Consider the following 72,089-nt stretch of genomic DNA (forward strand, 5'->3'; position numbering starts at 1 on the left):
TGCCTACAATCCACCTATAAATATGTTCCATACATAGTTTCCAAGTACATCCGTCATAGCATTTTAACCTTTAAGACAATTTTTTCGAACAAAGCACCACTTTTTCACCTAGATTCAACCATCAAACCTTAAATCACTGGTCGCTCCGGTTTAGTACTTCTTATGTGTTTATTACTACATGGTTTCGTTACCGACTCGCTGAACTGTACATTTGTCGCCATAGCTCAAGACCTATAGCAGATATGAACTTCTCCTTTGGCAGGACACAATGGGAGCTTAATATGAAACTGTATACCAAATTTCTTTTAAATCGGTTCAGTAGTGTTTGCTGTAGAGTGGTCTGCGAGGAGAAGATGGAAGAAGAAGAAGAAGAAAAATTAAGCCTTACTATGCCCCATTACTACGAAACATCGCCTCAACCCTGTTCGATGCAAGTCGTATATGTTTGTCGCGTTCCTGTAACCTTTCAAACGATACATCACTTGTTTTGATACGACCTATAGTTTTTGAGATACGAGGGGGTAAAATCGGCTTCATTCTGACTCGAGATAATATAGCAAGTACTCTATACCCGGACCTTGCATAGGGACTACCGTCCCTTTGATAACCGTGTAACACACACACCTTAAAAATGTAAAATCACACTTTGAAGGTGTAAAATCACACTTTTGAAGGCGTAAAACAACTTTTAAAGGGGTAAAACAACTTTTAAAGGGGTAAAACCACACTTTTGAAGGGGTAAATAACACCTATAAAGGTGTTAAAATGCCTTTTTGAAAGGTACATTGCACCTATAAGAGCTCAATATTAAATTTAATGGAGTTACTATGTCACTTTTGAAGTGTTAAAAAAACCCTTTTATTAGTTATATAACCAAAAAGTGTTGAAATTTACAGCACGGCAAACCGGGCGCCACGGTAAAATGACAGAGACAATTTACAAGAAACGGTTAAGTAAATCTAAAGCAACGCAACAACGATCCGGCTACACCCATGACGTAATTTTAACTGCGATCATGAGCAATAATGCCCGGGCGTTTTATACCGAAAACCTAGCGCGACAAAAAGTATTCTTATCTGCTAAAAAACAGAATGACGGAGAGATAAAATATGAATAAAAAACTCTCTGATTATTGATAGCTTAAAAACAAAAAAATACCTTCATCGCATTTTTACCTCTCCGAGGGGACTTTGTACCCTAGGAGGGGTTATACAATCACCGTGTCTGTCTCTCTGTCAGTGTTGGGCAAATTTTAATTGCTGGGGCAACTAAAAATTAACAATTAATTAATTGTAATTGTGAAAACTCACGATTAAAAATTTATTAATTGTTATATACTGTAGTCGCAATTAAAAACTAACCAATTACTAATCGTGACTTTTCACAATTAACAATTAACATTTAATAAATTATTAATCACGACTATAAAAATTAACAATTAATTAATTGTAATTGTGAAAACTCACAATTAACAATTAACATTTAATCAATTGTTAATCACGACTATAAAAATTAACAATTAATTAATTGTGATTGTGAAAACTCACGATTAACAATTGGTTAGTTTTTAATTGCGACTACAGTATATAACAATTAATAAATTTTTAATCGTGAGTTTTCACAATTACAATTAATTATTTACAATTTATTAAACCCTAACAACAGGGCCGTAACCAGGGGGGGGGGGGGGCGGTCGGGCCGTGCCCACCCTGGACCGTATGGTTGTATGTACAATTTGTTATTTTTTTTTATTTGTTTCCATTGCGTGCCCACCCTGAAATCAAATCCTGGTTACGGTGCTGCCTAACAATTAAAACAGATTATTGTAAAGGGCGCGGACTGGAGAGTGGCGTCCGAACCAATGTGTAGTGCGATGGAAAATGCGTAGCGTAGTAAGTGGGAGCGAAACAGAGTTGCCAGATGGGCGATTTCCCGCCAAATTGGGCTACTTTAGGAACTTTGTTGCGGAAAAAAAAATTGGGCGGAGGCAGGGCCGCATTAAGGTATGTGTCAAGGTTGCTATGGTAGTCAATGGTACAGGGACCCAGAAGTTGAGGCTATATTAGGAGACCTCCGAGGTTGGGGCTAACTTAGTGGCCTCCGAGGTTGGGGCTTATTCAGAGCCTCGGAGGTTGCGTGGACTAATTCCTAATTTCTTAGATTTTGCGCGAGCCATGTTAATAACAAAATGCGCGCGCTACGGACTTTGTAAGATCGATGGAAAGTAACCAAGTGACGTGACCCTACAACGTTTTCAGAGCTAATGAACCTATTCTTTTGGTGTTTTGCGTTTAGACATAATAAAAGTCGAAAAATAAGGGCCCCAAATTATACTTGGCACAGGGCCCCCATCAGTGTTAATCCGGTTCAGTTTTTAGGGTGATTTTATAATGATATTTAAAGACAAAATGACTCAGAATGATTTAACTGAAGCAAAAAAAACTACGTAGTACAGAGGTCCTGTCAGTATAGGATTCTAATGTTTGCTTCTATCATAATTATGTAAACTATATGCTTTATGAAGAAGTACAATGTATTTTACTGCTCTCTTTATTTTTGCCAAATTAACGTTCAATAAATTGCGATGAATCACCAACATTTCTTAATTTGTTTAAGAAGGCGGCTAGGCGCGATATTTTTAGGATGTATTAAAGACAGAATGATGTTTGATTGAGCGACATTTTTCTCTAGTTGTCCAATTGGAGTGCGCGGTATCCTTAAAATTAATCTGGCTTATCTGGAGCGAAAGGCAAGTACCCCTTGCACTGCGTGCCGTGCCAACCGCCTACAAAACAAACAAACAAGTCGCGACTGGTAGCTTTTGCTAGTTTATAGTTACATTCAACAAACTAAAGAAATATGAACGACATACAAAGAAAATAATAATAAAATGAATATTATCAAAATTGACATAATTACCAAAAGTATGTCAATCGGACCTATTTCTTAATGAATGTTACGAGCGAAATACAAGTTGGGAGGGGAGAAGAGAATGTATGCCTTGGGGAGGGAAGGATGTTAAAACCAACAAATAACGCCTCGTAGTGATAAACGGAGGAACTAAGTAGAACTTGTCAAACCTAGTGTATTTTTGTATTTTTCGTCGTTCTGTGGAGATGCTTTCGCCATCTACCTACGATATACTACCATAGACTAAAAATAGATCCAGAAAGGCGACAATAAATAGTCTTTTATGTGGTCGATCTCGAGTCGAGCATTCATTAAACCATTAGCATATTAAAATACAGGGATTGTCACACTTCGTAATTATGTCACTTTTGATATTATGAAAGTAATGTTTCCTACCAAGGCGTAGTGCTAAATTTAATTAATGAAGCAATATATCTAAGCGCAATTTCATATGCATAAATAAATATAAATCGTTCCATCTGATATCCGTAAATTTAAATAGGGTACTTAATTGTTAGTTTTAATTGATACTTTAAACAGTCAAAACGTTAATTAACAGTTATTAATCCAAATATACTAATTGCAATGTGGAATTAATTGTTTAATTGCAACTAATTTTAATTGATATGAATTTAATTGCAATGTTGAATTAATGATTAAATTCCAATTAAATTTAATTACAATTAATTTAATTTCAATGGACGATTAATGGTTTAATTTCAATTAATTTAATTGCAATGGGCAATTAATGGTTAAATTTCGATTATATTAATTGCAATGGGCAATTAATGGTTAAATTTCGATTATTAATGGTTTAATTGTAAATATTTCAATTACAATTAAATTAATTGCAATGTGCAAATAATCGCTTAGTTACAATTAATTTAATTGCAATAATGTTTTAGTCAAATAATTAATAGATTGAAAATTTAATTGATTAATGCCCAACACTGCTGTCTGTCTGTGGGTCTGTCTGTCAGGCCTGCGAACGCGTTCGCATTTTCGGGGCAAAGGGTAATCACTGCGTCGAACAACCGTTTTAGCAGCTTAAAGGTTGGCAAAACCACTGTGTGACGGTAAGCGTTAACGGATGGATATGCGGTTGGGTTTGGATGGTCTTTTTCGTCGACCCTCACCGTCGCTACAGTTTTAATTCAGTTTGATTGGATATTGCAATGTTTATGTGTAGGTTGTGTTCGTGTTGTGAAAGTTGTGGGTGTGGAGTTAGTTGTTAATGTAGAGTTCGTGTTGTGAATGTTGTGGGTGTGGAGTTGGATGTGTTATGATGGTTGTGGATGTTGAGTCTGTTGAGTTTGTATGGGCGTTTTCTCTCCAACTTCTTCTTAATGACTTTAGGACGGACCGAGTGCTGATTGTAAAGCTACCTCTCAACGTCCAATGGCAGGGTTTCCACCAGTTGTACACGGTATTCAAATTGCGATTTTTTGGCGCTGGCCGGGAATCGAACCCGGGTCTGCCTCGTGCAAGAGATGTACTCTAACCACTCACCCACCAACGCCTGTTAGCTTACGGTGTTTTTCTAAAAAACAGCTTTGGCGAATGTCCTTTACAAAGTAATAACGTTAGGTACTATAATTTATTCTACATCATTTTAAATATTTATAAATTAAATTAATCTTATATTTAATTAAATATTTATAAATTATATTAACCTTATATTTAAATAAATATTTATAAATGATATTAATCTTATATTTAATTAAATATTTTAGTACTTTAATGTAAGATTTGATCGCGATCAGGAATTGAACTCGGGTCGCATTGTTACAATGCGGATAGTTCACCGCCGAGCCATTGACTTCCTTAGGGAAAATATTCAAGTAAAGGAACAATTATGATTATGAACTAAACGGATTAATACAATATCTGTATATATTGTTTATTGAATGATAATTATTAAAAACTCCCGCGGAAACTATATCAAAGTAATAATATAGCGCCACCGTGTGGAGAACTATCAATCAAACTGGGTAAAAAATATAATCTCTTCAATTTTTCGAACTTTAGTCAAATCTTTACTCCAAATAAACGTATATAAAGCCGTTGCCGTCAATAAAGAAGATTAAGGGTTGGTTTTCACTAGCGCAAAACCGTCGTGACGATGGGCGTGAACGCAAAAATTTTCTATTAGGCCTAACGAGGATTTCAAAAGTTAGCGCCCGCCGTCACGGTGGTTTTGCCTTAGTGTAAACCAGCCTTAAAGCTGGTTTCACACTCGACGGAAAATTAGCAGCGTAAAGTTGAACGTTAGCGGTATATCGAATGGGAATCAATTTTCATCTCGGCGTTTATTATCGTCTTTCCGGCATATTTTCCGTCGAGTGTGAAACCAGCTTTAGTCGTTCTTAGTTCTTGGCTGTCAGACGAACTACTACAGGACGGGGTACTGGTGTCGGTTAAAAGTTATGAGGTAACTCTGCGGTTTTAATTAGTATGTTCGGTCTTCGGTCAAGAAAAGAGTTAAATTGTGTTTCGTGTTTGGAACGTGAGTGAATGGACTTAAGTGTATAAACAGTGCGTGTTTAAGACTGAAAGTGTTAAAGTAATTGTGAACTAACTCAAGTCAGCTGTAAGATAAAATTGATTGTTTTTATTTTTTTAATTGGAATAACCTAATTATACCCTTGAAATTATCAACTCCACCTGTGAGGCTAATTAAGTAGATTGGAAGTAATTAGTAGCGAACAGCTCTCAGCTGTTAATTAAGACAAGAGTTTATAGTAACGTAGTTTGAAATTAGTTAAAATTACTCAGTATAATTTATGATATTTACTTAGGTGTAAGTATGTTTTGGTTTATTTTTCAATCACGATGAACTAAAACAAATCTAATCTTAGACACTTGAGTACCAGTTCTGTACAATTACGTAGAAGTGATATATATTGTTGGGTTATTGATGAAAGTTAAATCTAGAACGTTCCATAGACTGTTATGAATAAAAATAAACATTTATAATTTTGCATAATTCTGGTTGCCATTTTATTTTCTAATCACTCGCCCACAACATTAAAGTTCTGGCAATCCCGAATCAAATAAATTTTCGATATAACGGCGACGGGAAATTATTATCGTAAATTTATCGCGCGGCCTTAGGAAATATTCTTTTAACAAAATTTCGATAAACTATAGTGTAATTAAAATCGGCCCCGTTCCGTTAAAATTATAAACCAAAAAGCGAACGGTCGTTATAATTAGGGCTTCTAACTTTTATCCGAATACGGCAATTTGTTACCAGTGTCTTATATCGGATACCTCTTTAAACAGTTTGAGCAGATTACCAAATTTATCTGCTTAAGTTTTATCTGATCAGGTGATAACTGATTTGTCTATCCGAATTTTCTATCTGATCTGATTTTCGTTTGAAAACCAGATAAATATACGGATACTCCTACCAGATATCTATTCTACGACTTTCAATGAGCTTCAGTAATTAAAATTTATGTAATTGCTTGCTACAAGTATTGTTTATTTCAAGTTATAATGTTTACAGGTTTAATCAGTTTATTTCCACGACTCCACCAGTTTTTTAGGCAAAGAATCGCCGAAATAGTTTCCGGATTACCACGTCCGTCCCTTGAAAAAAGTGTCGTTCAGAAGCGACTGATGACCCAGGAATTCCGAGATAGTCACGAGCCGTGCAAGAAACCTTCTTAAATTCATTTTCGTGTAACTATGGTAAAAACATTCAAGGTCAACTGCCAAAACGTATTCTGGTTCACAGCTATGAAATTAATTTACCTTCCACCACTGCAAAATGTTTGTATGGGGCGGTGCAACTACTTCCTTCAAATAGATCAATAATTCAGACGCCTTAGCCTTGGTACTTCGTTTGGTTATTTTTGGATAGAGGGCCGAATTGTCTACTCCTGCGTGAATGTCAGGACAACTGTGTCCGTTTTGAGCGTCGTCCACCCAGCTTATTTGGCCTTCTTCATACTGAGAGAGAAACACTGATACTACTGTATCTTTCACCTTTTTGCAAAATTTGGCGTCATAGTGATCCTTAATCCATTCTAGCTTCAATGTAGGGTTCATTGCTGTATATAGACGAAAACAGCCCTCATTTCTCGCTACTTGGTTTTAAGTTAGGTAGTTTAGGTATGAACAGGTTAATTTACTTCTGATGTTTGACAATTTGAGAATATTAAGGTTTAAAATCTTACCCATAAAGCAGAGGTATCCGAATGTTTAAAATACGTCGTTAGTTTCTCGAATGCCTTAGACGTCGCGTCTTTCATTACTCCACTTGATTCTCTTTGGGATTTTTCCAAATTATTCAAGATCAGTTTAAACATTGGAATTATTGTAGCAGCCGTAGGATAATTCTCTTGGCATATACGTTTTGTGGCAAAATCAAATTCCTGGAAAAGAACATTCAATTTACAAATGAAAGTGAGTATAACCCAAGGCGTCTTTAACGGACAAAAACACTAAGCGGCGCCAAAAATGACCAAGTTTACACCCCCTTTATTCAGATATAATTAAACGATTGAATTTATGTTACCCGTAGAACAAGTATCAACGATTCCAACAACAACCATTCGCCATCAAGTAAATGGAAGTTGAAGAAATCCTTGTCCGTGGTATAAATTGATTCTATCGACCGAAAAGAAAGTTAGCGTCACCAGACGCAAAGTTTTAGGCATTATACCATTACAAATGTATATGTATACCGCTCTGTGAGTCACAGCCCTCTTTATCATTTCAAAAGTAGATCCCCATCGTGTTCTTACACCCAAAATAAGTTTATTATCAGAAAGACCATAGACCAGGTTCAGTTCGGAGAATTGATCCGACTTGGTTCGTGACAGACGAACTGCGGTCACTATCTTCCTAAACTAGAAATAATAAACAATTAAATTACAAAAGACTTAAAAGACGACGTATAGCGTTACCCGTACTTTGGTCACCGCCATGCCAATACTTATTTCCTTATTTTCAATTGGGTCATTTGGTTCCGTTAAATTTAAATCGAAGTCAGTGTCATGTTTGGCATCAGACTTCAAATTTTTCAATAAGTCTTGCACGACTATATTTAAAATGTGAGCGAAACAACAGATTCGATTATCTGGGGTAAAGCGAAAACCTAATTCAACTGATGGGGCAGTTAATTCTTGGGTAAATGTCTCATTGTTCGCTGCGTTATCCATTGTCACAGCTAAGACATTAAAGGTAATAACGAAAGTTTTAATAGCTTCAAAGTAATTTGATATTTTAAGATTTTTTCGTATTAATTACATTTTTTACTTGTCGTTCACGTAGAAGGCTTAGAAATTTGTTACAAATATTAATTCCTGTGTGGCGCCCGGGAAAGTACATAAACCGTAACAAGCAGCTCTGCCCATTCCACAATTTATCCACCCAGTGGCATGTTACAGCAACGAAAGGAATCATATTGGCTGATGTCCAACAATCGTGTGTGAAGGACAATTGACCCTCAATATTCTATGACATAAAATAGAACTTAGACGTTTATATTTTTTCGAGAGTCCGTGCTCTTGTTGGTTTTTGCATCTTGACAATATTTACCACTACCGAGATTCAAAAGAGCACATTTAAGTTAATTAGCACAATTTGACAGCAACGCGTATTAAATTAATATTTAAAGACTTACCCAGAACAATGGACACATTTTGCAAAAATCGTAACTGAGCCATCCAGTTGGGTTTCATTCACCTTTTTAAAATGTTTCCAGACCTCGCTACGGTAACGGTGCACCTTGTCGGCGTCGGTGTTATCAACCACCATGGTCTCGGGAAGCGAACAAGTGGCCATACCACCAAAACAAACTATGTCGTGCTTGTCCTAGTACTGAAGTACGCGACTATTTTCAGCTACACCGACATAAATATATCGCGCGAACCCACCCATAAACAAATTACACAATAAAAATAGCATGGGGCGTATAAGATTAATGCCTTTTTTTAAATTAATTTGTTTTATCTATAAAAAATTTCGTCTATTTCCGTATCACATATACTTTTTGCTTATCAATCGCGATCTGTCGGCGGTTATTTCGGTTAAAAGAAATAGATTAAAAATAGATATCATCTATTTGGTCTTAACACTTATCGGATTGCGCCCAGCAGTCAGCTGTTATCTACGGTTTATCGGAAATATACGGCTACCTGTTTAATCTGCGGTTGATAAAAAAGTCGGATAATCGGTTACGCGTATAAAACAAACTGCTCGGTTAGAAGCACTAGTTATAATACCCTCTGTAGATATTTCTTTCATTAAAATTTGCTTTGTATTATATTCAACTGACAAACTTGTACTGTAAAAAGGGTTTAATTCAATTGTGCATTGTTATAGTACGTCTAACTCACTGTTGTAACTACTTAACTTATGATATTCTGAATAAATTAAAATTGGTCGTTTCGTCTCAATTACTTCAATTATAATTAAAATTTTATACCGGGCGGGATAGAACTGGGATAACATTTTTAACAAATAACTCTAAATTGCGGAGATATCTTTAAGGGTTATCTCGAGAAATTAATACCACTAGGGACAATTCTTCCGAGGAGAGGTATATTTTAACTTGCCAACTTGTTCTTAAGTGATCACCCTTGATGAAGATATTATTTAAGGCGTAATGACTGATCGTCTCGGACCAGCTCTGTTATATAGAATTCACTTATGTTGACACGCTTTGCGCGATGGTGAAATTTGGGGTTATGAATCATTTCGTTGGCCCATGTGTTGTAGATTTAATGGTGTTATTTAACTATTAAAAAGGGCGTATAAAAACTTTTAAAGGTGTGATTTAACTCTTAAAAAGGGCGTATAAAAACTTTTAAAGGTGTGATTTAACTCTTAAAAAGGGCGTATAAAAACTTTTAAAGGTGTGATTTAACTCCAACAAAATGGCGTATTAACACTTTTAAAGGTGTGATTTAACTCTAACAAAATGGCGTATTAACACTTTAAAAGGTGCGATTTAACTCTTAAAAAGGGCGTATTAACACTTTTAAAGGTGTGATTTTAACTCTTAAAAAGGGCGTATTAACACTTATAAAGGTGTGATTTAACTCTTAATAAAGGCGTATTAACACTTTTAAAGGTGTGATTTTAACTGATTAAAAGTGCGTTTACATGTTAGAAGATATATTGTTTCATAAACTATGGAGAGTAAAACGGGTTTAATTGTTTGGTTAAGGTGTTGAATCTGGGTTCGACTCATCAAATTGAGTGTAAATGGTGTTAAAATGGTGTGAACTAGGTGTTTCACTTTTTAACACCTTTAAAACACCCCTGTAGCCAGATTTGAAAGTCTAAATTCTCCCATAGTTGTTAGTAGACGTGTTTCTATTCTTTTCAGGGAACTGAAACTTCTTTCTGAGATAGTGTTTGCCACAGGAATGCATGAAACAACCTTGTAGCACTTAACAAGACAAGGTCAGGGAAGCCATCTTCCATGGGCATTAACTAGTGGAAGCAGTCGCTTACGCTGTTAAATATTTTGGGGATAATTAGATTTCTTGCAATTTTAATTTAACTTTTTAAGGAATCAAGGTCGAAATGAAACCTATCGTATTTTTTACAATATGTTAGGATATCGATTTCGTTTAGGAAGTTCTCAGAGTTAGGGTCACACGTCATGATACCTTTATATACACCAGAGTTTTCTAATAGTCGTATTTTCATTTCAGAAATAAATTTGTCTATTAATTTGAAATCTGGTCTATCAGGGTTATTGGTTCAGTTTCCCTGGTTCCCGTTGTACTTGTTACCACACTATGTTTTAATCTCCTGTTAGGGATAATTTTACGTTTCCATAAAGCTAATGGTTCGCTATTACAGTCAGGTACTGCAATAAAAGCCGATTCCGCGATTTTAGTAGCTTCTGCCCAAATAGAATCAAAGCGTTCAGAGTTTCTACAATCTTCTAAGGTAGCTTGGCCAATGGCGACGGCTTCCGTAAAAATAACTTTGGAACTTTGAAAATATTCCGACAGGGAATTTGTTACACCTAATACTTCGTCTAATGCAACGACTAATATAAAGTTGTTGAAGTTATGTAATTGGGATATATACCCACGACACTCAGCAGCCTCGTCGGGTTTTCCGTTTTCAATCAGATTATCTAAAGTTAAAACTACGGAATCGAGTCTATTTCTAAAATAGTGAATCCCCTTTTTTTGCTCCACCATCGAGTGTCGCAGCATTGTGGCAATTTTAGTATATCGTAGCCTAGATCTTTTTGGGAGTTTTAAAAATATTCACTTCTAATGACCGAATTGCTTTGAAAGTTATAATGGCTTGAACCAAACCAAGTAGTTCCCTAACTGTCGATATTTTGGTGCAACAGTCAACCAAAACTAAATTTAAGCGGTAGGCGTAGCAATGAACGTACGGACAATGGCCACCTACTGCTTCTTCTACTTTCACCCTCACTCCTTTTACATGTCCACTCATTGCACTAGCCCCATCATAAGTCTGTGCAACACAATTCTCCAGTTTGAAACCACCCTCTTTTAAAAGATTTATAATTGCCAAGCTGATACTCTCAGAATCAAACTGGTGAAAATCTGTGAACTCTAGAAATCGTTCTACGACAGCTATTTCTGCTTTAGTATATCGAATACAAAGACTTAACTGCTCTACTCGCACATTGTCTCAAGTTTCGTCAGCTATTACAAAGTAGAATCCTCCGGATTCGTAGACCACTAGAACAATAATTTTTCTCACTAAACTTGCACAAATGCCAATAATTTCGTTTGGTATGCTGCTGTGCATATATTTGGCATTATTCGGTATATTATCGCACTTGGCTTTTAAATCAGAACATTTTCTTTTTAAAAGATCTAATATTGCAATAAAGTTTCCCCTATTCCCAATATTGTTGGCGGATGTGTAAGTGTTCCCCTGAAGTGCTAAATCTTGTTGGGCACATAAAATAATCACTTCCACGTGTGTAGATAGGACCTCTCAATTTCTATTAATGTCTAGTCTATGGTGGTCGTTAACCTGGCAAGCTATGGATCCACGGGATTTGGATTCCATGTAGTCTAAGTACATTTGGTAGGCTAGTTAATGAGAAGATTGGTTGGAAGTGAAGTGTTCTTCGAATTGTTTCCCTATATTGTTCCAATCCGAAAATACCTTTAGAAATCCAGTATTTTTACTGCCTAAAAATGACGGCCACAAAAACAATACACTGCAACCTTTGCAACTGAATATTCAATCATTTGATATTTGTCATACCAAGAAGAATTGAAACCTCGATATATACTTCCAATTAATCTTTGGGGAAAATGATTTAATTTAGGCTGAACTGGAAGTCAATCTTTATCTAGACTAATATCCAAGTTATTCAACGCGTGTAAGTCCATTTATTTTGAATTGGACACGTTGTTTGATCTATTTTGTGCATGGTTAGAGTTGGGGGTTGCAATTACTTGTGCAATTGGTCCTTCATGAGTTAGTTCCATTTCCATATCATTACTGACGTTTGGAAGAACTTCAGCAGTATTACTACCGCTGTTATCAGTCCCCAAGGATTCTAAACCCTCTCCCAATTCTTTGCCTAGGTTTTCATCAGAACTATTGTTATGGCTTTGCGCCGACGATTTCCAAAAACGTGCCATTGCACCTTTCTGACTACTAACGAAACTATCTTCCCTTTTCCATTTTGGTCGTTTTTGGGCCCCAGATAAAATTATATTATTATATACTAATAGCGAAAAAACCTTAAAAAGGTTTAAGAAAATGAAGCTTAGTTGAAGCTGTGTAATCTTCAAACAGACTTTATAATAATAACAGCTATATCTTGCCTTGATAAAGACTGTTTGAATAATTTAGCTAGAATAGCTAATTAGCCTTGACAAAGGTTGTTGGAATAATTTAGCTAGAATAGCTAATTAGCCTTGAAAAAGGCTGTTGGAATAATTTAGTTAGAATAGCTAATTAGCCTTGAAAAAGGCTGTTTGAATAATTTAGCTAAAATAGCTAATTAGCTTTAAAAAGGGCTGTTTGAATAATTAAGCTAAAATAGCTAATTAGCCTTGAAAAGGGCTGTTGGAATAATTTAGCTAGAATAGCTAATTAGCCTTGAAGAAGACTGTTTAAAAGAATTAGCTTAAAACAGCTAAATAGCCTTGAAAAAGGCTGTTTGATTATTTTAGATATAAATAGCTAATTAGCCTAAAAAAGGCTGTTTGGCAAAGCAGCTACTATTAAGCCAGGTTCACACTTACCCCTAAAATCGCTTCGTTTTAGATAACTAGTTTTCAAAACCAGCGTGAGATATCGCTTTGTGTTTTGGTTCGCGAAGCAACTAGTCCAAGTCGGTTCGCTTAGAATCGCTTTCAAAACGACAAGGCGGGGAACTAAAATTGCTCGTATTTTCCAAAATAATGGGAATAAAATTCAAAATAATGTCAAATAATATTACTGTATGTATAGTAAACACGAGTAACTAATTGTTTTCGGAGCTACTTGTTTGTTCAGGAGCAGAAAACGAAATAAAGAAACGCGCGTTAACTCCGACAAGTTTGACCGAAGGTCTAGGTCCTTTCTCTACGGTCAGTGGTCACTGAAATCACGAGATTTAGCAAAAGTGACAAAGTGTTAAAAAGAAACACCCGTAATCCCCAGGACGCTCTCTATTCAAAGTAGTGACTGGTACGATGCTTTACGCTTCGACTTCAGCTCCGCTGGGATTTCCCTTCGTTTAAGCGTTGCAACGGTTTAAGTCGTATCAAAGATATCCAGTTTCTCACTTAATGCCCCATTTTGTAGAATGTATAGAGACACCTCGGGAAGAGAACCAATCTTAATCTTAACTTGCTTCCAGAGGGCGCAATGTCGATAGTATGGATCTCACGCGGTGGCCAAGATACCGCAGAGAAAAATTTGAGGGGAGGGTTAAAAGCGGGAGGGATTGGGAGAAACGAGTTTTTGTGTTGCCGATGCCGGGGCTCATTTAACGCGGCAACCGCTGTCAACTCCTAGTCAGGTCTCCTTCTATATCAATGTTACCAGAGTACACTACCAAAGGCAGAAACCACAGAGTTCGCTGGCTTTGGTAGTGTACTTCGGTAATATTTATTTCGAGTATAGGTGGTTCAAAAGATAACGTTTTGTAAGGGCCATTTAGGACTCTTGGAAATTGGAATTGAATGGAATTTCTTTTTGAGAGGGCTATAGATGACCAATTTTTAAAAAAAAATAAAATTTCAAAATCATTTTCGGTCACATATAATTGGAGGCCCCAGAGGGTATTTTTTTAAACTTTTAGAGACCCCTAAAATAGGTATACATTTTTCAACATAGGAACGTGCCAACTTGTGCCTACAGTTTTCCAATATTTTTTTTCGTCTTCTACTATAACAAAAAGTGTAGTTGTAGTTGTTAACGCTTTGAATCTGGTTTCTCTTGTAGGTTGCTCTTGGACCCAGATAAAAGTTCAGGAATATTCTGGCCGGTTAACTTTGAACAGACCGTTCTCAATTTAACACGTTACAGGAATAATAGGAGCTTGAGCTTTTTAGTTCCACATCGAGATATATATATATCGAAGTGGAACTATTGCTATGGACGGAATGTCGTTAAGTGTTGTTTGTTGTTTGTAGTTTGTTTGGCGTGGAAAGCAACGACACGGTAGATGGAGCTGCCAAAAATAATTTATTAATATAATTTAAATTATTGGCACCACCGAGACTCGAACCCAGAAAGCTTCTAGCCGCGTAATCTCCAACAAGTTGGCAAGCCAAAATATACCTCTCCTTGGAAGAATTGTCCCTAGCGGTATTAATTTCTCGAGATGACCCTTAAAGATAGATCTCCGCAATTCCGAGTTATTTACTAAAAACGTAATCCAAGTTCAATCCCGCCCGGTATAAAATTTTATTTATATTTAAAATAATTGAGACAAAACAACCGAGTATAATTTATTCAGAATATTATAAATTAAGTAATTACAACAGTGAGTTAGACGTACTAAAACAATGCACAATTGAATTTAACCCTATTTACAGAACGAGTTTATCAGTTAAATATATTACGAAGCAAATTTTAATGAAATAAATATCTACAGAGGGTATTTGTATTTTTCTCGCTTACGAAATACTTGCCGCATCTTTAACGCTCATTTTATTTCAAATTAAACATCTTAATCAGTCGAGAAAACGTTTAAAATAAATTACGAAGTAATGACGACCCAGTTTCAAACCAGACCAACATAAGTGTAAGCGCACGATGTATACAACTCGATAAAAATATACGACTGGAAAAACTAAATAAAATACAAATAAAACGAAAGATATTTAAAATTTAAAAAACTGATCCTAATAAAACGTGAAAATACCCTCCAAGTCACGCACATTCGAAATACGCAGAAGTAACGTTATACTATATCCAGTTTAAGATATTAGAGTATCAAAAATAAAAATAACGAATAAAAAAATACACAATAACAACCCAATCAATCAGACTTCAGAAACAAAACTCATAAAAAAATATTATAACGCAGTCAAGCAATAAATTAGTTCAAATACTTAGAAATCAAGCAATAGAAAATATAATATCAAGAGGCGCAACACCTTACCATTCACGAATATGATTTTTCACGTTATTATAATGAAACCGGATAAGCTTTTGGGCATGACTTACGCTCTTAAAGGTTCCTCTAAGACTGGACGATTTTGCGGGGGAAAGGATATAAACTTAAAAAATAGTAGATACAAATATAAGACAGAAAAAACCAACAATACCAAAGATTAGACAAACAAGATTAAATCAACATAATTTCATTCGTAAAAAAACCAGATTACGCCTTCATAAATTCATTCATAAAAAAATTCAAGACTTTATTACCTATTATGCTAACGATGAGTGTCTTATTTTCAGTGAAACTAAGCAGCTATCGGTGGTTCTGTGATAGAGCGCTCGACTGCTAAGCCGAATGGCCTGGGTTCGAAACCTGGGTGGCGCATTTGTTTTTAATCAATAGAGAAAACGCTAAATTAGAATCTCTTCGATGCAATAATTTCAATTTCAATTCCATTTAAATTAAACCAAAATTTCGTACTCTATTAAATACGCTTCCGATAAAGCTGAAGGTCTAATTTTCAATGAAGTGTAACAAGCGTCGGTGGTTCTATGGTAGAACGTCCGCCTGTCAAGCAGGAGGTCTCGGGTTCAAATCCCGCGCGATGCGATCGCAAATTGATGCTAAGACGAATACCGTAATTAATTGGTGGAAACCCTGCCATTGGAAGTTGAGTGATTGCCATTACACTCAACGCTCTGTCCGTCCCAAATGTTAATAAGAAGGAGTTGGAGAATACGCACCTATAACAAACGTAGCGACGGTGGGCGTTAACGAAAAATTAATATTTAATTAAATATAATATTAATATAATTTATGAATATTTAAAATGATGTAGAATAAATTATAGTACCTAACTTTATAGCTTTGTAAAGGACCTCCGGCAAGCTTTGGTGGCTGAGTGGTTAGAGTACATATCCTGCACGAGGCAGACCCGCGTTCGATTCCCGGCCGGCGCCAATAAATCGCAAATTGATACTAAGACGAATACCGTGTGCAATTGGTGGAAACCCTGCCATTGGACGTTGAGAGGTTGCATAACACTCAGCACCCAAAGTCATTCAGAAGAAGTTGGAGAGAAAACGCCCATACAAACACAACAGACTCAACATCCACAACCGTTATAACATGAACTCAACATTCACAACCTACACATTACAATAACGAAATATCAAACTGAGTTAAAACTGTCGCGACGGTGAGCGATGACGAGAAAAGACCAACCAACCAAACCCAACCGCAAATAAATCCGTTAACGCTCACCGTAACACCGTGGTTTTGCCAACACTACGCAGTGATTAACCTTTGACCCGAAAATGCGAACGCGTTCGCAGGCCTGACAGACAGACCCACAGACAGACACGGTGGTTGTATAATCCCTCCTAGAGTAAAAAGTCCCCTCGGAGAGGTAAAATACAAGAATAGTTATGTGATAAAACTTGCACTGGCTAAAGCTGCAGGTAATAGATCCATGTTCAACTTTCACCTAAGAAGGATCTATCATGGATTGATCAAACGGAAATAGATTCTTCTTAGGTGAAAGTTGAATTTAGTTCTAGCGCCGCCTGGATTTTGGCAATTTTTCTTATCGAAACCATGTGTGGTCAGAAGTAATAAATTAGTGTGGCACTTTCTTATCGAAACCGTGTATGGTCAGAAGTATTAAATAAGTGTGACACTTTCTTATCGAAACCGTGTGTGGTCAGAAGTCGTTTATATGTGGCACGAAATAAAATTATTGCCTTCTTGGCGAACTTGTATAGTTTGTATAGTTGGTCCAGAGACTTGGTCTCATTTGATAGAACTCTTTGACGCGCACGTATTGCCATTAATTTCCGCCCCCTCCGACCAGCCCCCTTAAAGGTAGAGCCACCGAATGGTACGATATCGTACGCCACGAAAATTGTAATACGCCCTAAAAATGGAAATCACATGGCCTCAACAGCTTTTGTATTGGTTCATTTGGTTTGCCCACCCGAGTATCCTGAGGGTGGGCGGTGGCCACTCTTTAACATAGGATGTTAAATTATATATCAAACGATAGTAAATCACATGGCCTCAACAGCTTTTGTATTGCTTTGCCCACCCACGTATCCTGAGGGTGGGTGGCGTCCAAGTTTTAATTCTTCAACTTAGGATGGTATTTTTTATATCTGACGATAGGAAATCACATGGCCTCAACAGCTTTTGTATTGGTTTACCCACCCGCGTATCCTGAGGGTGGGCGTTGCCCACTCTTTAACTTAGGGTGGAAATATTTATATCAAACGATAAGAAATCACGTAGCTTCAACAGCTTTTGTATTAGCTTGCCTACCTGTGTCCACTAAGGGTGTATGGGTTTGCCCACTCGAATACACTGATGTGGAACTAATATTACGGCCTGGGTCGACTTGTTCTCTTTGAATAAGGTAAAATAAGCCAACATTTTATGAATTTAAAATTATGTATAAATAGTACTGAAATTTTCCTAAATATGTAACAATTAGAGAGTCATTCAACAATCAAATAGTTTAAATATAGCGTTCCAATTTATTAGTTTTTTCTTTAATAGTGTATTCTATAAGTTTCATTGTAATAGAATTACTTTAACAGCCACGCTTAATATGTTAAGAAATTAATTGTATTTATCTCTGCCATTCGGGTATCTATAGTTTAAATAACAGACGCTAGGTGCCGCTCAACTGCCTTGTATACAGTTCTACAACCATCCGTTTTTTTCGATCACAAAATTATTTCGGTGACTTTAGCGATAGCCTCTTTGTGATAGAGGTTCTGCCTTAAGGCGGTATTGCCTAGACTAATAAAATTCATAAGTAGATTAGTCCATAATTAAAAGGGATAAAATAGCTTAACCCTAAACAAATTTGAAGAAAATAAAAAAACGCAACTTTTCGTATATACTATTCTCCACCACACTCCACCCTTTTCGGCTTTCCGTTGCTATATGCAACGCGTTTTGAAATTTTTTATGTTAAGGCTTAGTTTCTCTTTTCGATATAACAGTCGCCAGCCAGATTTCCCACACGGTACTGATGAGTTCCAAATAGAACGAAACCGGTCTACCGTTTGACTTTCTGGCTATTTTATTTAGTTTTTATGTAGTTTTTTACTCGAAGATCTATTTGATCCGAGATTCGCCTCTTTTTGTTTGCTCGAAGACCTATTGGTACGAGTTATTTGTAAGTTTTTTAATTTCTTCAAATTTGTTTAGGGTTTAGCTATTTTATCCTTCTTAATTATGGACTAATCTACTTATTCGGGTATTTTATCATCCTTTAATAAAATTCATTTCAATATAATAATTTCGACGTGACGTATATCTGTTTATGGAATCCGTTTGAAAGGTCAGAATTAAGGAAAAGAGTTTTAAATATATACATTAACATCTGAGAAATATGTTTACAAGTTTGAAAGATGGTGAGCACACTTAAGGGCAATTTATAAAAATAAAAATTAATTTTTATTAAATCATTCCATAAATTATTAAATAAGTGGTTTTATCAAAACCTTTTTCAATATCTGTTACTTGGCAGATGCTACCCTTGAAATGGATTTATTAAGAATCATATTTTTAGTTATATATTTTTCTTTAGTAACACATACTTACTAAATTTATTTGGTCAAATAAGTATACTATAAAATAAGAAACGTTTTAGGAAATTACTCTATAGATGAAATTACAGTAAATGTTTGCACCAGATATGAGCTATTATATCAATGTTAACAGGTTATTGAAACTTTATATTTTTTCCAATAAGTTTATTCAGAACCTTTAAACAATGGTCGCGGAACCCTGGGTTTTCACTGAACACAATGTGGAAACACACGACTTTTATATACTAAATTAATAGTAAAATTAGTAAACATTTCGAAATAAGAACGTTTTTAAGCCATTTTTTTAAAGCCGAAATTCCATAGCTTTATTATTTAATATTGTTATTACAATAACCTAACGTTCTAGCCACGATGTGCGCAAGGCCTACATGAATGACCGCATCCATTAGAACAGCACTTCTGATTGCGAGGACAAGAATCTGGGGACCTCCTGCAGCTCTGGGCACACGTTCCAAAAGATCCTCCCCTCACCGCTGGACAACGACAAGAACTACCTTCATATTCTATCAAAATAAACAATTCATTAAATTAAAAAAATCTATTTAAAGAAATCTCTAATAGTAAACTGTAAATTATTTATAAAATGCATTTACTAATGCAAAACATAAAGGGGCTATTTAATATCGTAAGACGACCAATAACTCTCAAGGTGCATTATTGAAGCAAACACTTAACTTGAGCACGTTGCCATGAGTAGGCGATACTTTTTTACGTAGAATATTATTTTAATTGGGTTATCTCCGGCTAAGAGAGGCACACGTTCCAATGGTTCCTGTTTTTACCGCTGGACAAAACAACTACTTCCGTGATTTACAATCAAAACACAAATTATTTATAAATGTAAAGAAATCTCTAGTTATAAAGTGAATTCTTTCCTAAAATGTACGTAATGTTGCAATTAAAAAGCTTTTATTTATAACGAAAGAGGAATCAAAACTTTTATCCTAAAGCAATAACTAGTTTTAATATTCCAGGTACTAGAAATTATTCAATCTGCTATGATGTAAACGTGCTGTCGCATGGAAAATGAAATTAAGTGATGTTAGGTGGAATCGAAATTCGAAGTACTAGCTCTATGGGATAGTATTTTTGAATTGCTGCTTTTAAATTAAATATTTTTTTACTCTGTTTGTAAGGATTTACGCCAATATTTTTAAACTTGAAGTATCAGAAACGCACAGATACCAATGGTTTAAGTATTTAAAATTGAAGGATTATAATGAAATTGGGTTTAAAGTTTATTTATTTGAGAACCCAATTCAATTTCAGTTTTGGAAAACCTCGAAATATAATATAATCCTAACTTAAAACTAAATGTTTGAAAAAATCTTACTACTAATTTTATTTAAAAAAAATGATATCAATTTTTGTTAAATTTTAAACTATTTTCCGTATCGTACAAACAACAACTGAAAACACTTATTTCCAAACAAACTATAGATAATTTACATTGTTTATAATATTGGAATTTATCCTTTTTTTGTTTTTTCACAAATTGTTTTTAGAAAAAATAGTAAATTGAATCATTTTTAAAATATTTACCTTGGATCATAATCGCCAAAAACAAAATGACAATTATTTTAGATTTCATTTTTTCTTGTCTTTAACAAACGAAGCTAACAGCCAAACGTTCTCGAGTGAAATATTTTAGAAACAGAAACGATCTCCTATTTATGCTTTCTGTTTTATCGCGATTTTGGAATCGTTACAGTGCTTTACGCAACGTTACGACGTGCTTCACACAATTTCCTTTTGGCTGCGATTTCATTCCGAGTGAAATCATTCACGTGAAATTCTTTTGAAAAAGCTACGTCATCATTTACAAGTTTTCCGTCTACTGCGGTGTTTAAAAATCTGCCAAAGGCTACGTGCTGGCAGTATCCAGTTCATTTCATCCTCAATAATTATCTGGCAAAAGAAATGTCACGACAATCTATGGCCCCAATGTCAAAACTCGAAGCCTTTAAGCCCGCCGCACACTGGAAAAACATTTCTTCAAGTTGACGCTGGCGCCAGATATAATTTTTTTTTAAAAACACGTTTTGGTCGTTAGCGCGAAAAAACGCTGGCGCTGACGTTGGCTTCATTTTCGGCGAATCGCACACTAGCAGGTCGCTACTATAGAAAACAGGAACACCATCGGATGCGCGCGCAGTCGTTTGTTTTGATATCCGTCGTGTCTGGCGCGCGGGCATAAATATCGTTTCGTATAGCTATTTTCATTTCATTTATCATTATTCTCGTTAAATATTATAATAATTTTGTGATATTTTAGAATTTTAAAGTAGGTGTGAGTTTATTATGTTTTAAATATGAAAAAAAAACCCGGGTTATTAAAGGGTTAAATATATTTTACGAAAGTGTTTTTGGCCTTTGTAATGGAAATAAATAAATTTTTCATCTTAATTTAAACTATCACAGTCATTTTCATCGTTCATTGCATTTTCACGCCCCTCATTATTTTCAAAAATAATTGACATTATGTCATCTGCCACAATATAAGCCGGCTGATAATAATTAAATTCAACAAAAAGAAAACATATCCCCGTGTTTCGTGGCGTTATGCAATCTCTCTTTTTGGCGGAAAAATCTAGTGTACCCCTTTCCCCGTATGCTTATTGGATAAAAAGAGTAGGAATGTAGGGACGTTGAAGACCGAAGCTGAGAGTTGCGTCAAATGGACTACGGTTACATGGAGCTCGGAGCGTCGACGTTTATTTTACCCATGTAACCTCGAAACGTCGATTTAACGCCTTACGTCGACGTTCGGCGCTGCATTTAACCTCTTTACGACGACGTTTCCTTGGCCAGTAGGGTTTTCTCCTACTATCCGACTATTTTATATCAGTTTTGATTTAAGAAGTTTTTTTATTGATTATACGAATTTCACTAATAAATAATAATTATTAATATTCTTGTCACTATTACTGTTTTCACAGTTATTTAACAAATACATTATTTTTTTAATTATAACGGTGCATTAAAGTTTAACTTTTCTACTATTTTACAATATATCGGATTTAACTTAAAATGCTTATTTTTTGTTAACGCGCGTAACTATAGTTTATTGGTTTATTGCATATTGAAATATAAATAGCATTTAGTTAAGTTAGAAGAAACCACCTATTTACTCAGCGATGAATGATAAAATACGCGGAAAAGTAGATTAGTCCATAATTAAAAGGGATAATAAAGCTAAACCCTAAACAAATTTGAAGAAATTTAAAAACTTACTAATAGCTCGTACCGATTTTATAGTTTAGATGATCTACATTTTATATGTTCTTAACTTTAGCATATCAACTACGATTGATAGGTTACGACACATAAACACTCGAGCACTCACCGACATTTAACATCATCTGATATTTATATTAACCGTGAAAATTTTGTGCGTTAATGCTACAATCAAATTTCATTGAAATAGCGGGTAATGTTACTTTCATAAACTCGAATACGCAAAAGAAAGATTGTTGTTATTTTCGCCAGGGGGGCATTGAAATTTTAGCATATTAGCATGAACTGCCAAAAACCTCATTTACTCACTACGTTTGTCAAAAAACTTTATCAGAACACGGTGTTTCTTAGCCTGAAAACCACGATTTGAGTTTCTTGCCTTTCTTTTTTCTATGTCCCAGGCAAAAGGTTAGTGTTAGCTGCGGCTGTGGCGCAACTCTTCTAGAGATCCCTACTTTATCCTCAAACATTTTTAATAATTCACCGGGGCTTTAAGACTTACGTCGCATAGCAAATCTGTCAAAGACCGGTCTTAATCATTAGGTTTTGCTACTTATACGCATAAAAATCCAATTTTTCCTTGTCCTGCTAGTGAACAGGCATTCGCCGTAGTTTTTATTTTATAGTCTTCATTTTATAGTTTTTATTTTATAGTTTTTATTTTGTAGTTTTTATTTTGGAGATTCCATTTTAAAGTTTTTATTTTGTAGTTTCCATTCTATAGTTTTTATTTTGTAGTTTCCATTTTATAGTTTTTATTTGACAGTTTTTATTTGACAGTTTTTATTTGATAGTTTTTATTTGACAGTTTTCATTTGACAGTTTTCATTTGACAGTTTTTATTTGACAGTTTTGATTTGACAGTTTTTATTTGATAGTTCTTATTTTATAATTTTTTGAAACATTTATCGCCCCTGGGCATTGTCTAACGGGCTGGTCAACTAAGTAGGGGCAATTCAAGTACTTGGACCGTGGGGCTTTATCATAATTTTGGCGCCCCTAGAAAAATTCCGCCCCAGGCACGTGCCTACTCTGGCCAATGATTAATTCGCTCCTGATAATATGGTAAATTAATATCAAGCGATAGGAAATCACATAGCCTCAACAGCATTTGTATTAGTTTGCCCACCCGGGTATCCTGAGGGTGGGCGGTGGCCACTCTTTAACATAGGATGGTAAATTATATATCAAACGATAGGAAATCACATGGCCTCAACAGCTCTTGTAATGGTTTGCCCACCCGGGTATCCTGAGGGTGGGTGGTGGCCACTCTTTAACATAGGATGGTAAATTAAATATAAAACGATAGGAAATCACATGGCCTCAACAGCTTTTGCATTGGTTTGCCCACTCGGGTATCCGGGTCAGGTATTGGATTTCTACCCGCCCTTACGTAATAGATTTTTCGTGTCAATTCCGTTAAATGATTGCCAGAACACTTACACGTACATTAGTTTCTCAATTTTCTTTCTTCTATTACGCTTTTAAGTTGATGGAAAACACTGGCCGATTTGAACTGGTATTCACTATCCAGCTTACATTGAGTATGGCCGTTGCGTGCTCCTTTTGGGTTTTAGCGTCATACGGTTTCCTTTTTAAGTTTGTGGAATCAGATATATTTGTGCAGTACGTATTTAAATATCATAGGCTTATTAATTGTAATAGATATTTTAATAAACCCTGTAAGTAATTATACAGAGAGCCAGGACATCATTGTAAAAGCGTTATTTATAGCGTGCTACTTCATATTTTATTCCCACGATCCTTGTGAATTAATAAAAATGTGCGCGTGGTGCCAACTTTTGCATTATAAATAAAACAAGCGACTATTTTATTCAGTTGCTCGCGCGCAGGAGCAAAAAACGAGGATATTTATAATAATAATACTACTGGGCTAGGCTAATACCCAAGGCACCACCTTAGGCCGAAGTCATCTAGCGACTTTTATTTCCTTTGTTATTAATATTATTTATTGAAGCGATTATTTAAATTTAAAAAACACTTATTGAATGCTTTTACTAAATTTATTAATGGAGCCCCTAATATCTGTCTATTTGATAAATTCATTGACAATCAAAGGCCATATCTCTCAAAACAGATAAGTTCAATATTGTTATTATCGTCTACTTTGAATTTAATTGGAAAATATAAATTTGGTTTTTAACAAATATTCTAATATTTGTTTTTAAATAACCATCGGCCCTTCATAGATAAAATATTTTCCTAGCCGACGATAAAAAATTAAAACTTTACAAGTTTGGTTAATATGTATTTTTATATATACCAGAAATATAACAAGTTAAATATTCACCTTATAATAACAAATTAAAGGGATGCTGAAGACGATAAATAACTTACTCTTATTCGATTCTATATCTATAATTAAGCATATTTAAATATTTCATTCGTTAAAATACTTTAAATCCATTTTTAAAAATAATAAAAACTTTGAGAAATTCGGGCCTAACGCGTCGACCCAAAAAGTTATCGGAAATTTGTGTATTTCGCGTCTGTACGAGCGTCCAATGAGAAGCCTCTTTCAACTTCTATAACACCAACCAATGAGAGAGCGAATTTAGGCGCACGTTCAGAGCCACTGCTTTTTGCGATTTTTAGCCTAATGTTTGTTATGACACTTTTCTTCATAAATAAATTCGGATAACTAATTTATATAAATGTTTTGATCGGTTATTCTACTGTAGAAATATTTTTTTTACATCTATTCTTTAGGCCAGCGGTAATCGCACGCGATTTTATAAGGTAAACAATTATTTTCACCACGATTTCCAATATATAAGGCCAAGGCTTAATGTGTGATTTTGGTTTTCAGGCTAGCAGGAGCCGGCTTTAGGCCTGTTTATAGATTTGAAATTCCATAGAAGCATTTTGATTGCCACTTGACATTTGACAGTAAATGGCGAGCAGTGTTGTGTGTGCTGTAGGACTGTGCGATAACACGTTTGACAATTGTCGTGGGTTAAACCTCTCATTTCATTCATTTCCGAAAGATCAACAAATAAGGGCAGTATGGCTTAAAGCTCTAGGAAAATCAGATGATTTTCAATCACCTCCAAATTTGAGATATGTTCTGCTCACTTCACATCAGATAGTTTTCATCCGCGTACTGCTAAGCTACGCCGGATAAAGAGAAATGCAATTCCAAGAGCCAGATTAGTGGACTTTACATTGTTGGATGCTGAAATCTATCCTGGAGAGGAAGGAATTGAGTTAGGTGGTTCATCTTCAGGTGCTCCCGAATTAGTTTTAAGTGAAGGTCCAACCCAGTTTCATACCTACGCTACTAAAGTAAGTGGTTAAAATATTTGATGTTAATTGTTCGTTAGATCTATCTTTTGATAAATTTTATTTTAGAAACTCACTATGGAAACTGCGTCACAAGTCAAACCTAAATCTAGGGATATTGCTGTTCAAGTGAATACAATTGGTAAAATATTAAGTATTAGAAATTTGCATAGTAATCTTAATTTAAAAAAATAAGAATTTTTATTAGATTTAGGATTGTCGCATAGTAACCAGTGTGTCATTTTTAGTAGCTCAACTTCCTCTCCTACAAAGTCAAGTTAATCTAGTCGCCCTGAAAACATCTTTTATGATTCGGAGGATGTTGAAAGTCCGTTTATAACTCCTAGACCAGTGGCAGAACCCATAAATTCTCCATTATTGTCACTTTCGAGTTTTAGTGAAGTTTCTCACTCTCCTGACATTGGTTCATCTTATGATCCGTCGAGTGGAATTTAGTCAAGAAAACGAAGATCTGGAAGCTCAAGAGTGAGTACTGAAAATAAAAACCGAAATTATAGGCTCACTAATATTAGCCTAGCTGATTATTATTATTATTATTAAAATAATCTACTCCCCTAGGGATGAATATAAAATAGATGATCGACCTTCAAGAAAAATATATAGTTTTTTCATCTTGCTTGCTGTTACTTTTCAATATGTGCCATATATGCCATCAAAAACCCGTAATTAGTATAAAACGCATAGTGGTTGGATCAATGCTCCATATTACAACTGAGTGTTTGGATGGCCATACTTTCTATTGGAGGAGCCAGAAAATGTTTGGATTCACCTCATGGGGAAATTATTTGCTTGCAGCGTCGATGTTTTTTGCTGGGTTACTTCCGACAAAAACATTGACAATGTTTAAGCATTTCAAGCTCCGCTGTTTTTCTGAACGGATGTATTTCTATTACCAGTTAATGTTTCATCCTGTTATTGAACGAGTATATATTTTTTTCATGATTAACTTTCCATAATATCTTTTATAATTTAAATACCTTCTTAGTTGTGGAAGATAGAGCAAGCGACTCTTTTATCCGCTGCCAAAGAAGATGAGGAATTGGTAGTATCTACAGATGGCAGGGTGAACTCACCAGGGTTCTCTGCTAAGTACGGTTGGTACACTGCAATGAATGCCAAAACTGTAAAAAAAAATCCATTGTTTCATGTTACCTGACACTAAGAGCAATCTTAAATACGTGGTCTCTAGCCTTTGAGCGTGGTGTCAGGTAACGTCAATTTTCATTTCGATTCCCACATAATTTTTTCCTAAATTTAAAATAGTCGACAGAGGTAAAAAGCTCAAACCAAATGGAACTTCAGGGCCTTGTTAGATGTTTGAAATTTTTCAAAGACAATGGTATCAAAATAAATAAAATGATTTCTAATCGACATCTGGGAATTATTGCGTATTTGTAGAAAAACCACCCAAATATTACTCACGAATTCGACAACTGGCATGTTGCTAAAGGTAACTTAATTTAATTTTTTTTTAAATTGATTAAGAAAATGGTTTCTTTTTAGATATAAAGAAAAAACTGTTAGCTGTAGGCAACGCAAAAGGGATGGACTTACTTCTACACTGGGTGCAGACTATCGTAAACCACGTTTATTGGGTTGGTGGTTCGTCGCATACACCCAATGATCGAATTATAAAATGGACCTCCCTTTTGAATCACATCTGTAATGTTCACGAAGGACACATTCAATCCTTTCCTAAATGTCTTCATGACCCCATACCAGTAGATTACGATAGACTCTGGTTACAAAGAGGTAAGACTTTGAATCAGTACGAAACTTTTAAAATGTAAAGTTTTTATACATCTTTATTTACAGGAACCATATTGTATGACAAGCTAGCAACTATCGTGAGTTCACGTTATACGCTAGCAGCTATATCACAACTGCCTGACAAATATCAAACGTACACGCTGGAAGTATTCCATTCAGTGATGAATTAATTTTTAACCAAGAGAGTACATTTTCACCGAGATTCTATCATGTCAAGGTATGAAACCAAAATGTCAACTAAATTTACACTCTTATTTACAAAAACTTTTATCCTGGAAAAAGAACATATTTAGCAGTATTGCATTTCAATGAAAATGGCAATAAAGATCCAGCAATTAACGCAGAAGGAGAAGAGGAATACTATCTCTCTTATCCCAAACATTGGCGTAGCTAGGGATTTTTCCTAGGGGGGGCCATAATCGGCCGGCCACGGCAAGGTGGTCACTGACTATCAGCGCATGCGATACTTCCTAATTTTTACCTTCTTAGAATATGTACAGGTTTTGGAAAATAATTAGATAAGTAGCTAATTAAACTAATCAATTCTCAAAAACACGCACATGAACGGACTTTCTTCCGAATTCCGAATAACTATAAATATTTCAAAATTATATTTTCCCATCTTATCCTACTTAGATACTTAGCATTATTGAGAACAAACACGGATTATATACAACGGTATATTAGTATTACCTAAACAAATTTTTATTTTATCTTCGGTGGTCGTTCACCCTACTACATAAGAAAAATATCGAACGTTCGAGGGAAACGATAGTTATAGTTTCACTTTGTATTATTTAATTTCAACCCTGGTTGGATCTTTCGATTTTAAACGGTTAATTCAGGTTGTTAAATTTGTTAACCAATTAGAATATGTATGTAATAAAAACAGAAAAAAAGAACTTACGTTATAATCCGATTTCATTAGGGGTAATATTAAGACTGAACACACTCGGATAAAACGGACTTCTACAGTCTACCTCACGGTTATTGCTACGTTAGTAGCCGTCGGACTGATGAAGCAAAATTCGTATTTTATTTTTATTTTATTAAAAGCAAGATGGAACTGATGCTTCTTTTTTTGTAGACTTGGTCATCCAGGACTTTGATTTAGATCTTAAAAGATAAGATTCGCCCGGTTGGATTAGCCTATCGAAATCGCACGTTCTAGAATTTTCGAAATGAAAGTGAAAATAAAACCTATCACCTCTAACCTTTTACTTTCCCAGAGACAAACAGAATGAGGAAGGGTATTTTTCTAGGGTGGGCCCAAAGCTTTTTAGGGTGGGCCCGGCCCACCCTGCCCCCCCCCCCCACCTAGCTACGCCTATGATCCCAAAGCTAAACATGGCCAGCAAACACTGAGAAGAATTCTCGTTCCCAACACATTTGGTAAGATAAGAAATTTTTTTCTTGAAATTTAAATAGTATAATGAAACAATTGTAAATTGATAAAATATGTAAATAAGCTTTTGGACATGGCATACGAAAATGCAATACAAGCTACTAGTGCTCAACAGCTTATGGCCCCACCATGTAAAGCTGACACTCTAGCAGCTAAGCATTCAGCCAAAAAAAAGACTCGTTTTCAATAAAAAAGATTCTGAAATTTATTCATTGCCTTGGATACTTAAATCCAGTAAATTCCTCGGATGGATATTCGTCTCTTATTTTTGAGACTGCACAACTAGGAATTGGTGCTCTATTTCTCCTTCCCATTCTACGGAATGTAATATAAATAAATTGCCTATATGCAATATATCTATATTTTCTGTAAAATAAAGCTTTATTAGCAATTATCACAAGTGAAAATAGAATGTAAAACTTAAACCAGAAATCTATTATAAACCCTTTTCTGGGAGAAGTATCCAACCGCAAATTTTCTAGAAACGTTCTTTTAACAATTTATAGCTTGCGGGTGTGCACAATTTTATATACAGTTGAAAAATATTAAATGTATACGCATTCCTCACGAAAATTTTACATTAGGGCAATGTACGTTTTCAGGTTCTTTAATAACTCGCCATTATATATTTCAATCCATTCTCCTGAATTTATTACTTTAATTATTGTAATTTAAAACATTGGTGAAATAAGGTTTATTATAAACTTTTGTTAAAACCAAATAGTATCTTACTCATGTATTTCTTGTTCATTCCTATCATTCATATCCTGTAAGTAATGGAGGTACGTTGGCTCGAGAACATCAATTTCTAAACAATTTAATTGAAATTTTCTCCAATCGAGACAGCAGCGTAAAATAGGGGTTTCTCGCACTAATCTTCCTATCTCTCGACAACAAATAATCTCCGTGGCTGTAGGCATTGGCCTGCAATTACCGTAAGTACACCTAAAAGAAATTGTTTATGCTTAAATTAATATAATGATTCATTAAAAATATTCAGAATTCATTTTTACCAATTGGTATTTCCAATACGTTCATTATTTCCCGCTACTACTGGCTGTTCATTTTTATCTTCACTATCATCTTCATTTGCGAAATACTCCGGGTGGTCAACAAGTAGAGGCTCAAAGTTATACGGAACGGCCCCTAGATTCTCCAATTCTTCAGCCATAATTTCCGGCAGGACCAAATTTAACTAAGTTTCATAAACCAAAATAAGTCTTGGCCTTATATATTGGAAATCATGGTGCAAAGGATTGTTTACCTTATAAAATCGCGTGCGTTTACCGCTGGCCTAAAGAATAGATGTCAAAAAAATATTTCTACCGATCATAAAAGTTTATATATATTAGTTATCCGAATTTATTTATTAAGAAGTGTCATAACAAACATTAGGCTAAAAATCGCAAAAAGCAATGGCTCTGAACGTGCGCCTAAATTCGCTCTCTCATTGGTTGGTGTTATAGAAGTTGAAAGAGGCTTCTCATTGGACGCTCGTACAGACGCGAAATACACAAATTTCCGATAAAACAAAATGGATTTAAAGTATTTTAACGAATGAAATATTCAAATAGGCTTAATTATAGATGAGGAATCGAATAAGAGTAAGATATTTATCGTCTTTAGCATCCCTTTAAAGATGATTACTTATTTAAATGTGGGTAAAAGTCTTAGCATTCTGTAACTTTTCTTTGTAATTTGCTTATTTAAGTCAAACAAATATTGCTTTCAATTTATCTTAATATTTTCAGATTAAATAGTTTAAATCCTTCTGATGATTTGGATAATTGTTGGAGGAGAAGCAACCCACTTCTCTCGGCTGCAGGTAGAGTAAAAATTAAATGTAAATCACACTTTTGTTTCAGATTGACATTAATGGTCCAAATACACCTTTAAGGAAAAACTTCGACCTTTCTTTAAATCTTACAAACATAATGGTTCCAACTTTTTAGGGAAACAAGATATTTGTACTTTTTTGATTTTAAATGATCAATAAGATTTTATTTTTATTGGAAAGCAAGGTCTCTACAAATAAAGTTTGTAAAAGTTCGACTGTGTTCTGGTAATTTTGCTAAATCATATCTAAGTACGTGTTTCGTAAGCTTGAAAACTACTACTGCTTCAAAACAGGACGGCGATTTTAGGTGCGTCCCATGGAAGTACTATACTTCTGCCCCCAAGATAGAGCAGAATACGTTAAATAAATATTTATTTTTGGTGTGTAGTTGTGTACTAAGGAGTAATACTAAAAAGAAAATTCTTAATTGTAGTAGATTACGTGACGCAGAAATACGTGTGTAGATAAACATATCTCATTCCTATAAGTATTGTGGATCTATGAGGGGTAAGACAGTCTCAGATAATCTGTACACCGAGTTCGTGCATTTAGCACTGTTAAAGGTACATATTTTTAAGAGTTTGCGAGTTCCATTTAGCACTGTCAAAGGTACGGCAGTGTACACCGAGTTCGCAGTGTGTCTTACCTCTCGGTGGATCTATAATATTGCAGTTTATTTTTAATCCACCGTCTAACGGAACCAAGCGGGGAAAACAAATGTTTATGGGGCGGGAAAATCTATATCTATTTGGGGGGAAAACGAGTGACTTAATAGATTAGTAATAATTAATTTTAAAACGAGGGATTGTAGCCAAGAATTACTGATTGACGGCACATTTTCGAAAGTATGAGGCTAATACTAATTAAGTCTTCAATGGTCTTATAGAACATGCAATGAATTCTCAACATTGGTTGAGAGGCAACGTTCAATATCGTGGAAATTTGTTTTATATACATAACAAATCAAGCCATGGAACGAAAAGCTACTCTAATAAAAAGATAATTTTTAGGCCTAAAACCTAGGAAACCTGCGATATCTCCCGATAGTCATCTACTAAAATAAAGAAAATGCGCAAGAAACAGCGCGTGCATCACGTGCTCCAAGTGCTCAAATCGCGGAAAACGAAAATAGTTTAGGAACAAATAATAGTGATATTTAATATTTAATTAAAACTCTTCCCGAAATCTACTACACGAACATTTTATAATTTCTTTAATTTAAATACTTTTCATACTTGTACCTTGAATGTCAAATTATAAAAACCTCTTTATTTGTAACTGACATTTTCAATTTAATCCTTATTAAATTAACTAGTACACATAGCCGACTTCTAATATAATAATGCACTTTTGATACTAATTTACGTAGTCTCATAAAAATCGAATGGGTTATAACGGAATACAGAACTTTACTTTTAAGGTTGTTTTTGTGTTTTGACGGCTGATTTTCGAGGGTTGATAACTTTGAAACGAAACGCTTTAGGACCCATGTTCAATTGTTCATGATACATTTTCAATTCATTAGGACCCAAAGAATACGCAATGTAATTTATGAGATAGTCACATGAAAAACACAATGTATGTAATTGTAAGGCTTCACTTAATTTTTTGCAATTAATAAATAGGTTTGAGCGTTTTTACGTTCAGTCACTAAATTCCAATCTTTAATTGAACTAGTTTCGTATAGTTCTTAATTAAATTTTTGATGTCTTGTTTTAAATTCTTTATAGAATGTAAAAACATATATCGTTAAATTATTTTTTAAAATCTTAGAAAAATTTAAAGTATACGTGTCCTTGTCTATTTTGGATGTTGAACACATTGATGAAAATAAGATGGTAAATAAAGTTATTTCAAGTTACAAAATTTAAATTGTTCCTGCATATTTAACGGTATTTAAAACCAATTTCAGGAAATGAAAATACACTGTTACACCTTTATCAAATGGAACAATCCGAGAATTAAATTCGAAGGGGTTAATAGCAGTCTTCCAGTAGTAATTCCCGAAGAAGTGGCTAAATGTATGTGGAAACCGGATATCATATTTCCAAATACAAAGAATATCAAACTGTTTTCGAGTATAACTTCAAACCTTGGATTCAAACGTTTACCTAATGGAATGATCAGCCGTATTGAAAGGTATTGAAAAAACGTCTGTAAGGAACCACCTAAATAATGTTTCTCTTTTTAATTTCAGATCGATTATGACAATGTTTTGTCAGATGAAATTTAATTTGTACCCTTTTGACACTCAGATCTGTTACTTAAGGATTGGACTAAGTAAAAAATAGTTTCAATAATCGTGTACAATATTAAAAAAAATTAGCACGAAGAGTTTTACCCAAGTTTGACCCGTTACATTTTCAACCTTGAGGACATTAATCTATTGTCAATTTAAATGTTAAATATCGTAAAAACGTCATGAAAAAATATTGACTGTAATATTAGACTATTCACCTGTTAAGAGTGTTATCGGGCACAATATAAATAATTTGCGTAACATATATTTTAATAATATTGTACCTCTTTCTAGGGAACTCTTTTTTAAATGTAACCTGCTTAAATTGTTGCTTACATTATAAATTGACAAAAATTTAGCTGAATAAATATAAACGACATGTAGATCAGCCATTTACTAACTTAATTACATTCTTGAAATTATATTTTTCAGTGTCTAGTTCTGACGAAATTCTAAAACTTCATTGGTTCTCGGATCTGGAAACAGATCAATCTTATAAAAATCAAAGCGGTGCCACGTTCGCGTATTCTGTCCATTCGCTGCAGTTCACAGTAGAGGATCCAAAAATATTTTCCAAAACAGAAACGTGGTACACAGGTAATCCTAAGTTTAGATATTACACACACTCCCTAAAGATTTGTGTGTATTATAGTTTCACGTAGGTGATGTTGTTGCTGCCGTTCTTGCGAATTCTCACGAGCTGTTTGTAATTAAATATACTTTTTGCTTTTTAATAATGGTTTACCCCCATTTCACCCAAAATAGTTCTCCCAATGCTATTCATCCCAATCCCATTTGTCCCAAAATAGTTATCCCAAATCCCATTTGTCCCAAAATAGTTTTCCCAAATCCCATTTGTCCCAAAATTACACTTGGTATAAACATGAATCTAAGTTTTATTATAATTTGCAAGTACATCAAATTTTGCCCATATGAATATGGTAAACCTAACCTAACCTTACCTAATCTAACCTTACCTAACCTAACCTAACGCCAAGTCAATTCACATATGGGCCCCTTCGTATTTTATTAGACAATGTCATCAAACAATATAATGCCGTCAAAAAATATAATGCCGTCAAAATGTTACGCTGTATTTTTTTCGACATATCGACTCGTACCGATGAGATCTAAAACCGCGCAATTACCATATATTTGGAAAATAATGATTGGGAGAAAGGGGAATCCATATTTTTGGGAATATTGATCGTTGGGAGAAATGGGAATCAATTTTTTTGGGAAACTTGATCGTTGGGAAAAATGGGAATACATATTTTTGGGTTAAATGAACTCCGGTTCGGAGAAATGGAATTGGGACAAACGGGACACCATGTTTTTGGGAGAACTGATAACTTTGGGAGAAGGTAAAATTGGGATAAATGGGAACATACCTTAATAATAACCTAGGCTAATACCAACACACTTTGTTCTTAAATCAGATGGTCGGGTAACATTGCGTAGAATGGTGGTGGCCAACCCTTAATGCCACGTGAGCCACAAATTCCCTACTGATCCAGTTTTTATAGAAAGGAGAAACCTAAGTACTCGGGTGACAACCCCTTTAAACAGTGGAGAGATATGTAACAAACTCAATGCCGAAGGAGTGGTTATGAGATTTCACCCAGAGCCCCAAGCAGGGATCGAACCCGGCTTCTCCTGTTGCAAGCTGAAAGTGCTAAAAACCCCACTCCCCACTTATGATCAAAATAATTTGGACATTTGCCCATTATGTTGTTTTTCAGGTGACATAAAGAACGATTTGGTTCAAAATCACATTTGAAGTTAGTTCTCATCCATGCCGCTTTACGATTTTTGTTGCAATCAAAAGGGGGTAATGGTGCATTTTAAGTTGGGATGCACGGGAACCTCACAACTACGTAGGTACTATAGTGATATTTGAGATTAATAGTTATTGTAGATTACGAAACTCGCTATACGTCTCCAAACCGTCGACGACTCGTTTACGCCGATGCGTCTGGGCAGTCGCTTTGTACGTAATTGGTCATTGCGCCGAAGGGTGTCTAGGGGGGCAGATTTTGCGCGTCTTGGGTACTTAAGACCTTTTCACACGAGCCAACTTTTCAAATCAAAATGCTGAGTCAGCAAAAATGGATCAGTGATCCATTTTTTTCTCGCGAACTTTTTTGGTGGATCAACTCATCGAACTTTTATTCACACGAACCAACTAGTTTACGCAACTCCAAGTTGACTCATCTAGTTGGATCAAAAAGTTGGCTCGTGTGAATAGACCTTAAGAGTAATACCACTTATGACATGGGTTATAAGTTAAAAATCTTTCGAGTACATTTATTTATAAAAGAGGGCTATAATTCGAATGAAGACTTGGCCCTCGAATATATCAAATCAATATTGACTTAACAATAAAATATTTGAATTTAAACTTGATACTGTGAACCCTATTGTCAACGGAATTCATTCAATTTTCTTAACAAAATAGTACATTTATCTTAACTGAAATAGTATATTTATCTTAACTGAAATAGTATATTTATCTTAACTGAAAGTGTTAAATTTATTAACTGAAATTGTTCAATTTATTAACTGAAATTGTTAAATTTATTAACTGAAATTGTAAAATTACCTTAACTGAAAAAGTACAATTATCTTATTTGAAATAGTAGAATTATTTTAACTGAAATAGTACATTGATCTTCTTGAAAGTAGTACATTGATCTTCTTGAAAATAGTACATTGATCTTCTTGAAAGTAGTACATTGATCTTCTTGAAAATAGTACATTGATCTTCTTGAAAATAGTACATTGATCTTCTTGAAAATAGTTCATTTATCTTCATGGAAAAAGGACATTGAGCTTCACAGAAATAGTGCATTGATCGTCACAGAAATATCTCCATTATTGTAACATATAAAATACATATTTCTTAAAAGAAATAGAACATTTATTTTACTACAATTTATCATGTATTCTAACACAAGAAATACATTAATCTTAAAAGTAATAGTGCATTAACTCTTAACATAAATAACACTTATTTTCGCAGAAATCCATTATGCCCAGCTTTTGGCCGTTGTTCTGGAATTATTGATTTCTCAAGTTCTGACCCACTTTCACTGTTCTTATATTAACTTGTAGGCTACCACACAATTAAGAAGATTCTTATCGATTTTACATCACAGAAGAGTAATATACATATCATGACACCTTTTCTAAAACCCTTGAAAGGATAGAGTGAAAAGTAATTGTATTACTATTTAATTTCAGCGCACCACGGTGAAATGAAATGAAAATTCATTTGGGCCTATTACTAAGTCACCTGCCGCGGGCGATTCAAGCCAATGCAATTTGGACAAGTACTCGAGGATAATGTTTCCACTAACAATGGTCCTATTTTCCGTTGTTTATTGGTCGTGGCTCTTTCACAATCATCAATGATTTGAGTTCTTATGGTACCAAGTATCGACTGTGGAGGACTTCAAGTTTTAGGTGATTCCTCTGCTTGTGTATTATTCCCCTTAAGGCTAATATAAACTGGGTCTTGACCCAAATTGTTTAAAATTAACGTAAAATATAAAGTTTATATTTGGTTGAATTACACGGGTTCTGCTTTCCTGGATTTCCTAAAATAAATTTCAAATTGAAGCTAATTAAAAAAACGATACAATGACTTTTAAAATAAAGTATCATAATTTAAATATAACTTTAATTGAAATGAACAGCATTTTAAGTTTTATGCACAATGTATTATTCTGCATTCGGAATAGTAAAAAGTACAATTTCTCTGTGCATTGAAAATTGTAAGGTCTTACGCAGATTTTAAATATTCGCATTTAGATTAATTTTAAAAACGTAATGAAATAAAACTAACCCAAAAAGGCAATCGAATAATATTTATAAAAAAAACACAATCGAATACAATTTACCAAACAACGTAATCGAATAAAATTATAAATGCTTAATTGTACTAAAATAGGGTTCTAGCAAAAGTGATACGAATCACGTACCCTAGATTCGAAATCAGAAAGCTATTGGATTGATGGTTTTGTAACGAAGCTTTTACCCACTTCCTGCACGTGACCTCCGAAAACTCGACCTCCCGCGGACGCTATCATTGTCCTATCACGGCCAACTTTCACGACGCGCTGTTGCGTGAACAGCGCGTCAATAAAGTTGGTCGTTGTCTTATCTATGGTTCGTTACCATGGTAACTATGGAGCTTATTTTTTGGAGCGCTGGAAGGAAGTGGGTAAACGCTTTTGATTACACGCGAGGCAGTTATTTCAAATCTAGGGTATGAGGTCTATATCATCTTTGGTTCTTGTAACGTGTCCACACCTTGTGTTTGTTATGAGTTAACAGATACGATCACAACACTTGCTTCTCTCTTCTTACTGTGCTTCAAGAGCAGCTCAGTGTGATCTCTAAAATCATACATGTATTAGGTAGATCACAAAACAGTATAGAGTATACAAATTTATATTAGATTCTATGGAGCCACTTTTGTAAACTCACGGTATGCAAGTTGCATTATGCAAGGTAACAGATACGAAAATTTAAAATTATGTTTCTTTCAGGTATTCTCATGGGGCGTGCGTCGTGTAATTTAAATTAAAAAAAATTATTATAAATATTTATAATTAATTAATTAACGACTTTTTGGGTTTCAATGTCAAAATGTTGTCAGAAAACCGTAGGTCATGATTTATAATCAGCTAGGCTAGTACCCAAAGAATCGGGAAGATACATTTTTTAAATTACATCGATAATTCGGCGCAGTGTTGTTTTTTCCTATTAATCCAAAAATATGATTGTCCAATTCGAACAATTGAAACATATGTTATTTCGGCGGTTCGGACTAATGAAATTTGAACATTTGTTCCACCGTTCGGACGATTGAAATTCGAACAAATGTATTTACCCCAAAATATGCAAATTCCGTAAATTGCTTTCAAAATATCCTTTTTATATACTAAATTTATAGCAATCAGCCTGAACTTTATAGATTTTTAAGCGCATTATCTGATCCCCTTCCTTTGAATTCATGAAAATCGGAGCCCAAAAAGTTGGGCATTTGCCCAATTTACTATTTTCGGTGATTTCCTTTATGTGGTAGATATTTTCTTAAAAATTAAATCCGATAACCTTAAAAAAATATAATTGGATAGGCTAGGATTGAGCGGACCTACAACTTCGGTTATATCAGTAAATGTGAAATTTAAGTATAGTTTTCAGGGTTATTTACCGGACCCCAATTTTCGTGGTTTTATATTTTTGCCTAAAAATCTACATATAGTTCCTTAATTTAAGTCCGACTTTCATGAAGGTTATAATTTTGAATACCTGTGGTTTACATATAACCTAGAGTAGCAAATACGTTCCTAAATTTTAATTCCAAGTAAGTTTTTTTGGGCAGCGTATACGGACCCCGTCCACTTCCAACATTGTAAATCCACGTGTTCAGAATGGTTCGCGCTTTCAACGTATGACCAGAAGTAACAAGTAAGTATGACACTGATCAACGTAGTCTTGGGCGTATGACCAGAAGTAATAAGTGTTACACTCACCGTAACAAATAAGTGTTACACTCACCGTAACAAATAAGTGTTACACTCACCGTAACAAATAAGTGTGATCAGAAGTAACAAATAAATGTGATCAAAGTAACTAATAAGTGTGACACTCAACGTAACAAATAAGTGTGATCAGAAGCAACAAATAAGTATGATCAGCAGTTCTAATAAGTTTGACCAGAAATAACGAATAAGTGTGATCAGAAGTAACACATAAGTGTGATCAGAAGTAACAAATAAGTATGAAACTGATCGAACTAGTCTTTGTCGTATAACCAGAAGAAATTAGTGAGACACTCAACGGCTGACTAGTAGTAAGAAATAAGTGTGATCAGAAGTAAAAAATAAGAGTGACACAGATTGAAAGAATCTTCGATGCTTTCAAAGTATGACTAGAAGTAACAAATAAGAGTAAATACAATTATGTGTGACCGTACATATATTTTGGTTGTGATACCGGCGTTGTAGGTTGCTGTGAATAGCTCAAACAAACTTAACACATTAGAAGAATTGTGTGTATTCTGACCGTCGTACGTCTTGTTAAATATACGCCTGCGTAAGCTACGGGCCGACCTTATTCGACCCGCGGGCTTTGACGGATTTCGGGCGGCTCGCTCATCTCTACTAAGGTCCCATTGTCAAAACTCGAAGCCTTAAAAGCGACCTTAAGTTTGTCTCATAATTCCTTTGTTCTTTAACAGTTAAAAGTATAAATATAAAGGTAGTTTATATTAGTAAATACTACTTTTGGTTTTATAGTTTAGATGATCTACATTTTATATGTTCTTAACTTAAGTATATCAACTACGATTGATAGGTTACGACACATAAACACTCGAGCACTCACCGACAATTAACATCATCTGATATTTATATTAACCGTGAAAATTTTGTGCGTTAATGCTACAATCAAATTTCATTGAACTTGCAAGTAATGTTACTTTAATAAACTCGAATACGCAAAAGAAGTATTGTTGTTATTTTCGCCAGGTGTGCATTGAAATTTTAGCCAAAAACCTCATTTACTCACTATACGTTTACCAAAAAAAAGTTATCAGAACACGGTGTTTCTTAGCCCGAAAACCGCAATTTGAGTTTTCTTGTCATTCTTTTTTATATGCCTCAGACAAAAGGTTAGTGTTAGCTGCGGCTGTGATATCCCTACTTGATCCTCAAACATTTTTAATTATTCACTCAGGACTATAAAACTTAAGTCGCATAGTAAATCAGTCAAAGACCGGTTTTAATGTTTTCGTAATCATTAAGGTTTTGCTTCTTCTACGCATAGAAATCCAATTTGTCACTGTCCTGTTAGTGAACAAGCATTCGCCTTGTATTTGTCAAACACGCATGGTTTAAATTAGCGCCGTACATTATGGATTTAGTTTTTTTCCTTTTAAATGTCTAAAAGAATATATTCGGAATATTTTTCTTAAGTTTCAAATTTTCGATTAATCATGTACGTGAAAGTTGATAATAGCAGTAATGTACATATACCGTATCTTAGCATAGCAAATATAATGATAGACCAAGGTGAATCGATAAATCATACATTTATTTACACAACATTCGTGTTTTGTCATTGTTTTCACCTGATTTGTGAGTAGTTAAACTCTGAAGAAACTGGCGACGAACGATTATCTTATTTTATTGTCCCTTTCAGTTATTTATGCGATATCTCCGGGAAGGTTGCCATCGCGATGCAATGTGGAATTAGTTGAAGGAATGCTTCTGTAAGTTAAATCTACATTTTATTAATTACGCATTTCCCATGGAAAAGCGCAACATAGACATTTTTTGTATTGTTAATATTGATGTAAGGTCGTGATCCATGTGCGAGGGGCAGCTCATTTCAATGATTATTAGGACACCCTCGTTGGATTAAATCATGATAACATTAACATAAATCAGTCGCTTTGGCTGTACAAAGATAAAAAATGATTAAATCATGATTAAAGTTTTTATAATGATTATTAGGGGCCCTGTAACAAAGTGATATGCCCCTCGGCCTTGTGCCGATTTAGAAGTAGCCTACCTCAAAAAAAGTAAAACTTTTTGCAATGGTTAGAATTTTTTAATTGACTTAAGCCGAGTTCCCACTTGACGAATTTTCGAGACTTTCGCGACAAATTTAATTTTTGTCGTAGCTTTGAGCTTCACTAAATTTCACTCGCATGCGTCAATTGGGAACTAGCCTTAAGTGTGGTAATGTTTCGGGGAAATTAAGTTTTAACGTTTTATGTAAAATTGAGAAATTATCAAGTTGTAACAACAGAAAACAAAATGTTCCCTTATTTGCTAAGTACATTTTCGTATCATAGAGTTCATATTTTCACAATTGAGCCTTCGAAGAAAAACGGCAAAATAAATTAAAAGGTCGTAAATAAAATATCTAGAGATATATGGCTTAGTAGTTTTATTATTTAATTAGTACTAAATCCAGATTTCAATTATTTTAAAACGACTACAAATGTAAGAAAAAGAAGTACTTCATTTTAGAATTGTAGAAATTTTTTTCATTTACCACTTACCCTTTTAGAGCGTATTGTAGGAGAGTTATGTACAATTCGGTGGAGCATTGGCTACACGGTTACACCGTACGTAAAATAGTTACATACAAATGCTCAATTGGGATTGCACGTAAGAACGTAGGCAGGGCCGGATTAACTCTAAAATCTGCCCTAAGCAATTTAATATTTTTGCCCCCTCCCTCATTAGTTAGTAGACGCCGGACTCAGGAAAACAAAATTCTTATTTGGAATCTTGGCTATTACTAATACAGATGCATTTATATTTTATTTATATTTTACTCCGTCACTTAATTTATTAACGTGTTTGAGATAAATTTTGTAGGATAAATTTGTATTTTTTTAAATTAAATTTTAAGGTAAATCCGCCACTGAAATAAGGCGAAGCGTCTACAGCTGGCATCGGGAAATCGCCAAAACGACTACCTCAGTACCTCTACAAATACAGGGTGTATTTTTTGCTCGAAAAAGTGATTTTTTTTTCAAAAACTATGTTTCCTAGAAAGTTGAAATTTGTACTGTACATTATACGTGCCAGGGGACACTTTCTAACAAAATTGCATCTTAATCGAAAAATATTTTCACGTTTTTTGAAAATGTAAATTTTAACCGCTATATAGGTGCTATAAGAAAATTGTCAATAATAAAATTGTAGAGCGTCACCGAAAACGTACAAATAGCGTTGACGCGAAAAATAGATATCTTTTTCACTGAAAAAATACGAATTGAAAAATTGACAAGTTGGGAAAGCTAAAATAACTTTTTTTTTAATTCCATTGGGAGGGTAGTGTAACTTTACGAAAGTCAGAAATTTGTTAAACTGGTGTTTAATGCAATAAACACCGCTGAAAAACCTGAGGAGACAATGGCGAAGAAGGTATTACACGATTTAATTTCGTAGGATGAAAAATGCAAATTGTTTTGAAAAATCAGGCTTGGGCGCGAACAATCATATTGTCGAAGGCGACTTGAATCATTTCCGGGGTTACTTCCCAGCAAGCGCTTATAATTCGTTGACGCAGCTCATCAAGGGTCTCAACCGTAGTGGGGTACACCTTGTCCTTGACGAAGTCCCAAAGAAAGAAATCGAACGGAGTCAGATCGGGCGACCTTGCTGGCCAGTGTACGGGACCGTTTCTCCCTACCCATCGTTGTGGAAATTCGTTGTTTAGGTAATCTCTCACGGCTCTGTGGTAATGAGGCGAGGCACAGCCTTGCTGAAACCACAGTCTTGCTCGTTGCGCCAACGGCAGTTCGTCAAGTTGTTTTTCTAGCTCATTTCTTAAGAAATCTAAATAACTCTGGCCATTTAGATTTTGCGGTAAGAATACTGAACCAATTAACCGGTTTTCCAAATTGAAATTGGTGACGGTGTTCATATCCCCAGTGTGGATTGGTGTCTTCCCAAACATTATTATTTTGGTGATTGTAAGGGCCGTCTCTCGCAAACGAGGATTCATCTGAGAATAGCATGTTGCGGAGGAATTGTGGGTCGTCGTGCACGGAATTTAGCGGCCAGTTGCAAAAATCCAGTCGTTGTTGAGTGTCTCCATCTCGTAAACCGTGGTGAAGCGTTGCTCTGTAAGGATTGTACTTATGCCTATGTAAAATTTCCCAAATGCGAGTTTTTCTGCAAGCCAAATTGCATTAAACACCAGATTAACAAATTTCTGACTTTCATAAAGTTACACTACTCTCCCAATGGAATTCAAAAAAAGTTATTTTAGCTTGCCCAACTTGTCACTTTTTCAAGTCGTATTTTGTCAGTGAAAAAGACGTCAATTTTATTCGCGCCAACACTATTTGTACGTTTTCGGTGACGCTCTACAATTTTATCATGGACAATTTTCTTAAAGCACATAGCGGTTAAAATTTACATTTTCAAAAAACGTGAAAATATTTTTCGATTTAGATACAATTTTGGTAGATAGAATGTACAGTACAAATTTCTAGAAAGCATAGTTTTGGAAAAAAATCACGTTTTCGAGCAAAAAAAACACCCTGTATATTGGATACCCCAAAACTGGTGGCGATGACAAAATTTGAACTTGAAATGTTTTATTTTATTATACTAAAGTATAATAGATAATGATAGACTACCATTATTTCAAAATGTTTTCCGAGTTAAATGTATTTACTGAACTGTGAGTTTTAATAAATAAAAATTTTACCAAAATACGTGACTTTAGTATATTTAGTATAGTCAAATCATTTCATGTAGCCTTTTTGCTCCCGCAACCAGGCCTGCGGTATTCAATATACTTAAGGAGGTAATTGCCGATGTCAGTAGACGCTTCAAAGGAGTATATTATTATAAATATTATATATTTATACTGATATAATTATTTTTTTATTTAGTTTTAGTTCCATTGTATCATTTGGGGTTAAACTGAGTTTTTATGGAACTTTTGGGCGGCGAACATTTGTGAAAATCATAAACTTTTCCGACTTATATATTTAAGTACCGTGTCTAATGAAACAATCGTTTTTGGCCTAATAATTTATGGTTATTAGTTGGTTTTAATCCACAATTTCCCTGGTAAATAATTGACTTACAATGGCTCCCTCTCTTGACCACTGTGTCGTCTGTAATGAACCCTTCGTCGGGAAACAGGCTTATACACCATGCGTAAAGTGTAGGAAACGTGTGCATTGCGGTTCCAAAATCAACTGTACCAAGCTCACCATAGAGGAACGGGACAAATTATGGTGCACGGAAACCAATGTTACCAAATATCTGTGTAATTCCTGCTCTGAGAATGACTCGATTGGCATCAAAAATTTATCGTCGGATCTATCTCTGTCCAAAAGTCTGAAGGAGCCTGACTCAGCGGTAGTCATGTCAAACCTTATGGAGAAAATGTCAGCGGAAATAATTAAAACCCTAACTATTGCACTCCGCGAAGAAATACTCAGCCAATTAAACCCTATTAAGGAGCTAATAACAAATATAGGTACTTCGTCCTACACAAACTGTAAGGTTATTCTTGACGGTTTGAGGAGCGTCAACAACGAAATTATGTCTACGAGCACCTCTAATGGCGGTACTGCGGAAACTCTCGAGGAAATCTCCGCATCGGTTAAAGAAAATGCTCTTCAAACCTCCAAGATTAGTGACCTGATACTTAGTCTCTTTGAGGATCTAGCAAACCTACTTGGCATAAAAGAACCAAATACGACTGACTTTACTTCAAATGATACCCCTACCGAAACCGTAGGTGAGACCGCAGTCAAAAAACACTTAAGTACCATACAGTCATCAGAATCCCGACCCTGGGCCCTTGTCGCAAAGAAAAACGTTTTTACGGATAGCAACCAAAAAACCATCCAATATCATAAAATTGTCAAAAAAAAACCATAATACTAACGTCATCATCGGAGAATCAAATATCTCCAGCCTTGAAGCCACTCGTTCAGAGCGCATAACTGTCCTAAGAAAATCAGCGGTATTCGCCACCAGATTTAAACCAGATACATCCCCCGACGATGTAAAGGAGCTATTGCTGGCGAAGAATAATAATTTTCATAATCTGAATAATTATAAGCTGAAAACTAAACACAATACCTATGCCTCGTTTTATATCTCAACCAACCTGGCTGACTTTGAAAATTTGTTACAGGCGACCCTTTGGCCTAGGAATATTCTGGTGAAGGAGTTTAGAGGTAGACTCTATTTAAGTCAAACGACGGAAAAATCTATTTTTACGAACAATAATCCTGACATACACGACGACCAGGAAGCTAATAAAACTGATGAAGGCCTAATTGTCCACCAGGCACAAATTACTATAGATATGCCTTGTGCAGCTGATTCTTAAACACTAAAAAGCCTTAGCTATTAAAAATCACGCCAATATGAATCTCGAGAATATAAATATAACATACCAAAATGTCAGGGGCTTGAGATCTAAGTTAGACAATCTGTACTGTAATCTCTTAAACGAGGACCAAGATATAGTGTGTCTAACTGAAATATTCCTAATCGACTTTCACTTTAATAAAGATTTTGTACCAGATGAATACGAATATATGCGAGCCGACCGTTACCGAAATATGGGCAGTTTGGCCCGGGGAGGTGGCTCCCTCATTCTCATAAATTGAAAATTAAAATGCCTTCGTAGGGAGGACCTGGAACTGACGACGGAAGTCGTATGGGTGGAAGTTACCATCTCGAAAGGGAAAAAAACTATTGATCGGGAACCATTATTTCTGGCATACCAGGCCATTCAGCTCTATTCAAGACTATTACATGAAGCTTATTCCAAAGCTGTCGTCGTATAATCACGACATAATAATGCTGGGGGACTTAAATCTGCCAGGTACTGATTGGGTCAATCTGAACACATCTCTCTGTGGTGCCTTGGGTATTAGCCTAGCTGATTATTATTATTATTATTTTATTATTACTCTGGAGTCAAGCCAAGAGCCGAAGCATTAATAGATTTAGCAACTGCGCTGAATCTAGCTCAAGTGTGTAAACAGAGAAACAAATGTGGCAACATTCTCGACCTGGTACTGACAAATACTGACTGTGTCGTCGCCTGTAACGATTGCACCGAACTCTTAAAGGTGGAAGAATTTCACCCACCCATCAGAGTGACTTATGCCATAGGTTTGAAAAATATATTGGGGAACCACTGCAATCTATCTTCAAACACCATAAGCGACGACGACAAATGCTGCGATTTCAAGAACGGCGACTATTTACATCTGTACACGGACATAAGGAATACAGACTGGGGCCCACTTGAGTCACTCGACGACGTAGACCTCACTGTATCCTTCGTTGAAAACAAAGTCACTCATTCAATCTTACAACACATTCCACGGAGAAAGCGGGGAAATGCGAAAAAGAAAACCAGGTATCCCGAATGGTGCTCGAAGGAACTTAAGCTTTCCCTTTCGAGGAAACTATATTATCATAAGAAGTTTTGTCGAACAAAAAATCCTGTCGATTTAAAACTATTAAAACCTCTAGAACGGAAAGTAAATCTCTCCTTAAAAGTGATAGGGAAACCTACGAGAATATAATAATAGACGACATCCAATCAAACCAAAACAAGCTTTGGTCATACGTCAATGAACGCATCAAACCTAAGGAAAAGGAGATCATTCTGCAAGAGAATGGCAGCTATATAACCGAGACTAGCAAAATTGCATTAAAGTTCAAAAACTACTTTTCTAAGCTTTGCAGTGCTAGCGACAAACCTAATTCCCACAAAGATTTTGTCTCTTAAATAGTCGACTCCTTCTGCCAGCTGAAGATCAAAGGTGGTGATATCGATACTGCCATCAGGAAGCTCAAAGTTAAAAAAGCTACCGGCGCGGATCAGATACCGACTGTTATAATCAAAGGTTGCAAAGAAATTTTTATCCCGTTACTGCAATATATATTTAACCTCTCTCAGAAAAAAGGAAGATTCCCAACACGCTGGAAAAAATCAATCATGGTGCCAGTTTTCAAGAAAGGGTACAAAGGTGTGGTCGGAAATTATCGGCCAATCTCCCTTCTTAGCATCTTTTCGAAAATCTTCCACATTTACCAATACAGTTGGTTCAAACAGTTTCTTTCCACAAACCAGCACGCTTTTGCAACGGCAGGTCAACCGCCACAAACCTAGTCAGTTTTATGATTGATCTTGTACCCAAAGTAGTCAACAAAGGTCAAGTGGACGCCATATTTTTGGACTTTAGCAAGGCTTTTGACTGCATGAACCATAACATTATACTATCTAAGGTGAAAGGGTATGGGATAGGTGGTGCGGTACTTAATTGGGTGGAAAGCTACTTGGCGGATCATCCTAACATTATCAAAGTAAACGGTACAATAACATCTGTAAGCTACGTTACCCGCCACGGCGTTCCCCAAGGATCGTGCTTAGGTCCACTGTTATTTATTATATTCACAAATGACATCTTTTGGGAAATAGACAGTCCAAGTGTTGCCAAAGCGTACGCTGATGATACAACAACATACAATAACATAGAGTCAATATCAGACTGTAACACCTTAGACAACAACGTTAACCGAATTTATTCTTGGGGGGTTACCAATGAAATGCCATTAAACGGCTCGAAAACCGTTGTTGTCTCTTTCACCCGAAAGCACAAACCCATAACGTATCCCTATTCAATCAACAATGTAACTTTAAAACGATAACTCGAGGTCAAATACTTGGGCATCATCTTTGACTCGCAGCTACGTTTTTCCCACCATATTGATAAACTCAAGAAAGATTGTATAGGAAAATTGTACTGTATCCTAAAATTGGCCAAAAGACTCCGCTCTCTAAAGGCCATTCATTTGTTATACATTTCGTTAGTTAGGTCTAGGCTCGAGTATTGTTGTGTAGTGTGGAATGACTGCAGTGAATATCTCAAAAACATAACTGAAGGCGTACAAAATAAGTTCACCCATCTATAGTCTCATAATTTCCACCCGGTTTCCAATTACAGATACAATTTTTTTTAATAATGTGTAATCTTCAATCAATTAAAAACCGAGTAAATTACCACGAGATAATGCTAATATACAATCTGCTAAGCTCTAGAACTGACTGCATCGAGCTAGTTAACGAAATAAATTTAAATACACCACTCAAAAATACTCGAGCCAATACGCTTTTCTATATCAAGGATACAAAAGACCTAAACCCAATAACTCGATGCCAAAAGACATTCAATAAATTATGCCACTAACTAGATATATCGTATCCGTATTCAACGTTTCGCAAAAATTTACTAAAAGAAATGACTTTGCTTTAAAAATTTATATCTGTAACTTTGCAATTTGGATAAGATGCAAACCGAAAAATATATATAGATGCGTAAACGTAAAATATAAATTGTAAATATATGTAAAAATTGATTTTAAAAACTTTTTAAATGATTTTAAACTTAAACAAAAACTCTTACTTATATTGACATGGATGTAAAAAAAACATTAAAATAAAAAACCCTGTAATTTTGTAAAAAGCGTCTTTTCGACGTGTTATTTTGCAGGAAATAAAACATTTGAATTTAATTTAATTGAATTATCACATTTTTTAATTTTTACTAATGAATAAAATTTTGATGGTGCCCTAACTTCTATATTTCTTGATGCCCTAAGCAATTGCTTTTTTTGCCTAATTGTTAATCCAGGGCTGAACGTAAGATGAAAAAGAAATAGGAGGGAGTGGATGTTGAAAAATTATGAAGTCTTTTTAATTTCGAAATAGAAGTGCGAATTTCTTTGAAGTTCTTTTGAATCTCCTCCTTCGTAATTTGACCCGGCCATCTGGGATAAATGCAATAACGTTGGCTAGATTACTTGAACCTAGGGTGCTGCCTTGGGTATTAGCCTAGCTGATTTTTATCTTGGTTCCTATTTGGCCCTTAATGGGTCCGAGTGTGCAATAACTGGTGGCTTTACTGGGGAGTCGGGGTCCGGCTCTTGTAACCCATAAGGGCGGTGGCGCACTGGGAGATGTTAGGATCAAATGGTCCTATCTCCACCTCCGACTTCGGTCAGGTAGGGGCTGGATGCTGAGTTTCGGCTCAGGCTAACGGAGAGGGTCCGTGCAAACTGGCTGCCTCGGTGGATTGGGAAGCCTGCTGTGGGGCATCGAGCCTCCGTATGAGGGCACGGTGGTCCTTTTTCCCGGCCTTTTGGAGTCCCACCGGGATATCCGTTGCCAGCTGTGCCGGGTTACTTGGACTGCTGTTAGCTCGTCGTTCCCCTTTATGAGCTCTCTCCAAATGGTTTGACTCTTTACCTCTGTCGGTAGGGTGTCGGCGGGAGTTGCTACAGAATCCACTCTTATCCCCACTGCTGTGTGCGAAGTGGGCATTGGTCCACCCATTGCTGCACCTTCGGCTGGGTTGAGTGGCTTGTGTCAAAGGTGCGACCATCAGTAGTAGGGTACTACTACCCATGCTGGATTTGTCACCTGTCCGGGCTAGGGGGACGCTGGCGTAGGGCACTATGATGATAGACCTCCGGTGGTATGGTCTCAGTTACTACATGTAGGTACACCAGGCTATAAATTCTGACACACTGGTTCCTATTTAGGTGGTTTGTTTACTATGCAAAAAAATCCTAGTTAATGTTGTGATTTAGTTTCGAACAACCATTTCCATAGATCTAAACTTCTACAATGAAATGAAATGTTATGGAAAATCAATCAAAATCATTCAAGTTTTTTTAGAATTACCGATCCAAATTGTATAAAAATCATTCACTGAACGACAGATAATTTATACCATGTATAATGAAATCACGAATATCCTGGCAGCAGTAGTCTCGTCTCTTTTATAGTATCAATTCGATGTCAAATCTATTTCTATTTCATTTCAAATTTTATAATTAAAATTTAAAATTTCGTATTTCGTAACTCGTAATTCGTTATTCGGAATTCGTAACTCGTAACTCGTAATTCGGTATTCGTATTTCGAAACTCGTAATTCGAAATTCGTGACTCGTAACTCGTAGCTCGGTATTCGTAACTCGTAATTCAATTTAGTAATAAGTAATTAGTAATTAGTTATTAGTAATTAGTAATTAAAAAATAAAAATTATAAATTAGTTATTGGTAATTAGTAATTAAAAAATAAAAATTATAAATTAGAATTTAGAATTTAGAAAATAGAAATTAGAAATTAGTAATTAGTAATTAGTAATTAGAAATTAGAAATTAGTAATAAGTAATTAGTAATTAGTCATTAGTAATTTGTAATTAGTAATTCATGACTCGTACGTGACTCGTAATTCGTGCTTCGTAACTTGGTATTCGTAATTCTTAATAAGTAATTAGACAATTGACAATTAACAATTGACATTTGACATTTTACAGTTTTTATTTTACAGTTTTTATTTTACAGTTTTTATTTTACAGTTTTTATTTTACAGCTTTTATTTTATATTTTTTACTTTATAGTTTTTACTTTATAGTTTTTATTTTATAGTTTTTACTTTATAGTTTTTATTTTATAGTTTTTACTTTAAAGTCGGTCCGCTGTGCTCGGTTCCTGGTCAGGTATTGGATTTCTACCCGCCCTTACGTAATAGATTTTTCGTGTCAATTCCGTTAGTTGATTGCCAGAACACTTACACGTACATTAGTTTCTCAATTTTCTTTCTTCTATTACGCTTTTAAGTTGATGGAAAACACTTGCTTATACGTTACCGATTTACACTTGGTATTCATTATCCAGTTTACATTGAGTATGGCCGTTGCGTGCTCCTTTTGGGTTTTAGCGTCATACGGTTTTCTTTTTAAGTTAGTGGAATCAGATATATTTGTGCAGTACGTATTTAAATATCCTACGCTTATTAATTGTATAAAATACTTTAATAAAACCCTTTCAGCGATTTGCTTAGAAGTAATTATACAGAGAGCCAGGACATATTTGTAAAAGCGTTACTTCATATTTTAATATAGAAGGATTCGTTCAATTTCAATAATAAAAATGTGCGCGCGGTGCCAACTTTAGCCTTAAAAATAAAACACGTGACTATTTTATTCAGTTGCTCGCGCGCAGGTGCAAAAGAGGAGGGATAGGAAATGATAGCGTATTTATAATAATAATATTACTGGGCTAAGCTAATACCCAAGGCACCACCTTAGACCGAAGTCATCTAGCGACTTTTATTGCCTTTATTATTAATATTATTTATTGAAGCGCTTATTTAAATTTAAAAAACATTTATTGAATGCTTTTACAAAATTTATTAATGGAGCCCCTAATATCTGTCAATTTGATATATTCAAAAACAATAAAAGGCCATATTTCTAAAAAACAGTTCAGTTCAATAATGTAATTAAAACTAATTATCGTCTACTTTGAATTAAATTGGAAATGTAAAATTTGGTTTTTAACAAATATTCTAAAGTTTGTTTTTAAATAAACATCGTCTTAATCCCTTTATTGATATATTAGATAAAATATTTTCCTAGCCGAGGATAAAACTTCAAAACTTTACAAGTCTCGGTTAATATGTACTTTTTAAATATAACATAAATATAATAAGTATATACTATAATTCACCTTATATAACAGATAAAAAATTTCAGAAGATTACTTATTTAAATGTTGGTAAAAGTCTTAGCATTCTGTAAATTTTCTTTGTAATTTGCTTATTTAAGTCAAACAAATATTGCTTTCAATTTATGTTAATATTTTCAGATTAAATAGTTTAAATCCTTCTGATGATTTGGATAATTGTTGGAGGAGAAGCAACCCACTTCTTTCGGCTTCAGGTAGAGTAAAATTTAAATGTAAATCACACTTTTGTTTCAGATTGACATTAATGGTCCAAATACACCTTTAAGGAAAAACTTCGACCTTTCTATAAATCTAGAGGTCGGGGATGGTTAACTTTTATTCAATAGATAAAGCTGCCAAAAATTATTCGTAAAACGTTTTGATCAAGTTATTTACATATCTGTAATATCCGATTAATTGTTTGATAAATTTGTCAAATTAATCGGAAAAACGACGTTTTTTCGACAAAAAGCTCAAATTTTACGAATAATACATGATTTTTAATCATTTTCCAAAATATTAATTAGTAAATTTATTTGTTTACATTTTCCCCCCGAAAAAAAATAATTTAAACATGGATAATGATTAACCGTCCCCGACCTCTATTTAAATCTTACAAACATAATGGTTCCAGCTTTTTAGGGAAACAAAATATTTGTCCTTTTGACTTTGATTTTAAATGATCAAAAGATTTTCTTCTTATTGGAAAGCAAGGTTTATACAAATAAAGTTTGTGAAAGTTCGACTGTGTTCTGGTAGTTTTGCTAAATCATATCTAAGTACGTGTTTAGGAAGCTTGAAAACTACTACTGCTTCAAAACAGGACCGTTTCTCTGTTTCAGTCCCATTCGACGAAAATCCCTTTCAGCCGACGGCGATTTTAGGTGCGTCCCATTGAAGTACTATACTTCTGCCCCCGAGATAGGGCAGGATACGTTAAATAAATATTTATTTTTGGTGTGTAGTTGTGTACTAAGGAGTAATACTAAAAAGAAAATTCTTAATTGTAGTAGATTACGTGACGCAGAAATAAGTGTTTAGATAAACATACCTCATTCCTATAAGTATTGTGGAACAATAATATTGCAGTTTATTTTTAATCCACCATCTAACGAGATGATGTGGGGAAAATAAGTGATTATAGGTCGGAACAATCTATGTCTAATTTGGGGGTGAACCAGCAACTTACAAGATAATGAATTTTAAAATGAGGGATTTTAGTCAAGAATTATCGATAGACGACACACTCTGGTAAGCACGAAGCTCGATTTTGAACTATACTCAATCATTACTAATAAATTGCAAAATATAACATGTAATGTAATTTCAATGTTGGCCGAGAAGCAATGCTAATGTCGTGGAATAATTTATAATATACATAACAAATGAAGCCAAGGAATGATAAGCGACTATAATCAAAAGCTAATTTTTAGGCCGAAAACCAAGGAAACCTACGATACCTCCCGTTAGTCCTCTACTTTGGCCTAAAATAAAGAAACTGCTCAAGAAACAGCACGTGCATCACGTGCTCCAAGTGCTCAAAACGCGGAAAATGAAAATAATTTTGGTTCATATAATAGTGATATTTAATAGTTAATTAAAACTCTTCCCGAGATCTAATACACGAACATTTTATCATTTCTTTAATTTTATTACTTTTCATACTTGTACCTTAAATGTCAAATTATTAAAACCTCTTTATTTGTAACTGACATTTTCAATTCAATCATTATTAAATTCACTAGTACACATAGCCGACTTCTAATAGAATAATAATCGAATGGGTAATAACTGAATACATAACTTTACTTTTAAGGTTGTTTTTGAACTTTGATGGCCGATTTTCGAGGGTTGATAACTTTGAAACGAAACTTGTTAGGACTCATGTTCATGCGACACAAAGAATTCGCCCTGTAATTTATGAGATAGTCACCCGAAACACCCTGTATGTAATTGCAAGGTTTCACTTAATTTTATGCAATTAAAAACTTGCTGAGGTTAACGGTAATAGTTAGTGTAGGGAGCTGTTGGCTCGCGTGGCATGAAGGGCTTGCCACCACCCTCCTACGCATTGTAACCCGGCCACCTGTTACTTGATCACGCACAAGCAACATTGCTTATGTGGTCAAAGGTGGTGCCTTGGGTATTAGCTCTATTTAAAAAATAAATAAAAAATAAATAAATAGGTTTCAGCGTTTTTACGTCCAGTCACTAAATTTCAATTTTCAATTGAAAAAGTTTCGTGTAGTTTTTAATGAAATTTTTGAAGTCTTGTTTTAAATTCTTTATAGAATGTAAAAATATATTTCGTTTAATTATTTTATAAAATCTTAGAAAAATTTAAAGTATACGTGTCCTTGTCTATTTTGGATTTTGAACAAATTGATGAAAATAAGATGGTAAATAAATCTTTTTAAAGTTATAAAAATGAAATTTTTCCGGTAACTGTATCGGTATTTAAAACCAATTTCAGGAAATGAAAATACATGGTTACACCTTGATCAAATGGAACAATCCGAGAATTAAATTCGAAGGGGTTAATAGTAGTCTTCCAGTTGTAATTCCCGCAGAAGTGGCTAAATGTATGTGGAAACCGGATATCATATTTCCAAATACAAAGAATATCAAACTGTTTTCGAGTATAACTTCAAACCTTGGATTCAAACGTTTACCGAATGGAATGATCAACCGTATTGAAAGGTATTGAAAAAACGTCTGTAAGGAACCACCTAATTAATGTTTCTCTTTTTCATTTCAGATCGATTATGACAATGTTTTGTCAGATGAAATTTCATTTGTACCCTTTTGATACTCAGATCTGTTATTTAAGGATTGGACTAAGTAAACAACAGCTCCCATAAGCGTGTATAGTATCAAAAATGATAAGCACGAAGAACTTTCCCCAAGTTTGATTTGCTAGATTTTCAACCTTGAGGTCAATTTAAATGTTTAATATCGTAAAAACGTCACGAAACAAATTATTGATTGTAATATTAGACTATTCACCTGTTAAGAGTGTTTTCGGACACAATATAAATTAAATAAAAAATTATTTTATCAAAGCAGTTGGTAGGTTGATTTAAGGGGGAGTAGTTGGGATCTATGAAGGTACAGATATTGGAAATGTTTTAGAGTTAAAGAGTTTGTTTTAAAAAGCAAAATATATTTCTAAAATAATTGCCATCGATTTTCCTCACCTTTAATATATTTTAAAACCGTTTCCTTAAATTTGGGCCTTGAAACTGTATCAGTAAACTGAGAAAATTTTAAATTGTAAAGGAGTACGCGTGTATAGTTCAGAATTATGTATATTCTAATAAAAATATTTAAAATGAAAGAAAGTTATTTTGCCTGATAAGGCAATATATTTTTGAAGAACGGAAAAAGCGAGGGAAAACGGTCTTTCGCGGAGGAAAATGAGGGAAAAGTGTTATTTGCACGGGAAGAAGGGAATTTTTAGCATTTCTGATACCATCGCCTGTTTTAGTCTACTCTAATTGTATATTTAGTCCATGGATAATTGGATAAGTTATCAGTCACAGATGTACAAAATATTTTAATACGTTCCTAAAATGTTGGTCATTTTGATAGTAATGAAAGTCACGATCTAAATATCCCTATGCAACTTTTGAGGATATGTTTTTGCAAAATTATTCAAATGTAAGTAATTTTGTAATAAATAAAACCTTAAATTTTGATTCATTTTCAGAATTAATCTGAATATCTATATTAATTAGTATATAGAGAGAGGGACACAAAATGGGAATTTCTATGTCAAAAACCCGAAAAATGGGATTTTTAATTTAGTGAAATTATCGAAAGAGAAATATTTTAGATATCAAATGTGGAAACCCTGTATAGACGTCTGCAGCGGCTGTAATAACTGGATCCTTCAGTTTTGTGTTTCAAACTACTACTCGCAGATTGTTATAATCTTAATTAATATGCTGTTTTAAATGTTAAATTAAAATTTCGAACAAGTACATGAAAAATAGAGGCTATAGTTGCACCCAAATTTTCTGTTAACTTTAATAACATTCTTGATTAAATTGATTACAATTTTGCAAATCTCTTTTATTGAGAACTTTTTTAATAGTTCAGTTTCTATAATGAGTTTCAGCAATTTAAATGCTGTAATTTTACACGTAATCCTTTACAATTGAAAATTTTCTCAGTTTACTGGTACAGTTTCAAGGCTCAAATTTAAGGAAAGGGTTTTAAAATATATAAAAGGTGAGGGAAATCGATGGAAATTATTTTAGAAATAGATTTTGCTTTTTAAAATAATTAGATCCCAACTGCCCCTTAAATCAACCTACCAACTGCTTTGATAAACGCAATTTTTTTAAAAAGCTGTCCCTTTGCTCTGTCTCACAGAGCATATTTTGCCTAAATTTTTTAATTGAAAATAAGTCATAAATTAGAAAATAAATAGGTTTTATTTTTAAATATATTTTGAACAGACATTTTAATATTATTCGATGTAATTTAAAATATTGAATATTATTTTAAATATTGGGTGAATATCAACACCAACGCTTCTCAAAACCAATCATGAAGTTATGGATAGGATGAGTGAAATTGGTAGAATTTTGACCTTTACTAGTTAATATATAACAGATTTCTGGAAAAGTTACAACTTATTTTAGCGAAACAGAGATATAGCTGATTTTCAAAACATTATTGTTTTTTTTTTCTTGAAGTTGTGGATTATTATTAATATTGAGTGGGGTGGCAAGCCAAGCGTTTAGACCCGAGGTCCATTGTGCATGAAGTTGTGGATAGGATAAGTGGAATTATTACAATTTTTACCTATATGAGTTAATATATAACAGATTTCTGGGAAACTTACAACTTATTTTAGCTAAACAGAGAAATATAGTTAATTTTCAAACCATCTTTGGTTTTTTTCTTGAAGTTGTGGATAGGATGAGTGGAATTGGTGGAATTTTGATCTATACGAGTTAATATATATAAGATTTATGTAAAACGAGTTTCGTATTCTAAGCATTTCGTTTAAAAATGCCTATAAAACTTGTAATTGACAAACCAGGTTCTTGTCAAAATATGAGGGAAAGGCAAAACTTATATTATTCTATAGAAATATGGTTCTGTAGTTTGGGAAGCTTTTTTTATCCGAGTTAGTTCATATTCAAAACTCTGTTATTTCTAAGGCCTATTTAGGTTGGATAATTTCTTGTCGATGGAGAATACGGATTGTTTTTTCACATTTCGTGAATTTTTCAAGCTTCAAATTTTTGATAGACAAAACTTATTTTTTTATTTTAGGCATATTGAATTTTTTATGTTATTGTGAAATTTTTCAAAAGTATTTTAATTAATTGCTTAGGTAAGTTAAATTGCCCTTTTATTATTATTATATCAAGTTTAAAATCGAATTTTGATTATATTTTTCATATTTTGAAGTCCAAAATTAAAGTGTTTAATGAGGTTTATTTTCGAAAGTTAATGGCTACTTTTTAGTGCACGATGCAATTTTAATTAAAAAAGCATTATTTGTAAAGACCACAACTGTTGTCAAAAATTTTACTTAAATAAAATACCCAGATAGTACGATTAATTGTAGATGAAAATAGCCACTAAGGCAATTAATATGAATATATATTATATTTCAAAACTAAAAAAAATTCAAACGCACTTAATGTAAATAAGCACATTTATCAACAGTACTAAAATGGTGTGTCTCCAGCCCTGTTCTGGCTGTACTACCTTACAACGGTATGGCTCGTACACTACTGATCCTCAAATAACAATAATTTTTATTTAAAAAAAATTATTTCGAATAAATAATGAGATTTAAATAAAGTTCCCATAAGAAATGGTGTATTATTTATTGTGTAAAGTGCGAAAAACAACGTTATCTCGGAGACGGAGAAAATTTGAATTTTGCATTTTCCGGGAAACTGGCTACGAGCTGATCAGTTGCCCTTCCATGTCAAAAATAGTACACTAACTCATTACAATATGAAGCTTTTTATCTACAGTCGACTAACCTTCGTTAAATGCCGGGATTCTAATACGTTTCTCGCTGAAGTTGACAGCAAACAAAACCGTATGGGTATCTCTGTATTGTACACCAACACTGAAATATTAATTGTAGTACTGGCAGAAAATTTTTGTTGACAGTGAGAATAATGCCGCTAGCCATCCAAAATACTGAATCTCGGGCATGAAAAGTGCTTAGTTGAAAATGAAGTCTTAATTTTTTAGCTACCTGACTATGGATTCTCCTGCGCTTGGCTTCATTAAATTTCGCCATAGGAAAGTGGGCTGAGGTCTTAAATAACTTGCTCTATCGAGCAAGTTAATAATTTTCGTAACATATATTTGAATAATATTGTACCTCTTTCTAGGGAACTCTTTCTGAAATGTACCCTGCTTAAATTGTTGCTTACATTATAAATTGACAAACCTTTAGCTGAAAAATATGAACGACATGTAGATAAGCCATTTAATAACTTAATTGCATTCTTAAAATTATATTTTTCAGTATCTAGTTCTGACGAAATTTTAAAACTTCATTGGTTCTCCGATCTGGAAACAGATCAAACTTATAAAAAACAAAGCGGTGCCACGTTCGCGTATCCTGTCCATTCGCTGCAGTTCACAGTAGACGATCCAAAAACATTTTCCAAAACAGAAACGTGGTACACAGGTAATCCTAAGTTTAGATATTACACAAACCCCCTAAAGATTTGTGTGTATTAAAGTTTCAAGTAGGTGATGTTGCTCCTGCCGTTCTTGCGATTTCTCACAAGCTGTTTGTAATGAAACATACTTTTTGCTTTTTAATAATAATTTAGGCTAATACCAACACACTTTGTTAGTCATTGTCATTAAATCAGTTGGTCGGGTAACATTGCGTAGGAGGGAAGTGGCCAACCCTTATTGCAACCCCTTTAACCAGTGGAGAGATATGTTACAAACTCAATGCCGAAGGAGTGGTTATGAGATTTCACCCAGTGCCCCAAGCAGGGATCGAACCTGGCTTCTCTGGTTGCAAGCTGAAAGTGCTTAAAACTCCGCCACCCCACTTACGATCCCAAGAAGTTGGTCATTTGTCCATTATGTTGCTTTTCAGGTGACATAAAGAACGATTTAGTTCAAAATCACATTTTAAGTTAGTTATCATCAATGCCGCAATACGATTATTGTTGCAATCAAGAAGGTGTATTTTAAGTTGGAATATACTGGAAACCTCACAACTACGTAGGTACTATAGTGATATTTGAGATTAATTGAAATTCGCTATACGGCCCCAAACCGTCAACGAAGACATATGGTATAATGGTTTTCACGACGACGGTGTTTATGACGACCCGTTTACGCCGATGCGTGTGGGCAGTCGCTTTGTATGTCGTTGGTCATTGCGCCGACGGGTCACTAGGGTGAAAGATTTTGCGGCTATACTTCTATGTCGACGGAAATCTCTTGGACGAGGGGTGTTTTTACCGACGGTCTTTATTTGGCCTTGTGTCTACGCTGGTTTTTTCCGCTTTCGGCTGTTCATTTATCTGATAATACAGATAATAAAATAAGGAAAGAACTTTATGGCGAGGTCTAAAAATAGGACCCGTTTCAAGTGTGGTATAGATCGTCAAAATAGAGCTATGCGTGAAAAATTTCTTCGGCCGTTATTGCTGATTCTCGTGTTTTTAGTGAGATTTAAATATAATCGAATGTTATCTATTTTATGGTAATGTAGCTGGTATTTATTGAAAGCATGAAAGGCAGCCAGCAGGTGGTCCACAAAGGTGCGTCGGCGTGAATGGTGGTTGGCGTTGTTGGGCGTCGGCCTAAAAACCTTCATCGTCGGAACATGTTTACGTATGGACCTTCAGCGTAGACATTCGCCGGCGTATCGACCGTCGGCCTAGGTGCAGGGACGGAAATGGTGTCGGGGTTATTGTCCGTCGGCGGTGGGTTAGTCGCGTAAAGACGTGGATCCATATGAATGAAATAATTTAATCGATTTATGAATTAATTTTAATCAAATAAACCTATTTTAATTTTTGTTACTCCTTGAAATTGGGATCTGAGACCATTCTTGTGCAAAAATATGCATTTAAGTGAATATAACCAGTGGTGTAGTGAGGTTATTTGGCACCCAGGGCCAAACTCCAAAATTTGCGCCCCCCCACATACGCTGGCCCCAATTTCCACCATAAAATTCCTTGTTTTTAAACCAAACCTAATCATTATCAATAACAAAATAAATATTAATTCAATTGATATATTAAAAAAATTTCAAGTTTCCAATATCTGCTTTAATATTTTAGGCGTCTCTTTGGCGCCCCCCTGACCGTCGGCGCCCGGGGCGTATGCCCCCCTGCCCCCCCCCCTCACTACGCCTCTGAATATAACGTTCGGTATTTGGTGTAGAACACCAACGTTTGCAGCTCTGGCCGCTCCCGCCTTTGGCCTTCGAAATATTTGGCGCCACTGTACCGGGGAAATTTGAAAAATTTAAGGGGTCTTTCATAAAGATTGCTTTGTAGGTTATATTCCCTCTAATGGATGCTTCGTAAATGTATAACTATAAGAAGGAAAAGTTAGGAATTTAACACTCTTATTGTTTGTTGAAGTGGAACTGACAAAGGTTTAAATAAAACACTTTATTTTCAGGCAATTACACTGATCTATGGGTTGAGATTAAACTGCACAGGCGTTTAACCGGAAGCATCATCAACTTTTACTTTCCAAGTTCTCTGGTCGTCATTTGTTCGTGGTTGTCCTTCTGGCTCGACGTGGAAGCTGTCCCGGGAAGAGTGACTCTAGGCGTTACCGCCTTGTTGACGGTGACCACAATCATGATTCAAATAAGAAGCAGCCTACCTCCGGTTCAATATGTCACCGCTCTGGACGTTTGGGTGTTTGCTTGTCTCACGCTGGTATTCGCGTCCATCGTTGAATACGGCATTGCCTACTCACGCTTTCAATGTAAGAAACGGAATCGAATCCTTTCGAAGATAGAAAAACTTGAAAATCAGGTGAGGGACTTATGCTTTGTGATCTTAAGTGGAATATATTTCAAAATGTCTCAAATCTGCAGTCTAAATCAGGGCTGTACAAATTTTATTTCAAGTTTGTCATTTTAAAGGTCGAGACCAACAATTTCAATGTCAAGAAAACCTTGTTCATTATAGAGATACACAATTTTAAGATTAATATAGATATTTTCTAAAGATATTTTATTTGGGTAACCCCAAGTTTAAATAATGACAGACGAAAACACATGAAACGGCTATTATACGATAGAAATTTTACATGAAAACTCGACATTTCTTTTCATATTGGTTTTTGTTTTGCATTCGGGGATTGAAACCTACTTAAAAGTTATAGAGACAAACCCCAAGAGTCTGAGATGAGGATGTCCCTCCAAATGCCCCAGATTTATACTTTTTTACTTTGTTTGAAATATTTAGAAGCACTTAAGGTAACAATTTACACTTAAATAAGGAACATTATGGTAAATATCGACTAAATTTATTACCTTAGCAATATTTATTCTGAACTATTTACGTAAAGGTAAAGATCAATTAATCTAAAAAAATGTTTTTGAAGTAGATTTGAATATTTTTTTCATTAAGTTTGTTATATTGAAATCCTCAATTTAAAATCTGGACAAATTTCGAGTGGACAGTGCATTTTACACCCCTGAGGAAACCTCTGGTCGGGGGTAAGCCAAAGATTCAAAGTTTGTGTTTCCAAAGCTACCAAATAGAGTATTACCCAAAAGGAATTAAAACTCTAAACTTAACATTAAACATTTTCCATTTCTTCCACATATTATTTTAAATTTACATTGGTTATAAGTAAATCTTTCGAATACATTTATTTGTAAAAGAGGGCTATAATTCGAATGAAGACTTGGCCCTCGAATATCTAAAAACAATATTGACTTCACAATAAAATATTTGAAATTGAATTTGATACCTGTGAACCTTATTCTCAACGGAATTCATTCAATTTTCTTAACAAAATAGTACATTTATCTGAACTGAGATAATATATTTATCTTAACTGAAATAGTATATTTATCTTAACTGAAATAGTATATTTATCTCAACTGAAATAATATATTAATCTTAACTGAAATAGTATATTCATCTTAACCGAAATAGTATATCTATCTTAACTGAAATAGTACAATTATCTTAACTGAAATAGTACAATTATTTAAAACGGAAATTGTAGTATTTCTGTGAAGATAGATCTACAATGATGTACACGGAAATAGTACATTGATCTTCTTGAAAATAGTACATTGATCTTCTTGAAAATAGTACATTGATCTTCTTGAAAATAGAACATTGATCTTCTTGAAAATAGAACATTGATCTTCTTGAAAATAGTGCATTGTTCGTCACAGAAATATCTCCATTATTGTAACATAGAAAATACATATTTCTTAAAAGAAATAGTACATTTATTCTACTACAATATATCATGTATTCTAACACAAGAAATACATTAATCTTAACAGTAATAGTGCATTAACTCTAAACATAAATAACACTTATTTTCGCAGAAATCCATTATGTCCAGCTTTCGGCCGTTGTTTTGGAATTATTGATTTCTCACTGTTTTGACCGATTTTCACTGCATAGATGGGCAAAACTCCGGAGTGAAACTCCGGAGTTCCGGAGGGAACGCCAAAAAACTCCGCAACTCTGGAGAGAACTTCCCTAAGTTCGGAGAGACTGATAAATAACTCCAATTTTGCAGAGTGACAAGGGATTTATTAGAGGAGGAAACGATTACTCCGGAGGGATGGAGGGAAAAACAATACCACTACGATTGGAGGGTGGAGGGACGGAGGGGAAAATGCTGGAGTGATAGTCTTCAGGCGGAGGGACGGAGGGAAAAAGAGTGCCACTCTGAGTCTCTGACTAGAGGGTAGAGGGACGGAGTGAAAATGCTAGTGCGATACTCTTCAGGCGGAGGGGAAAAGAGTGCCACTATGACTGGAGGGTAAAGGGTTGGTGGGAGAAGTGCTGGAGGTTTTTGAGATTCCCTCAAGAACTCCGCAGTTTTATTCAGGACTCTCAACGTCTAACAAATAATGTGTTTAATGAAATAACGCCTTCCTATAATACACGACATTTTATTTTATGTAATTATGGAAATGTTATAATTTTTTAGCCAATCAAACGAATTCATAAACTTGCACAAGTAACACAAAGATCGGGGTTACATAGAAATATTGTACAATTATTATTTCAGATTTTAATAAAATATTATAATGATTTGTGGTTTAGTTCAGTAATTTGATATTTGTGTGCTGTATTGGAGGTTTTTCACAACGGGCGTTTAGCTCGCCCTGTTACGTATAGAAATAGTTGGTAATTTGAAAGTTTAGACTGTAGCTTTCTTTTATAGGTCTAACTCCCAATTCTGAAAACGCGTGCTTGTTCTAGACTCAATTATCTCACGTTAAGATTGGGTTATAAATGAGGTAGTGTTAAGTACTAAATGTATGGGGAAGGTTGTCAAACACGCTATCACGTTTCAGAATGTTCAATGAATTTGTGTTTTTTGTGTGTAAATATGTCTATACGTAGGTGGGTAGGTACGGGTGTGGACGGATGACGATAGGTGTGTAGAGAGTAACGAGAAGGTACGGTTGTGTAATTTGTATTTTTTTGCAGGTATGTGTGTTTATGTATGTACTTAGGTAGGTAGGTATGTATGTATGTATGTATGCAAATAGATAGGAGTATCTGCATGGTTTTAGGTAGGCATAAGTAGAATATTGTATGTGTTAGAACCCATTGGCTACAAAAACAATTGTGAAATATCGCTTTTGGGGGAAAGGTGATCAACATCACCCTTCGATAATCCTGGGCTCTGATTTCCGTATATCAAAAATATGGTTTATACTCGAGACATAGTTATTTTACTTACGAAATCGAATATTAAAGTGATAATTTTTCTAAGTCTATTACACTTTTTTGGTATTGTTTCGGTGCAATATAAACTTTAAAATAGTAAAAAAAAATTAACATAATGTGAAACCGTCTCAGATTTGACAAGTTTGGTGGAAAGTCTCAAATGAAATTTTGTGTTATGTTTTTATTTTTTATCAGATTTGGTTTTTTTCGTTAAAACAAAGCTACTTCTACGGAGCTATAAATTTCCTATCTACGTTTTCAGTGGTTTTATAATGATTTAGTTTTCTTTTTTAAACTCAAACTTCGAAGTCCGCAAATAAATAATGTCAATTGTAACAGTCGTTATCCGTGACGATGGAAGTTACGCCCAGAACGTAGTTCTTCTAACTTCTCACTAATGCCAGGTTTGGGTGTACAGAACAAATCTAAAGCCACTGTCACACCAGGCCGTAAAAGTCCGTTTAAGTCGGTTTCGTTGCCAGTTTTGACCAATGAAATTGAGAAAATCTCTCAATGAAACCAGGATTCGAGCGATCGTGTGACCGTGGCTTACACTTATCTTTCGGCTACAATTATTTGAACACTAAATTCGCTTGTCAAAGCGCGCAAAAACATTTTGACATAACTACACCTTTCACCCTCTTTCAAAGTAGGTTTTGATCAGTTTCTATTTAAACCGAGGCTTACCAATACATTACGGTGTAATAAAATTAAACTAAAACTGGGAAGCGAATAATTTACAAAGGTGTAAAAAGTGTAAACGTTTTGTCCCGATGTAAGTTAAAAATTTACGCCTAGTAAATGCTGTCGAGTATTTTAGACCTAATCTACGAACTAACCCCTGAACCTAGTATGAGACTTGCTCAAGCGTTACCGTTAACTGGGCTCAAAAAGAAAAAAGGACGGCCGAGCCAGCAGTGTGGAAAAAGTGGCTAGTTTTAGGAGCAGAATCAATGCATTTAATAATAAAAAATCCGACTCGGGGATGGAGACTCGGGTTTCCCAGAGGTATCCATCAGCAACCAGCTAATTCGGCCGACATTTTCCCGTAGTAAATGTTTCCGCCGATTTATCCAGCCCAGAGAGGGCCGTCTAATCCGGCTGAAACTTTCCTTATATAAAAAAGTTACTAAATCTTAATTTTAATGGTCAATCGTGTATTATTCAGAATCATTGCTATTGAGAAAAAGAAACAAACTTATCGAAACATTAATACTAACCATTTAACTGACTTTTTACCGATTATTATTTTTCGTTTTCACCTTGGATAGTAGAGACACGAAGCGATAAATTCCCAACGAACTTTATCTCGAATAATATTACTCTTCCGGTAATACGGGACAGACGAATAAAAGTTTGCGTTTGGATTACATTACACTCGTTTTGTAATCGTTATGTTTCTAATAATGAGATAAATTCTTACTGAATATGAAATAAATAAATAGTTTTCTAATTGAATAAACATAATTATAGTGATAGCTTTAAGTCGCTTATGACTTGACCCTCAACCTGAAACTGTTCGCATAAAAAATAAACAAAATGGAACAGAATTGATATTCGCCATTTGGGTTAGATTTTGGAATATGTAATACAGAAGAGTAGTAAATGAGGTAAAATTTCATTGTATTCAAAGTGTATAAATGGTTTTCGATATTAGTCTCTATGATTATTGTCGAAGGTTTTGCTATACTGACTTCTTTATGTATACTTGCTAACGTTTTTTTCGATAATTTATACTTATCGTAAACTAAATTGGATAAACTAACGACGTAAGTTCTGCATTCAAGAAACCTAGCAAATTTAAAATTAGTAGGCTTCCCCAAATCCTTATGAGATGCATGAAGAATCAAATAGGGTTTGCTACGGAGGGGAGAGGTGGTTATTAAAAAAAATACTTTCAGGGGGGGGGGGGGGGGGTCGTTTAGGGTGGCTCTTATTTCTGAACTTATGAAATAGGATATTTTTACCCTCTTATTTTGTTTCTATATATGGAATAATACATGTATATCAGGTAAATTTCGAACATAATTGAACAATTTTTAGGGGTAGTTCAGGGTTGTCGACCAATATTTTTATAACATAAATAAAATCGGTATACCATGTCTAATAATAATGTGATATATGCCTATTTGGTAACAATTTCATCTTTTTGGGGGACTCATACCTTTTTATTTTTCTTTTAGATTATGATGATGCTCGCAGATATATAAGCGCCTAAATCGTTGATCCTCACATTTCACTATTTTTGGATCGCTTAAATTGGCGCTCCTCTCATTTTTGATTTGTGATATTTTAAATGCTTAAAAATCACTTAAATTGAAAGGAGCGCCCATAAGATTCTTCAATGTACGTGTTCCATAAAAGCAATACGAATAGTCAGGGCCATGCAGACGAGTCGCAAGGGGAGGGGGGAGGTTGAAAATTGATAATTTATTTAAAAAAAAACACTTAAAAGGCTGGAAGTAGGGGTGCAAATCAACCACATTTCTATTCCGCTCCAAGGGATCGAAAGGGGGAGGGAATCAACAACATTTCAAATCCGCTTCTAGGGATTGAAGGGGGAGGGGGCGGCCAATAGGAAAATCTATAACCATGATTTAGAGTTTCGAGGGAGTCGTGTAATTGAAAAGAACCAGCGACTATTGCTTCAACACTTGGGGAAAATGCTTATCGCCTGTTTAAACCAGACAGTCTCGGAAACCATGTTTAAAGCCAGTGAGGTTCTAAACTTAATATACTAAATATAGACCTCAGTATCTTTCCTGAATTTTTTAAGAAATGTAAAACGTCTTTCTGTAAGACCGACGATAAATATCCAAAACCCTAGCACGAAATCATTGCATGACGGTGTAGTTTTTCCTACACCCTAATTTCCTAAAAAACACATTGAAGGGTTGAAATGTCAGCATAGGCATACTGTGCATTCTCTAGTACTAGGCCTATAATCCCTATATGTGGGTAAATTATGACCACTCGAAAAACCAAAACGCGACCCTAAGTTGTAACTTTTTCCGTGTGGAATTTGTAAATTTCATTTCAGTAAGTAAATTATCAAATAAGACTAATAATATCATTCAATTTAATGAAATACAATTATATAAAACATTATGCATTGTTATAATACATTCTAAATAAATTAGATCAAACAATTAACCTTTCCGTTATAATTCAACATATTCCGTCACGTACCCTACTTCGTCGTAAAATGTATTTTTTCCACCCTACAGAATGTTTACAGTTTGTGAACTTGAAACTGTTAAACCCATTGAGTTGGGAATATTAACCTAGAGGTCCAATCAAAACGTCAGATTTCAGTATTTCGCGAAACAAGTTTTTAAAAATAAGAATACTGCCGTCTGCTCACAAATGACGAGTTAAACTTTATTATTCTACCCGTGGCACCGTCTATCTCTCAATGGTTCGTTCAAATAAAAGGCATTTTCCGGCAAAAAGATTTATTTTTCAAAAATAATGGATGGCGCTAGGGGTCATATGATAATGTTTTCTCGTTATTTAAGAGGAGACGGCACATTCGTAATTTTCAAAAACGTGTTTCGCGGGTAGCAGATTTGATTGGATCTCTAGATTAATATTCCCAACTCAATGGTTAAACCTAGGCTTACTAGTAGTTCTACTACAAAGTAGTCTACAAAAGTATCTGTACAGAGCCGCAAGCGGGAAATGTTGCTCCTGGGGCCAAAACAACTAAATTACTTTAAATAAGTTAAAATTAATTTGAAAATCCAAAAATTGTGCTTTCGACGGAATTTCACTAGGAATTTGCGAAAACCTATGGTGTGTGATTTTAGATACAGTAGAATTGACGACGGGCAGAATTTAGTTATATGCAGAAAACAAAATATAATTGTTAACAAGAATCAACAATCAAGCAATATATTTATAATAATATAAATATTGAAATAGCAATTAAAAACCTTAATTTTTTTATTTTATTTTCACTCAATATGTACACGACGACGAAGTATTAAATATGTACTGAAATCTTAATGACTTTTTTTCCAATGATATACATGGTTTCACGTCACGCTTGTAAATTAATGTCCAAAGGGTAATTCTATGGAAAGTAGTTATGGAAAATGTCCTATTAAAATACAACCCACCGGGTAAGGTTCCATAGATAGGACATCAAAAATTTCCCGCCTTTGACCTGTAAAAATGATTGAAAAACTTCATCTACAATGGACGCTTCTGGCTTCAATAAAAGATACCCGGCTTTTACTCTCCTCTCCCACGGCCGTCTCGAGATCTGCTTCGCGCTCATAGCGGCCCAGGCAAAGATTTCCTCTCCTATGTATTTCCGCGAATACCTTCTTTTAACACTAGGAGCGCTGTCAGAGCCCCCCTTTAAATGTAAAAAATCAGCGGGATATTTAATAGTTTTCTATGGCGGTAAATTCAACTAGTTAATCCTTTTTGCATTGTTTTTCAAAACCTTCTGGAAAGTTTGGGATATATAACTTACGATTTGATCTTTATCTAATAAGTTTTCATTTAAAACATTTATTTAATTAAAGTAATATGCTTATATTGAGTTATATTAGTTAATTACTAAGCCTAACCAAAGTTTATTTTGTTTTTCACAGGTTTCAAGTTTTTAAGTTTTCAAACCAGTATTCACATTTATTTTATCAGAATTTTAAATAAATAACCAAAATATTATTCATATTATTTATTAAATAGCTTTATTATTCTTTAAATTAAGTTCACATTTCTCAAACTATAGTTTTAAAATCAGAACAAGTGTCCATTCTTGGCTAGAAAATTATTTTCCTCAATATCTAGAAAAAGTTCAAACCGACTGCGAGAAGAAAATATTGACAAAGGAAACATGAATCTATTAGAATAACTTCATTGTCTACAATATCTTGCGTGTCATACCTCCTTAAATCTGGTTTCCAGTTTGTCTTGACAAGAAATTTAACGAGTGATGCTATTGAAATGTTTTTCAGCATTCTCAGAAAAATGGCTGGAGGGAATGACATGCTTGATGAAAGAGCCACTATATTCAGTTTGGAATCCATCCTTAAGAGAGGCACTATATCATTATTTATTTATTTAGAGGTTATCTACAAATCCGCAAAGGCCAACTTATGTGTAGACTTACAGAATCGTATGATTAAAAATGAACAGAATATAAAAAATTGTATAAAAGTAAGAAATAAAATAACAATAGTAATAATAATGAGATATATACAAAGAATTAAAAGCAAAAAGCAAAGCTAACATTAAGAAAACAATGAACAAACGAGTAAAAAATAATTACGAGATCATGACCAGGCAGATAAATGTTCAGATAATAAATAGCGGAATTTGTGATAGTTAGATTGTGTAACAATATTTGATGGCAAAGCATTCCAATCGGTAATGACACTATGGGAAAAAGAATTTAGTCAAAAACCTAAAGCATCTAACGTTCCCCAAGACAGCTTCACAGATCTATCAGCCATGATTGATACTAGACTCGATGAATTTTCCACTATTTTTAACGGCAATGAAGTTACATTACCATCTGAAGTTACTGACATACTAAACGCTTTGGACGGCTAGCAAGTATCGCATACTTGGCTGATTATGTAGTACAAATCCTAGAAGAAAAACATTTTTGCGAATTGTGCCTTGAAAATGTATCACAGCCTAATTCTGACTCACCATTAGTTGGATTGATAAAATTATCCGACAGAGGAAACCTTAGGTATCCCCATCAAAGCTTTATCATGTTAATGGCTATAGTAACAACATTCATAGAGAGAACTGTACCCTATCTCCGGGATTCACCTGCAATTTTAAAAAACATTGAAATCCACTTGTGGCCAAAAATTGCTCTGATGTGATTTGAATAATAATAACCCGAATGAAATTGCTGATTTAATTTGTAGAAAGGTCGTACCCCTAATTATCACAAATATTACCAAAACTCTGTCCGCAAAATTTTAGAAAGTGAAAGAACTTGTGCATAAGCCTCTTTCTCAAAAAGTACTCAAGTCGTAAATTCGAAATTTTTCCTATATATTGTTTAGTTGTGTATCATTCAGTGGGAAATCCACCTTTGTTTATTATATTTATCACACGTTAACCCATATTTCAACTAGTCAATATTTGAATAAATAATCATACTATGTTAAACAATATTCCAACTAGTCCTGTATAAATTATCATTATAATACATCATCCCATATTCTAACTATTATGTATTATTAAACTTATTTTGGCTCTTAAAAAAAGCAAGTCAATACCTTAATAATAAACTTTTACATAATCTTCAAGAGAAGTCAAATTTGTTTTCTTTTAAAATTCATTTATTTTACTACTTTAATTCAATTAAGTTTTTAAACATTAATACAAAACACAGGCCTCTGGAAGTTACTACATAACAAAAATACAGCTGTAAGGAGAACCATGTGTTTATGTTTACATTCTTATACAGAAAACGTCGACGGTGACTTCTGGCTCCAGAATGACCAAATTTTAATAACGTTTTTCAAAACTTTACTTTGCGTTAAAAAATCTGAAGAGCTGTTTAAATTTTTTATTATTAATTAACTTAAATATTACAAAAAAATATTTTACAAAAAATTACACAAGACGCGATAATAATTGAAATTCCAAAGTTCCGCACCGTTCCTCCCATTCGATAACATGGCTGCGAATTTTCTCAAGTGGGGCTAGACTAGCGTCATAAAACGATGGGAGAAGTTTTAAACTAATTTCCCATACGCGATTTTCGTACGATCGCCTGGGCCGCTATGAGCGCGAAGCAGATCTCGAGACGGCCGTGCCTCTCCAAATTCATCTGGGGAGGAACTATTTCCGGTCGGTCGGTTAAACGGTTAAAATGGCTAGCCAAATGTCATATATAAGCCAATGGAAACGCGTTTTTGCCCCATGAGAATTTTCCGTCAGATAAGAAAATGCGTCGGCTCATTTGTATAAGTAATGTTATTATTATTATTATCCTCTTATGGTATAAATAATTAAAATTATACGGAATATTTTTATATTAGCGGGCAATTTTAAGGCTTCTCATGGAGGCAGAGTTAATTCATTTCGTATAAAATTATCTTTCGGAAAAAGATAAAAACTAGTTCCTATAGAACTAAACGTATTACTTTTGCAGTACGGTATGCAACAAGTGTTTACTTTTAACCAGGTAACTTTTTGGCATGATAAGGCTTAGCAAAAAACCGTTGTTATGTTCGAGAAAAGTTTCCAGCTTTCTAATATTTCAACAAGCACTATATAAATAGTAACTTATGAGTCCTGACTGTCGGAAATATTACTTCTTGGCAATATCAGGGAAGATGTTTTATTTAAGCGCCTATTACTTTCCGTGTGTAGATATAGAGGCGAAACTCCAAACCCTATAGCCAGACATTAGCTCTCCGTGGCGCTTAAGTTTTGCTTTGTCTTGTTCAAGCGGTTACAGACGCTACTAGAAAACAATTAATTTATTTCATATTCAGTAAGAATTTATCTCATTATTTGAAACATAACGATTACAAAACGAGTGTAGTGTAATCCAAACGCAAACTTTTATTCGTCTGTCCCGTATTACCGGAAGAGTAATATTATTCGAGATAAAGTTCGTTGGGAATTTATCGCTTCGTGTCTCTATTCTCCATGGTGAAAACGAAAAATAATAATCGGTAAAAAGTTAGTTAAATGGTTAGTATTAATGTTTCGATAAGTTTGCTCCTTTTTCTCAATAGCAATGATTCTGGGCTATTTTTAACAATAGGTACTTTTGTTTTTTTTGGGTTTTGTTTATTTTTTTAGATGTATTATTTGTCAAGGATTACAATAATGCAAAAAGTTTTAACCGCAATTCATTATTTAGAAAGTTATGATAAATTTAAAATTGTTACTTGCCAGCAATTTTTACCTAGGAAAATACGACATATTTGAGATTTTTGTACGTGTTGGATGAGGTAGGACTGATGACGAATTAGATTTAACGACAAGATATTACTAAATTTTTAAAACGTGTGCAAACCGAAAATGTGTTTACGGCTTTTTTGGTTTTGTTATTGTTTTTTGTTTATTATTTGTCAAGGATTACAGTAATGCTAAAAGTTTTAACCGCAATTTATTATTTAGAAAGATATTATAAATATAAAATTGTTATTTGCCAGCAATATTGGGTTAAGTGTAGAATAGCTGCCCCCCACCCGATTTCTTTATATATTTTTTTTGGATAGAGGGCAAGATGGGGATTACTTTAATTTTCATTTTTTTTGGCGAAAATGAATATTAACAAAGATATGCATTTTTCAACATTGGCCTTTTGCAGTGAATTTTCCCTAGGACGATTCTTTAAATTCCTAGATTTTAATGCGTTGTGGATAACGTGGCGCTGATGACGAAAAAGAAAATGTGGAAATGCATAACATACTAACTTACTTTTTTATTTCAGGTATTTTCGCCGTATTTCAATGCATTTTAGGGGTTTTGGCGGGGATAATAGGTTAGGTTATTTATATTATTAGGTTGGATTAATATCGGGTTGACGATACTTGATGCGTCAGGCTTGGTGCTGTCCTCTAGGTTGCGTTATAGATGGCCCATAGCTTTTTTTAGTATGGGGTTGGGGAGGCGCCGCGCGTCCCCAGCGCTCGAGCGAAGTGAGTGCGCGGCGCCGTCAGGCGCCAATACTTAGAATACATTCGACGTTGTATAAGTCAACATCACACAGACGACATATGATATGACATAGTATGGTTTAAAACGGCTAAAATGCGTTGAAATGCGTGGAAAAATCCCAACCCTTAAAAGTTAGTACTGTTTTGCATTTCAAACTTTTTCTTTTTCGCCATCAGTCCTACTTTATCCAAAAAGTATTAAAATCTAGTAATTTAAAGAATCGTCCTCGTCATCAGTCCTACCTCATCCAACACGTACAGAAATCTCGAAATATGTCGTATTTTTCGTTGTAAAAATTAGTAGCAATTTTACATTGATCATATCTTTTTAAATAATAACTTGCGGTTAAAACTTTTTGCATTACTGTAATCCTTGACAAATAACAAACCAAAAAAACAAAAAAAAAACACAATAAAAACAAAAGTACCTATTGTTAAAAAATCCCTGATTCTGAATAATACACGATTGACCATTAAAATTAGGATTTAGTAACTTTT

General features: G+C 34.5%; 3 protein-coding genes across 3 annotated transcripts; all 3 read right to left on the reverse strand.

Moving 5' to 3' along the window:
• Positions 1 to 6,457: 6,457 nt before the first annotated feature.
• On the reverse strand, positions 6,458 to 8,081 carry LOC149961059 (uncharacterized). Its single transcript, XM_090153439.1, has 5 exons — positions 7,833 to 8,081; positions 7,605 to 7,769; positions 7,095 to 7,292; positions 6,670 to 6,948; positions 6,458 to 6,601 (listed from the first exon to the last, which is right to left on the reverse strand). The coding sequence occupies exons 1-5, from the start codon at positions 8,079 to 8,081 to the stop codon at positions 6,458 to 6,460; spliced, it is 1,035 nt and encodes a 344-aa protein (XP_090009565.1).
• Positions 8,082 to 19,208: 11,127 nt separating this feature from the next.
• Positions 19,209 to 20,736, reverse strand: LOC149961060 (WAP four-disulfide core domain protein 18-like). Its single transcript, XM_090167562.1, has 2 exons — positions 20,647 to 20,736; positions 19,209 to 19,607 (listed from the first exon to the last, which is right to left on the reverse strand). Exons 1-2 carry the CDS (start codon positions 20,693 to 20,695, stop codon positions 19,447 to 19,449), a joined length of 210 nt encoding a protein of 69 aa, XP_090023688.1. The 5' UTR covers positions 20,696 to 20,736; the 3' UTR covers positions 19,209 to 19,446.
• An 8,313-nt stretch (positions 20,737 to 29,049) lies between these two features.
• On the reverse strand, positions 29,050 to 30,011 carry LOC149961061 (uncharacterized). The gene is made up of 3 exons (XM_090153516.1): positions 29,854 to 30,011; positions 29,573 to 29,785; positions 29,050 to 29,155 (listed from the first exon to the last, which is right to left on the reverse strand). Exons 1-3 carry the CDS (start codon positions 30,009 to 30,011, stop codon positions 29,050 to 29,052), a joined length of 477 nt encoding a protein of 158 aa, XP_090009642.1.
• Between the last annotated feature and the right edge of the window lie 42,078 nt (positions 30,012 to 72,089).

The sequence above is a fragment of the Leiobunum rupestre genome, chromosome 1 (genome assembly GCF_980474605.1).
Source record: "Leiobunum rupestre chromosome 1, qqLeiRupe1.1.hap1, whole genome shotgun sequence".
Taxonomy (NCBI): Eukaryota; Metazoa; Arthropoda; class Arachnida; order Opiliones; family Sclerosomatidae; genus Leiobunum; species Leiobunum rupestre.

Excerpts from the sequence above, each read along its gene's own strand:
- LOC149961059 (XM_090153439.1), bottom strand. The coding sequence starts at position 8,081 with ATGGATAACGCAGCGAACAATGAGACATTTACCCAAGAATTAACTGCC. Across the intron at positions 7,293-7,604 it reads GGGCTGTGACTCACAGAGCG|GAATTTGATTTTGCCACAAA; the intron begins GTATACATATAC and ends GTTCTTTTCCAG. Across the intron at positions 6,949-7,094 it reads CGGATACCTCTGCTTTATGG|CTAGAATGGATTAAGGATCA; the intron begins GTAAGATTTTAA and ends CCTACATTGAAG.
- LOC149961060 (XM_090167562.1), bottom strand. The coding sequence starts at position 20,695 with ATGAAATCTAAAATAATTGTCATTTTGTTTTTGGCGATTATGATCCAA. Across the intron at positions 19,608-20,646 it reads TTTGGCGATTATGATCCAAG|AATATGAAGGTAGTTCTTGT; the intron begins GTAAATATTTTA and ends TTATTTTGATAG.
- LOC149961061 (XM_090153516.1), bottom strand. The coding sequence starts at position 30,011 with ATGGCTGAAGAATTGGAGAATCTAGGGGCCGTTCCGTATAACTTTGAG. Across the intron at positions 29,786-29,853 it reads CGTATTGGAAATACCAATTG|GTGTACTTACGGTAATTGCA; the intron begins GTAAAAATGAAT and ends AATTTCTTTTAG. Across the intron at positions 29,156-29,572 it reads AATGAACAAGAAATACATGA|AATGGGAAGGAGAAATAGAG; the intron begins GTAAGATACTAT and ends TACATTCCGTAG.